This window comes from Sapajus apella, unplaced genomic scaffold (assembly GCF_009761245.1).
Source record: "Sapajus apella isolate SASKATOON/1434 unplaced genomic scaffold, GSC_monkey_1.0 scaffold151, whole genome shotgun sequence".
Lineage (NCBI taxonomy): Eukaryota > Metazoa > Chordata > Mammalia > Primates > Cebidae > Sapajus > Sapajus apella.
In genome coordinates, this window is record NW_022437091.1 from 125,310 (window position 1) to 192,535 (window position 67,226).

The window sequence follows — 67,226 nt, forward strand, 5'->3', positions numbered from 1 at the left end:
TTTTTTTTTTTTTTTTTTTTGAGACGGAGTTTCACTCATGTTACCCATGCTGGAGTGCAATGGCACGATCTCGGCTCACCGCAACCTCCACCCCCTGGGTTCAGGCAATTCTCCTGCCTCAGCCTCCTGAGTAGCTGGGATTACAGGCACGCACCACCATGCCCAGCTAATTTTTTGTATTTTTAGTAGAGACGGGGTTTCACCATGTTGACCAGGATGGTCTCGATCTCTTGACCTCGTGATCCACCCGCCTCGGCCTCCCAAAGTGCTGGGATTACAGGCTTGAGCCACCGCGCCCGGCCCCCAGTTTTTTTTTTTAATGAAGAATTCTAATATACACAGTATACAATACACAATGCTGATATCTAGTGGGAATTCTGGTGCTTTTAGTTCAATTGCCCCTTTGTAGGTAAGATTTCTGCTGATTGCCTTAAAAAATGGGTAATTGTTTTGATGCACAGATCAACTTCCCTTCAAATTTTGGGATTTTTCATAATTCTTACTTGTAGTGTTACTTAAAAAAATCTTTAAAATTTTTATTTATTATTTATTTTTAGACAGGGACTTGATCTGTTGCCCAGGCTGGCGTGCAGTGGCATGATCATAGCTCACTGCAGCCTCAAATTCCTAGGCTTAAACGATTCTCCTGCCTCAGCCTCTAGAGTAGCTAGGACTATAGACATGTGCCACTACACTCAGCTAATTTAAAAATTTTTGTAGAGATGCAGTGTCACTATGTTGTCGAGGCTGGTCATAAAACTCCTGGCCTCAAGCAATCTTCCTGTCTCAGCCTCCCAGCCCTTTGGGAGGCTGAGGCAGGAGGATTGCTTTGTCCTACTTTTAAAATCTTAAAAAAATTAATTAAACAAGTATGCCAGTTACTTTGCTCCATGGATAGAAAAATGAATGAGATATTTCCCTTCCTTCAGGGAGTGCATAGTTGGATCTTATTGTCACTTAAAGCCCACTTAATGCTTTTTTCTTTTAGTTCAATCTATTGAACCAAAGCAGAATGGCACATGGTTAAGAATGTGGGCTCTGAAAAATTCAAATTCATTTCAGCCAGTTGCTGAGTGCCCGTGGGTGAATTATTTAATCTTGCAAACATTTTGGGAAGCAATTTGATAACAATATCTTTTGATAACAGTAACAATCTTTAAGCTAGTAAACTCATTTCTAGTAATCTATTCCTAACAGAATAATATGTTAGAGAATTCATAATCATTTAAAAATATTTATTGAGCAACTACTATGTTCTATATACTTTCCTAGGTAATTTGAATGACTCATTGAACAAAACAAAGATCCCTGTCCTTTTGGAATTTATATTCTGGTAGCAGGAAATGGAAAATAATCAACACTAGACTAACTAAATAGGTGAATTATATAGTATGTTAGAAGGTGATCAGTGCTTTCAAGAAATAAAGAAGGTAGATCACGATAAAGGCAATCAGGAGTGCTGGAATTCTGGGTGAGTTTCAGTTTTATATATGCTCACCAGCATAAGCCTTGTTGAGAAGGTGATGTTTGAGCAAAGACATCAAAGGAGTGAGGGAGTTAATTATGCCAGTGGTCCCCAACCTTTTTGGCACCAGGAACCAGTTTAATGGAAGACAAATTCTTCCACTGACTTGGGGTGGGGGGGATTGGTTTCAGGATAAAACTGTTTCACCTACATCATCAGACATTGGTTAGATTCTCACAAGGAGCGCACAACCTAGATCCCTCGCATGTGCAGTTCACAATAGGGTCTGCGCTTCCATGAGAATTTCATGCCAAGGTTGATCTGACAGGAGCAGAGCTCAGGCGGTAATGCTGAGGCACTCACATTCTGCTGTGCAGCCTGGTACCCGTCTGTGGCCCATGGGTTGGGGACCCCAGAATTATGGAATACCTGGGGAAGACCTTCTAAACAGAGGAAGCAGCCAGTGCAGTGACCCTAGAGTGGAACTATGTATTTGAGGAATTTGAGTATTTGAGGAATACCAAGGAGGATGATGATTGGAGCTGAAAGGAAAATTGGTAGGAGACAAGGTCAGAGAGGAAATGGGAAGCTGTGTCATTGAGGGCTTTGCAGGCTAATGTAAAGACTTCACTTATAATGTGTGAACAGGGAGCCATTGAAAAAGTCTTTGATTAGTGGAATAATTTGATCTGATCTACTTTTATGTTTTTTAGAGACAGAATCTCGCTGTGCTGCCTAGGCTGGCCTTGAACTCCTGGATTTAAGTGATAGATCCTCCCTACACCTCAGCCTCCTAAGTATTTGGGACAGTTTTTAAACAAAGTAACTCATGCTTATTATACAAACTTAAACAATTCTGAATTGCCATGTAAAAAATTAATAAAATCCTATTTTTTCCTTCAATTCCATACTTCTAGAGGTAACTAATGTTAAAATTGATGTGTGCTCTTCAACATCTATCTTGTGTCCTTCTAGGAATGAATATATAAAAACACAATTCACGAATATGTATATATTTGAATATGTATAAATATTAATATGTTGAAGCATATGCATGCACATATATGCATAAATATATATGCATACACACACAAATCTTTTTCAATTCCTTTCTTCCTTAGTTCATTTTTTCCTTTGTCCCTTCCTTCCTTACTGTTTTCCTTCCTTACTGTTTTCCTTCCTTCTTTCCTTCATGGTTCATAATATATTCATAATGGGTTCTTTTGCTTAACAATACGTTATCGACATTCCATGAAATTAGTAGTTTGTAATCTTGGCTGCACATTGGAATCTTCAAGGAGCATTAATAGTGCTGATAGGTCTAATTCTCAGAGATTCTGGATTGTTTGCCATGAGGGTTGGTTATCAAAATTTATAAAACTTCCTTAAGTGGTTCTAATGTGCAGCTACATTGAGTACCACTGCCTGAGGTTATACATATAGATCCAACTCATCCTTATTACTATTAATAACTCAGAGTATCCCATATTGTTGCTGTACCAAAAGTTATTTATCTAGTCCTCTACTGATAAACATTTGGTTTGTTTCCAGTATGCTACTCTACTAAAAAGTCTTTAAACATGTATCTTTAGTTCTTTACTTACTGTTTCCTTTATTTCTATAGAATACAGTCTGATAAGTGAAGTTCCTGGGTTTAGAGGTATGAGCATTTAAAATTTTAATTGGCACTGCTAGATTATTTTCCCAAAAGATCTCAATAATAATACATACTTCTAGTAGCAGTGTTAAGAGTACTTCATTCCTTATATCTTTGTTAATCTGATGAATGACTAAAAGCATTTGATTTTCTTTTTAATCTGTTACTAATTGAGCATATTTTTATTCATGCTTATTTGTTATTTGCACTTCTTTCTCTGTGATTTAAGTATATTCTTTGCTCATTTTTAATTGAGTCGTTTGTCTTTTCTTATCAAGTTTTAAGAGATCTTTGAATAACAGGAGTATTCTCTTTGGTCATCTATGTTACAATATTTTCTTCAAGTTTACTATTTTTTTGATAATTTATATAGCACTATATAGTTTAAATTATTGAGAATGTTTAACATACTATCTCATTCTTATTCATTATGTTTTAGTATTTTTTTCATATTGGTAATCCTTTGTCACTATTGTTTCTAATGTAAGCCCCATGACATTGTTTCTAGTGTGACCCCTGTGAACTATTGTTTCTAATGTAAACCCCTGATGTAAGCCTCATGTTATTTTAAATAATACTGTAGTTAACATTGCCTTGGATTTAGCTTTTCTCATAGTTTGAATGTGTACACGTGCAATATTTGGATCAAGAATATAAATTATTTTTGTGGCTTGTTATAATTATCTCCCAACTGTCATAGTTTTTGGCCAGCCATCAGTATAAAAAGTTAGGGTAATATAACTTTGCTATTTATACAATAATATCATATTACAGAATTTAAAGAATTAAGTTTTTTTTGATTTTTAAATTTTATTTATTTTTATTTATTTATTTTTTATTTTATTGCAGTTTAGGTTTTGGGGTACATGTGAAGAACATGCAATATTGTTGCATAGGTACACACATGGCAGTGTGATGATTTACTGCCTTCCTCCCCTTCACCTATATCTGGCATTTCTCCCCATGCTCTCTCTCCCCAACTCCCCACCCCCCGCTGTCCCTCCCCATTTCCCCCCAGCAGACCCCAGTGTGTGATGCTCCCCTCCCTGTGTCTATGTGTTCTCATTGTTCAACACCTGCCTATGAGTGAGAACATGCAGTGTTTTATTTTCTGTTCTTGTGTCAGTTTGCTGAGAATGATGGTTTCCAGGTTCATCCATGTCCCTACAGAGGACACGAACTCATCGTTTTTGATGGCTGCATAATATTCCATGGCGTATATGTGACACATTTTCCCTGTCCGGTCTATCATCGATGGGCATTTGGGTTGGTTCCAGGTCTTTGCTATTGTAAACTGTGCTGCAATGAACATTTGTGTGCATGTGTTCTTAAAGTAGAACGATTTATAATCTTTTGGATATATACCCAGTAATGGGATTGCTGGGTCAAATGGAATTTCTATTTCTAAGTCCTTGAGGAATTGCCACACTGTCTTCCACAATGGTTGAACTAATTTACACTCCCAACAACAGTGTAAAAGTGTTCCTATTTCTCCACATCCTCTCCAGCATCTGTTGTCTCCAGATTTTTGAATGATCGCCATTCTAACTGGCATGAGATGGTATCTCAATGCAGTTTTGATTTGCATTTCTTTAATGACCAGTGATGATGAGCATTTTTCATATGTTTGTTGGCCTCATGTATGTCTTCTTTTGTAAAGTGTCTGTTCATACTCTTTGCCCACTTTTGAATGGGCTTGATTGTTTTTTTCTTGTAAATCTGTTTTAGTTCTTTGTAGATTCTGGATATCAGCCCTTTGTCAGATGGGTAGACTGCAAAAATTTTTTCCCATTCTGTTGGTTGCAGATTCACTCTAATGACTGTTTCTTTCACTGTGCAGAAGCTGTGGAGTTTGATTAGGTCCCATTTGTCTATTTTGACTTTTGTTTCCAATGCTTTTGATGTTTTGTTCATGAAGTCCTTGCCTATGCCTACTCCTATGTCCTGGATGGTTTTGCCTAGATTTTCTTCTAGGGTTTTTATGGTGTTAGGTCTTATGTTTAAGTCTTTAATCCATCTGGAGTTAATTTTAATGTAAGGTGTCAGGAAGAGGTCCAGTTTCTGCTTTCTGCATATGGCTAGCCAGTTTTCCCAACACCATTTATTAAACAGGGAATCCTTTCCCCCTTGCTTGTTTTTGTCAGGTTTGTCAAAGATCGGATGGTTGTAGATGCGTTGTATTGCCTGCGAGGCCTCTGTTCTGTTCCATTGGTCTATATCTCTGTTTTGGTACCAGCACCATGCTGTTTTGATTACTGTAGCCTTGTAGTATAGTTTGAAGTCTGGTAGTATGATGCCTCCAGCTTTATTCTTTTTGCTTAGAATTGACTTGGCTATGCAGGCTCTCTTTTGGTTCCATATGAAGTTTAAGGTGTTTTTTTCCAGTTCTGTGAAGAAGGTCATTGGTAGCTTGATGGGGATAGTGTTGAATTTGTAAATTACTTTGGGCAGTATGGCCATTTTCATGATATTGATTCTTCCTAGCCATGAACATGGAATGTTTCTCCATCTGTTTGTGTCCTCTCTTATTTCGTTGAGCAGTGGTTTGTAGTTCTCCTTGAAGAGATCCTTTACCTTCCTTGTTAGTTGTATTCCTAGGTATTTTATTGTTTTTGCAGCAATTGTGAATGGCAGTTCGTTCTTGATTTAGCTCCCTTTAAGTCTGTTATTGGTGTATAGGAATGCTTGTGATTTTTACACATTGATTTTTTATCCTGAGACTTTGCTGAAGTTGCTTATCAGGTTCAGGATATTTTGGGCTGAGACGATGGGGTCTTCTAGATATACAGTCATGTCGTCTGCAAATAGAGACAATTTGACTTCCTCCTTTCCTGTTTGAATACCCTTTATTTCTTTTTCTTGCCTGATTACTCTGGCTAGAACTTCCAATACTATATTGAATAGGAGTGGTGAGAGAGGGCATCCTTGTCTAGTGCCAGATTTCAGAGGGAATGCTTCCAGTTTTTGCCCATTCAGTATGATATTGGCTGTTGGTTTGTCATAAATAGCTTTTATTATTTTGAGATACATTCCGTAAATACTTAGTTTACTGAGGATTTTTAGCATAAAGCCTGTTGAATTTTGTCAAAGGCCTTCTCTGCATCAATTGAGGTAATCATGTGGTTTTTGTCTTTGGTTCTGTTTATGTGGTGAATTATGTTTATAGACTTGCATATTTTGAACCAGTATTGCATCCCTGGGATGAATCCTACTTGATCATGGTGGATAAATTTTTGATGTGCTGTTGCAATTGGTTTGCTAGTATTTTATTGAAGATTTTTGCATCTATGTTCATCATGAATATTGGCCTGACGTTTTCTTTTCTTGCTGATTCTCTGCCAGGTTTTGGTATCAGGATGATGGTGGTCTTGTAAAATGATTTGGGAAGGATTTCCTTTTTTTGGATTGTTTGGAATAGTTTCAGAAGGAATGGTACCAGCTCCTCTTTGTATGTCTGGTAGAATTCGGCTGTGAACCCATCTGGACCTGGGCTTTTTTTGGTTGGTAGGCTCTTAATTGCTGCCTCAACTTCAGACCTTGCTATTTGTCTTCAGGGTTTAGACTTCTTCCTGCTTTAGGCTTGGGAGGATGCAAGTGTCCAGGAATTTATCCATTTCTTCCAGGTTTACTGGTTTATGTGCATAGAGTTGTTTATAATAATCTCTGATGATGGTTTGTATTTCTGTGGAATCTGTGGTGATATCCCCTTTATTGTTTTTTATTGCATCTATTTGATTATTCACTCTTTTCTTTTTTATTAATCTAGCTAGTGGTCTGTCTATTTTGCTGATCTTTTGAAAAACCTGCTCCTGGATTTATTGATTTTTTGAAGGGTTTTTTCTGTCTCTATCTCCTTCAGTTCTGCTCTGATTTTAGTTATTTCTTGTCTTCTGCTAGGTTTTGAGTTTTTTTGATCTTGCTCCTCTAGCTCTTTCAGTTTTGGTGATAGGGTGTCAATTTTAGATCTCTCCTTCTCATATGGGCATTTATTGCTATATATTTTCCTCTAGACACTGCTTTAAATGTGTCCAAGAGATTCGGTATTTTGTGTCTTCGTTCTCGTTGGTTTTGAAGAACATCTTTATTTCTGCCTTCATTTCATTGTTTATCCAGTCAACATTCAAGAGCCAGTTGTTCAGTTTCCATGAAGCTGTGTGCCTCTGAGTTAGTTTCTGAATTCTGAATTCTAACCTGATTTCACTTGGTCTGAGAGACTGTTTGTTATGATTTCCATTCTTTTGCATTTGCTGAGGAGTGATTTACTTCCAATTATGTGGCCAATTTTAGAGTAGGGTGCAATGTAGTGCTGAGAAGAATGTATATTCTGTGGATTTGGGGTGGAGAGTTCTGTAAATGTCTATTAGATTTGCTTGGTCCAGGTCTGAGTTCAAGTCCTGGATATCCTTGTTAATTTTCTGTCTCATTGATCTGTCTAATATTGACGATGGGGTGTTAAAGTCTCCTAATATTATTGTGTGGGAGTCTAAGTCTCTTCGTAAGTCGTTAAGAACTTGCCTTATGTACCTGGGTGCTCCTGTATTGGGTGTGTATCTATTTAGGATTGTTAGTGCTTCTTGTTGCATTGATCCTTTTACCATTATGTAATGTCCTTGTCTCTTTTGATCTTTGTTGGTTTAAAGTCTATTTTATCAGAGATGAGAATTACAACTCTTGCTTTTTTTTGCTCTCCATTTGCTTGGTAAATCTTCCTCCATCCCTTTATTTTGAGCCTTTTTGTATCCTTGAATGTGAGATGGGTTTCCTGGATACAGCACACCCATGGGTTTTGGCTTGTTATCCAATTTGCCAGTCTATGTCTTTTGATTGGGGCATTTAGCCCATTTACATTTAAGGTTAATATTTTTATGTGTGAATTTGATCCTGTCATTTTGATGCTAGCTGGCTGTTTTGCCCATTAGTTGGTGCAGTTTCTTCATTGTCTTGATGCTCTTTACCATTTGGTATATTTTTGGAGTGGCTGCTACTTGTATTCCTTTCTATGTTTAGTGCCTCTTTCAGGAGCTCTTGTAAAGCAGGCCTGGTGGTGACGAAATCTCTGAGTACTTGCTTGTTCGCAAAGGATTTTATTTTTCCTTCACTTATGAAGCTTAGTTTGGCTGGATATGAAATTCTGGGTTGAAAGTTCTTTTCTTTAAGGATGTTGAATATTGGCCCCCACTCTCTTCTGGCTTGTGGGGTTTCTGCTGAGAGATCTGCTGTGAGTCTGATGGGCTTCCCTTTGTGGGTAACCCGACCTTTCTCTCTGGCTGCCTTTAGCATTTTCTCCTTCATTTCAATCCTGGTGAATCTGATGATTATGTGCCTTGGGGTTGCTCTTCTTGACGAATATCTTTGTGCTGTTCTCTGTATTTCCTGGACTTGAATAGGCCTGCCTTGCTAGGTTGGGGAAGTTTTCCTGGATGATATCCTGAAAAGTATTTTCCAGCTTGGATTCATTCTCTCCATCACATTCAGGTAAACCTATCAAAGGTAGATTAGGTCTTTTCACATAGTCCCATATTTCTTGGAGACTTTGTTCATTCCTTTTTATCCTTTTTTCTCTAATCTTGCCTTCTCGTTTTATTTCATTGAGTTGATCTTCGACCTCTGATATCCTTTCTTCTGCTTGGTCAATTCGGCTTTTGAAACTTCTGTATGCTTTGCAAAGTTCTTGTGTTTTTCAGCTCCATCAATTCACTTATATTCCTCTCTAAGTTGTTTATTCTCATTAGCATTTTGTCAAATCTTTTTTCAAGGTTCTTAGTTTCTTTGCATTAGGTTAGAACATGTTCTTTTAGCTCACAGAAGTTTCTTATTACCCACCTTCTGAAGACCGATTCTGTCAATTCATCACACTCATTCTCCATCCAGCCTTGTTCCCTTGCTGGTGAGGAGTTGTGATCCCTTGTAGGAGGAGAGGCATTCTGGTTTGGGGTGTTTTCATCCTTTTTGCACTGGTTTCTTCCTATCTTTGTGGATTTATCCACCTGTCATCTTTGTAGTTGTTGACTTTCAGATTGGGTCTCTGAGTGGACAGTAGGACTGCTGAGGTCCATTCCAGGCCCTGCTTGCCTGGGGATTACCTGCAGCGGCTGAAGAACAGTAAGGGTTGCTGCCAGTTTATTCTTCTGCTATCTTTGTCCCAGAAGGATACCCACCAGATGTCAGTCTAAGCTCTCCTTTATGAGGTGACTCTTTGGATATATGGATGTCAGGGAGCTGCTTGAGGAGACAGTCTGTCCTTTATAGGAGCTCAAGTGCTGAGCTGTGAGCTTCATTGTTCATCCTAAGCTGCTGGGCAGGTACCTTTTATCTGCTGCAGCAGAATTCATAACCCCCCCCCCCCCCCCTTTTTTTTTTTCCCAGGTGCTCTGTCCCAGGGAGTTAGGGATTTATTTATGAGTTTCTGTTGTGCTGCTGGCTTTTGTCAGGTCTGCCCTGCCCAGCAAGGAGGCAGCCTAGTCACTGTCTGCCTGCAGAGGCTTTGCTGAGCTGCTGTGGGCTCTGCCCAGCTGCTGTGTGACATTCCCTGCAGTCCTGCTTATACGGGTGTAGTTAGAACTGCCTTGGCAATGGCGGCCCACCTCTATAATAGTGGACTCTTTCTGTAATGGTGGGCTGCCTCGGGAATGGTGGGCTGCCTCAGCAATGGCAAACTACCTCTGTAGTGGTGGAGGGCCTCGGTAATGGTGGACGCCCCTCCCTCACAGAGCTGGACTGTCCCAGGTTCAGCTGTGCTTGCTGTGAAACTCTCAATTCAGAGCATTTCTGATTGCTGTTCTTTTGTGGTGGTGGGACCAGCTGAGCCTGATCACCTGGCTCCCTGCCTCAGAGCCTTTTTTTTTTTTTCCTTTCAGTTGAATGGTTTACTCTCTCCCAGGTGTTCCAGTCACCTGTTGAAAAGGTGCTGGGATCTGTGTGATTTTCCATGCAGCGACCCACTGCGCCTGCACCGGCTGAAACAGCCACGCTGAGATTCATGGTGCTTTATTGCTCAGGAATCTCCTGGCCTGGCTCCCTGTTTCAGTCCCCTTTTTAATCAGATGAATGGGTGACTCTGCCTTCCTGGAGCTCTAATCGCCAGCTAAAATGGCGCCTGGACCCATGTATTTTGTAAGGAGAACCGCTGTGCCTGGGCGCCGGCAAAACAGCCGTGCCGGTGAAAATAGCCTTGCCGGTCAAACCAGCCATGCTGGCGACCCATGGGGCTCCTCTGCCTGGGAATCTCCTGTTCTGTGGGCAATAAAAATCCATCTGGAAATGTGGTGTCCACTCACCCTCCACGCTTTCACTGGGAGCTGCAATCCTGAGCTGCTCCTAATCAGCCATCTTGGATCTCCTCAGAAGTAAGTTTTTAAAGTATTTTCTTGGCTCCACTGGGATGGAAAACTTGATTTCTTTTTCAGGCTGCCTAAGAAGTTTGGTTCAGTTTAAGTAAAATTATTTTTGTATACCCATTATGTTCAAGGCACCTACTAAGTGCTGTGAAGGATAAGTCCTGTGTGGTTATTACTCTTAAAATTTTTTTAATTTAATGGAGAGCAAAAATTAACATCTTATTTTACTTTATTTTACAGTCGAGGACCACAAAAAAAGCCTGAAAGGGAATAGGTAGGCTTTGATTGGATCAGGAAAGTTTTCTTAAAGGTAGCACTCTTTGAAATAGTCAAAGATGAAGTGAAGAATAAATAATATATATTTTTCTTCAACTTTTAAGTTAGTGGTTACATGTGCAGGATGTGCAGTTTTGTTTCAGAGGTAAATGTGTGGCATGGTGGTTTAATGCACAGATCCTCAGGTATTAAGCCCAGACCTCCACAGGTGTAGAGTGTGTCCATGTGTTCTCATTATTCATTTCCTTTTTAAGTGAGAACAAGTGGTGTTTGCTTTTCTGTTCCTGCATCAGTTTGCTGAGGATAATGGCTTCTAAGTCCATCCATGTCCCTGCAAAGGACAAGATCTTGTTCCTTTTTATGACTGCATAATATTCCATGGTGTTATGTACCACATTTTCTTTAATTGATGGGCATTTAGGTTGATTCCATAACTTTGCTATTGTAAACAGTGCTGCAATGAACATACATGTGCACGTATCATTATAATTGAATGGTTTATATTCCTTTGATTATATTCCTGGTGGTGGGATCGATGGGTCAAATGGTATTTTTGGTTCTAGATCTTTGAGAAATTGCCACACTATCTTCCACAATGGTTGAATTAATTTATAGTCCCATCAACAGTGTAAAAGTGTCCCTTTTTATCCACAGCCTTGCCAGCACATGTTCTTCTGTTGTGTTTTGACTTTTTCATAATAGCCAATGGTATCTCGCTGTGGTTTTCATTTGTATTTCTCTAATGATCAGTGATGTTGAGCTTTTCTTTCCTGTTTCTTGGCTGCATAAATGTCTTCTTTTGAGAAGTGTCTGTTCGTGTCCTTTGCCCACTTTTTAATGGGATTGTTTGTATTTTAATAGTCAGCAATGAGGTGAGGAGAGTACACTTGAAGTGTATGTTTTCCGAGCAGAGGGAAAAGAGTAAGTAAAGACAAAGATTTTGGAAAGTAAGTAAGCAGAGGTAGGATGCCTGGAGGACAGTGACTTGCTTGGCTGGAGAGAAGAATTAATAGGGATAATAAGAGGAAACTTACATTGAAAAAAATGAAAATGTGCAGCAGACTGTTGCAGGCTTTAAATGTATATTTAATTTGACAGGAAGGGTCAAATTATTTAATTGGGATTTGTATTGGAATATTAGCTTAATGTTATCAGTGCATCAGTTTGAAGTGAAAAGAGCCAAATAACTAATGGATAAAGGTTTTGGGCAATTTATTTATTCTTGTAAAGACTCACTGATCTCATCTGCAAGGCGGAAACAATTGATTCCTGTGCCATGGTGTGGTTGTGTTTAAATAGAAGTGCCTGGCATGGCTTCTGGTAAGTAGTGGGTATACTGTAACAACTATTGTTAAATTGATTTTGTAAGCTATATGCTCTGATGATAGATAAGCAGTTCAGATAGGAACACAAGTCATTTCAATTAGTTCTATTCCTATAACAATAAAACTAAATTAGCTTTCATTTTTCTCCCCCAAGCTCATTGAATGGACACTCTAAACCAAACAAGAGTGACTGAATTTGTCTTCTTGGGACTCACTGATAACTGGGTGCTGGAGATACTGCTTTTCATGGCATTCTCAGCCATTTATGTGCTAACGCTTGCGGGGAACATTCTCATCATCATTGCCACAGTCTTTACTCCACGTCTCCATACCCCCATGTATTTCTTCCTGAGCAATCTGTCCTTTATTGACATCTGTCACTCATCGGTCACTGTGCCTAAGATGCTGGAAGGTATGCTTTTGGAGAGAAAAACCATTTCCTTTGAGAACTGCATCACACAGCTCTTCTTCCTCCATCTCTTTGCCTGTGCTGAGATCTTTCTGCTGATCATTATGGCGTATGATCGTTATGTAGCTATCTGTACTCCACTCCACTACTCCAATGTGATGAACATGAGAGTCTGTGTACAGCTTGTCTTTGCTCTCTGGTTGGGGGGTACTGTTCACTCACTAGGGCAGACCTTCTTGACTATTCGTCTACCTTACTGTGGCCCCAACATTATTGATAGCTACTTTTGTGATGTGCCTCTTGTTATCAAACTGGCCTGCACAGATACATACCTCACAGGAATACTGATTGTGTTCAATAGTGGAACCATCTCCCTCACCTGTTTCTTGGCCGTGGTCACCTCCTATACAGTCATTCTGGCTTCTCTTCGAAAACACTCAGCTGAAGGGCGCCAGAAAGCCCTGTCTACCTGCTCGGCCCACTTCATGGTGGTTGCCCTCTTCTTTGGGCCATGTATCTTCATCTATACTCGGCCAGACACCAGCTTCTCCATTGACAAGGTGGTGTCTGTCTTCTACACAGTGGTCACGCCTTTGCTGAATCCTTTCATTTACACCTTGAGGAACGAGGAGGTAAAAAGTGCCATGAAGCAGCTCAGGCAGAGACAAGTTTTTTTCATGAAATCATATACATGATGGGCATTGGGATTGCAGACATAATTGCAGCCATATCCTTAACAAAAGAGCAAAAGTAAAGAGTCAAAATCCACTTCTATAACTTGGTAAATCAGGTAAAATGGCATGGAGCAGCTCAGGTTTCTGCACTGAATATAAGAACTTATTAACTGTTGTTTCAATAAAACAAAAAATCATAGTGGATGATGTAAGGAAAAATAACCCAGGGAAGTTTAAAGACACCAGTAAGAGAATACAATTTGGGGAACTCAGTTCAGTCTCAGTTTCAGGAGCAGGTAGAGTGAGAAGCAACTCTCTTGATTTATACTGTTTTGTGGGCTATTGCCTCTGGGAAGCTATACATCACTCCTGAGATTTATACATGATAGTGGTTTCAATCTTGCTTTCCAATATATTTTCAAGTGTATAAATAAACCTTTACTTATTTATATCAAATTAAACTTTTATTGCTTTTGAATGTAATTCTCTCATGTCTAGATCTATTTTGTACTTTTTTTGAGACAGAAATTTTTTGCACTATTCCAGCAACTTCCTGTAAGTCTGAAATCATTGCCAAAATAAAAAGTTAAAACAAAACAAAACTATACACCCACCAGAATGGTAAAAATTAAAAAGTTAGAAAATGCCAATTTTTGTTTGTTTTTTTTGAGACAAGTATCACTCTGTTGCCCAGGCTGGAGTGCAGTGGCGCAATCTCAACTTACTGCAACCTCCATCTCCTTTAAGCAATTCTCCTGCCTCGGCCTCCCAAAGAGCTGGGACTATAGGCGCATGCCACCATGCCTGGCTAATTTTCGTATTTTGAGCAGAGAAGGGGTTTCACCACTTTGGCCAGACTTGTCTCAAACTCCTGACCTTAAGCTGCCTGCCCCTCTCGGCCTCCCAAAAGTGCTGGGGTTACAGGTGTGAGCCACTGTGCCTGGCCTATTTTGTACTTCTTGTAGTACTTTATTTTGATGAAATCAAGACAAAGATATATAAATTCATATAAAAATACACTTTCTTAAGATAAAGTTACCTTACATAGAGTGTACTCATTTTAATTGTACAGTTTGATAAGCATTGACAAAGGTATACATATACTCATGAAACCACTTCTCCAATCAAGATAAAAACATTTTCACCACCCCAAAAAGTTTTCCTTGGTTCTCTCCCAGCTAATCCTTGTTTTTCCACCCAAGCATCCAAAGATCTGATTTTTGTCACTATAGGTAAGATTTATTGTTCCTAGAGTTTCATATAAACTGAATTACGTAGTATGCACTTTTCTGTGTCTGGCCACTTTTTGCTCTATGTGCTCTTTTTGAGATTAAACCATGTTTTTGTGAGTATCCGTAGTTTGCTCCTTTTTATTGTTGAGCAATATTTCATTGCATTGGCACAACAGAATTTGTTTATTCTTTCATGTATTGATGAATATTTGGGTGCTTCCAGTTCTTGATGGTCATCAATAAATTAGGTTATTTTGGGCACACTTTCACTTTTCTTGAGTAAATACCTATGTAGAATTGGATCACATGGTAAATGTATGTTTGACTTTGCAAAAAACTGCAAGACCGTTTTTCAAATTGGTTGTATGATTTTATACTCTCATCAGAAGTATGAGAGTTTCACATCCAACAACTGGTATTGTCAGTCTTTAATTTGAGGCATTTTAGTGAGTATATGGTTTTAATTTTCATTTCCCTAATGACTGATAATGTTGAACATCTTTTTTGCTTATTATCTCTTCATATATAATGTCATGTGATGTGTCTGTTCAACTATTTTGTTAATTAATTAATTAATTAGTTTTATTGTTACTGCATTATATATTTTGCATACAAAACCTTTGCTGGATATATCTTACTAATATTTTCTCTTCATATCTTGCAATTTCATTTTCTTAAAGATATATTTTGAAGAGCAAAAATTTTAAATTTTGATTAAACTAAATTTTTAATTTTTAAATTTATATGGTTGATGCTTTTTGTGTCCTAAGAGATTTTTGTCTATCCCAGAGTCTCAAAGATTGTCTCATGTTTTCTCTAGAAATTTTATAGTTTTAAATTTAAATTCTAGATCTATAATCCATTTTGAGTTTACTTTTTACATATGGTGTGAGATAAAGGTTAAGGTTTATTTATCTATTTTTTAATCTATCTAGTTGATCCAGGGCCATTGATATGATTCTTTCCCCATTAAATTTTTTTTTTTTTTTTTTGAGACAGAGTCTTGCTCTGTCGTCAGGTGCCAGGCTGGAATGCAGTGGCGTAATCTCGGCTCACTACAATCTCCACCTCCTGGGTTCAAGCAATTCTCCTGCCTCAGCTTCCCGAGTAGCTGGGATTACAGCACCGACAACTATGCCTGCCTAATTTTTGTATTTTCAGTAGAGACAAGGTTTCACCATGTTCGCCAGGCTGGTCTCGAACTCCTGACCTTAGGTGATCCACCTGTGTTGGCCTCCAAAGTGCTGGGATTATAGGTGTGAGCCACTGCACTTGGCCATATATCTTAGTTTATTTGTAGCTATTGTAAATAAATGGGATTACTTTATTGATTTCTTTTTCAGATTATTCACTGTTGGCACATAGAAATGCTAGTGATTTTTGTAGGTTCATTTTTTTATCTTGCCATTTTACTGAATTTGTTTACTAGTTCTAATAGTTTTTTTGCAGAACCTTTAGGTTTTTCCAAATATAAGATTATATCATCTGCAAAAAAGGATAATTTAACTTCCATTCCAATTTGGATGTCCTTTATTTCTTTCTCTTGTCTGATGGCTCTGGCTAAGACTTCTAGTACTATGTTGAATAACAGTAATGCATTTTTAAAACGCAAGTTTCCATTGAGTAGGTCTGGATTGAGGCCTGAGATTCTGCATTTCTAACAGGATTCCAGAAGATGATGTTCATGCTGCTGGTCCAAAGATCACAGTTGGAGTACAAGTTTCTGGGGAATAACCACCCAGCTTCTCGCTATCATCCCATACCTGAAGCTTGTACATAATGCTTTTGAGGTTTCTAGGTGGTTTTTACTATTAGTAAGGTGAATGAAATAACTGGGAGTGAAAGTATACTATTCCCCGACATTTTATAAAAACATGATTTGTGTCAATTTATAGTGTCAAAACTTAAGAAATAGTGGTGTTAAATAAAATAGAAATCAGAATTTATGGGAATTGGATTGGTGGTTATCAGAGGCCAGGAAGGGTAGAGGGAGGAGGGATGAAGAGAGGTTGATAAATGGATGTAAATATACAGTTTGATAGAAGAAATAAAACCTTGTGTTTGATAGATCAGTAGATTATAGTTTACAGTAATCTACTGTACATTTCAAAATCACTGGAAAAGGATAATTCAAATGTTTCTAGCATAAAGACCAATATTCCAGGTGATTAATGTCTCAATTACACTGATTTGATTTTTACAAATTATATGATTGTATTAAATTACCACATGCACCCCCAAAATATGTACAGCTACTTATGTATCAATAACAACAAAAATTTAAAATATATGAGAGTGACTACGATTTTCTAAAATAAAAGTTATTGAACACCAAAAAAAAAAAAAAAAGAATTGGAGCAATACATGTATCAATAAATAGTGATGAGCTAGTTTTTGCAATTAAAAACTAAACTTAGATGCAGATGATGTGGCAGAGTAATGGTCCTGGGAAGATGTCTATATCCTAATCTCCAGTACTTGTCAATATGTTAGGTTGCACAGCAAAGAGGAATTAAGGTTGCTGATGGAATTAAGTTTGCTAATCACCTGACTTTGAGATAGAGCTAGTAGCCTGGATTATCCAGGTGGATCCAATGTGATCACAAGGACTCTTAAAGACAAGAGAGGAAATCAGAAAAAGAGAATCAGAGGAAGATGTGGTTACAGAAGAAGCCAGAGAGATTCAACATTACAGGCTTTGAAGATGAAGGAAGTGGGCCACTAACCCAGAATGTGGGTGGCCACTAGAAGCTGGAAAAAGAAAGGAAATGGATCCTCCCCTACAACCTTCAGAAAGAAATGCAGCCCTGCTGACACCTTGATTTTAGCCCGGAACTTCTAACATTCAGAAATGTAAGAGTAGATTTATGTTGTTTTAAGTGGCTATAATTGTGGGTAATTTTTTACAGTAGCAATACAGACTTAACACAGATTTGTTTATATGCAATTTTTTTTTTTTGAAATAAAGCCCAATTCAAAAAATTGCCTCTGAAAAAAACTACAAAGCTACACTGAGAAAACTCGAGGAGATGGAGAGGTATACATTTTCCTGCATAGGAATAAAATTAGCCTTCTTAATTGATTTGTATATTTAGTGTGCTTATCATAACAATCCCACAAGATTATTTTCTACACACACACACACACACACATATATATATATTTTTTTTTTTGAGATGGAGTCTCATACTGTCATCCAGGCTGGAGTGCAGTGGCATGATCTCCGCTCACTGCAACCATGCCTGCCAGGCTCAGGTGATTCTCCTTGCCTCAGCCTCCCAAGTAGCTGGGATTATAGGTACCTGCCACCACACCTGGCTAATTTTTTTTTGTTTTTAGTAGACACGGGGTTTCACTATCTTGGGTAGGCTGGTCTTGAACTCCTGATCTCATGATCCACCTGCCTCTGCCTCCCAAAGTGCTGGGATTACAGGCACGAGTCACCATGCCTGGCCAAATTACCGATAGTATTCCAAAATTTAATTTGAGAAAATAAGCAGATGAAAATAGTTCAGAGGAATACCTAAACTTATATAATTTCATAGCTGTTGATTTCCTGAGTTAACTAATATCACTCATTGGGCTGAAGTGTATCAGTTTATTGTGGAATGTCCATATGAAGAGGGATCCATGACAAATTTCTTAGGTAATGATGATGATATTCTGTGGCTGAAATGAGTAGGATTACCTGTAAATGAAAATCTTATAGATGGTCAGAGAGCTACCATACAATATCAATTTTAATGGAGCTAATGGAATGAAATGAAATACGGTTAGTAATAAAAATGTTAAGTATAAATAGCTTTCTTTGCTTATTCTGAAAAGAATTTAGAATTGATTGGGGCCCTTGTCACTATTTTCTGGATGATCTGTCAGCTTATAGAAATAATGCTTGAGTATTCTGGAGGACTGGAGAGCAGACAGCATGGCCAGCCACACACAACAGACATACACAGAACAGAGTGAGTGACCCACTAACTCTAACTAAAGGGTAATACATGATTACCTTTTAGCAATCAAAAGGACAAAGCATCAGAAGCAGTCCATTAATTAAACTGGGAGATATTCATGAAAATATCTAAATATCATTACTTCAAGTTGACAGACAAGGGTAGAATATTGTCAGCTCCCTGCAATTCTGATATAAAACTTGAGTCATAATAGGAATTTTATATATCTATGATGAAATGAAGTCCAGATTTCACTACTATGTACATATTAAAAACTTAGAAAAATGATCTAATTATGCCTATAGTTTCTGGACCTTTATGTGCATGGGTATTCATATTCAGTATCTTTTTTTTTTTTGAAATGAAGTTTTGCTCGTGTTGCCCAGGCTGGAGTGCAGTGGTACAGTCTTGGCTCACCACAACCTCTGCCTCCCAAGTATCTGGGATTACAGGCATGTGCCACCACACTTGGCTAATTTTCTGTATTTTTAGTAGAGATGGGGTTTCTTCACGTTGGTCAGGCTGGTCTTAAACTCCTGACCTCAGGTGTTCTACCTGCCTTGGCCTCCCAAAGTGCAGGGATTACAGGCGTGAGCATCTTTTATGCAGAGATAAATCCCCACTGTCTTATTTGTTGATTTGTATTATGGCACTATTCATCACTTTACTGTATAGAACATGGTTGTAACCTGAAGAATTCAGCTGTTGAACACAAAGTTGCTGAACAAATTCCTATGTTAATAAATAATGATTCTTCTCTCCTTGCTAAAGTAATCCATAGAGCCAAGTCAAGATCTTTTATTTTTATTCTTTAAGACTATTTAGTGAGTAATTAAATACATTTTTATCTTGTCTCTGACTCTGAAAACTTTTTTTTCTGTAAAGTGGAGACGAAATGTTTTATTTTTACCTCCTCGGAGAGTTGTAAAGATTAGTGTGATTGAAAATGGATAGTGTCAGAAATTTTGCTTGCTACTATGAAAAAAGTAAGCAAATATTACATCATTGTGCTGTTATAGTTTTACCACCTACAGTCTTAATGACTACCTTGAAGCATTGTCTTGTTGACAGACAATATGACAATTTTGCACATTTTCCTTTGTATGACTGATTCCTGCATAAGCAGTTCTGTTTGGGCTCGTTGGAAAGATATTTATATATTTCTCTTTGTTGTCTGCCATTGTCTATAATAAAAGGGCATTTATTTTATGTAGACTTTGTAATTCTTAAATTCAGCTCAATTATTTCACCAAGTTCAAATAAATATCATTTTATACCTTCCAGGGAGTTATCTTTGAGAAAGAAACTACTCTATTAATTATTAGATCTGTCTGTTGGAAGTTAACTTATGATACCCAGAAAGCCCTACATAATGCCTTTATTTTTTTTTATTTTTTATTTTATTTTTTATTTTTTGAGACGGAGTTTCACTCTTGTTACCCAGGCTGGAGTGCAATGGCGCGGTCTCGGCTCACCGCAACCTCCGCCTCCTGGGTTCAGGCAATTCTCCTGCCTCAGCCTCCTGAGTAGCTGGGATTACAGGCACGCGCCACCATGCCCAGCTAATTTTTTGTATTTTTAGTAGAGACGGGGTTTCACCGTGTTGACCAGGATGGTCTCGATCTCTTGATCTCGGGATCCACCCGCCTCGGCCTCCCAAAGTGCTGGGATTACAGGCGTGAGCCACTGCACCCGGCCCCATAATGCCTTTATAATAATGCCTCTCTATAACTGAAATGGCTTGTATCACTTGAATATCCTTCCTAACACATTTCCTGGCGAATAAAAATTTTCCTCCTAAAAATCATGATAAAGATATTTTGGCTCACAAGTTTATTGATCATATATTTACTGAGTGCCTAGGAAATCCAAGCTGCATTTAAGTATGCCTTTCTCAGTGATGGAATCAGAATGAGCCGATGATTCCCAGTGTGCCATGCTCTTTTGTATGCATGAATATGAGCTATCATTATCTGGGATATCCTCTTCAGATCCCAGTTCACTCACCACATTCCATTCTGCTACACTATGTGCCACCACAATGAGATTTAAGATATTGGTTTATAGAACATGGTTTATCCAACTTGGTGTTTTCTACCAAGTTGTTTTCTAAGTATTTATTACTAAATACTTAATAGTCATCCTTTACTGCTCTAAGAACAATATCCAATGCTATTGCTTAGTTGAGTGAATTCTCTACATAATAACTAAAATAATTTTATTGAAACATAAATTATTTAATGCCACACTTGTGCTTAAATCATTCTGGTGGCTTCTCATTGTATTGGAAAAGATTCCAAACTTATTGAGAGAACATGGAAAGATTCTTTTTAGCTCTCTGATATCACTCTCTTACCACGCTCTGCCTTATAGTCTAAGCTGTAATCACACTGATCATTTACTTCCTTGAACGAGCCAAGGTCTTTCCCAGCATAGATCTTTGCACTGGCTATTTTCCCTGCCTAGAATGTTCATCACCTTTCTTTTCTCATGGTTGGCTCCTTTTAATCTTTCTCATCTTAGCTGAAATATAACTTCCTCAGAGAGGCCATCTTTGACCACTAAAACAAGTCTCTTCCATTCTCTCCAATAGCACCCTGCTGTTTTATAGCATTTATCAAAATCTATAGTTAAAATTTATTTGTTCATATTTTTGTTTTCTATTTTCACTAGACCTTAAATTCCATGAAAGCAGGACTGTGTGTATGTCTTATTTATGGGTATAAACCTAGTATCTGGTACATAATAGATGCTTAGTAAATATTTGTCAAATGAATGAATAGTAAGATATCCCCATTTCATTGCTCTGATGGCAGATTTTGCCTGGATACTTGAGAGTGTCAGTAACTTCACCTGTTCAAAGTCTTCCTTCTCTGTCACCAAAGTTATGTGGAAACTCACTTCATCTGCTTCACTTGTGTTTGCTTAGCTGTTTTGATAAGCACCTGCGTGAATGATGCAGGCAAGGGATGCCCAGAAATCTGAAGGTTTGTTTAGACCTTGGTTATCACTCCAACAGAAAAGCAGAAAGGCACAGCATGATGTAGTGAAAACAGCTTGAGTTTGTGTTGACACACTTGGGTTTACACGCTGCCGTGATTGTTGTCTAGCTGAGTGACTTTGGGCATGTTATTTGTTCTCTTCAAGCTTTAATTTCTTCATATGCAAATAAGCATAATAATACTAATCTTTCAAAGTTGTGAGAAGTGACTAGAACAATTTCCAGCACAGAGAAGATATTAATAACCATAGTGATTACTATGACTGTTAGATATTAGACCAAGGATAATTTTATAAGTCACATAGTCTGATAAATAAGGTATATAACTTATTCTTTGCAAGGTATTTCTTTGATTTGGAGCACCAATCATTCTAAGGATGTAGACATTTTCATTTTTCTTCTTTCCTCTCCTTTCTACCCACTAACTTGTTCAAGGCATTCTTCATTTCTTCATTCCTAAGGGTGTAGATAATGGGGTTCAGCAGGGGGGTGACTGCAGTGAAAAACACAGATACCATCTTGTCCTCTGGGAGGCTGGTGGATGGGCGGGAATAGATGAAGATGCAGTGTCCCAGGAACAGTGTAACTACGGTGAGGTGGGCTGCACAGGTGGACAGGGCCTTCCGCCTGCCCTTGGAGATCCGCTGCCTCAGACTCACCAGGATGACTGCATAGGACACCACCAGGACCACAAAACAGACCATGGAGATCAGTCCACTGTTGGAGACAATGAGGATCTCAATGATGTGGGTGTCAATGCAGGCCAGCTTGATCACCTGAGGTACATCACAGAAGAAGTTGTCAATCTCATCAGGACCACAGTAGGGCAGCTTGATGGTGAGGGAGGTGAGGGCTATGGAGTGGATGGTTCCTCCAGTCCAGAGGGCCACAGCCAGCATCATGCATACCTTCCAGTTCATCACTATCATGTACTGCAGGGGCTTACAAATGGCCACATACCGATCATAGGCCATGACAGTGAGGAGGAAGATCTCTGTGCAGGCAAAGAGGTGCAGGAAGAATATCTGGGTCACACAGGCATCAAAAGAGATGAGCTTTTCCTCTGACCAGGTGTCTGTCAGCATCTTGGGGACAGTGACAGTGGAGTGGCAGACATCAATAAAAGACAGTTTGCTGAGGAAGAAATACATGGGGGTATGGAGCCGGTGGTCATAAATAATAGTTATGACAATGAGAATGTTCCCCATCAGGGTCAAGACATAGAAAATGAGAAACATGGAAAACACAGCTATCTGTGCCTTCTGATTTACAGATAAACCTCTAAGCTGAAAATATGTCACTAAAGAAGTTTGATTCAGTAAGACAACCTCTTCCATTCTGTTTGTTAGACGACCTGTAAAGAATTAGAAAAAAAAATCAATATTACATTTAATATCTGCATCAATAATTTGGTCATTTAATTTCTTGTGTGTTTATGCCTTTTCTCTCTAGAATTTATGGTAAAATATCCTGCATTTCTTTTTTTTTTGAGACCGAGTTCCGCTCTTGTTGCCCAGGCTGAAGTGCAATGGCATGATCTTGGCTCACTGCAACCTCTGCCTCCTGGGTTCAAGGGATTCTCCTGTCTCAGCCTCCCGAGTAGCTGGGATTACAGGCATATGCCACTGTACCTGGATAATTTTGTATTTTTAGTAGCGAACAGGTTTCTCCATGTTGGTCAGGCTGGTCTCAAACTCCCAACCTCAGGTGATCTGGCCACCTTGGCCTCCCAAAGTCCTGGGATTACAGGTGTCAGCCACTGTGCCCAGCCATCTTACATTTCTTTTGAAAATCCCCGTTAACATCTTATATCATGATACACTCATAGTAGGCGCTTAAGATACACTTTTGGAATAATAGAGAATTTTCATTCATTAAGAGATATAAAACAATCTTGCAGAGAGAGAGGGAGAGATAAAACAAGTTATTTCTCCCTTAATGTAGTAAGATATCAATGCTTAGATTTAGGTTATGGATTTTTTCAGGAGAAGAAGCTAAGATTCTCTTTAACCTAAATACATAATTTGTTTGAGGCTACACAAATCTGGCCCCTGAACATAGTTTTTTGTTTTTTTTTAAATCGTCCTATAGACTGCACTTTTCATTAACCCAAACTACTTGCTCTGTTGTTGGCTTTACCATGGACTCTGAGACTGTAATTTCCACAGTATAACTTTTGGAGGGCAGAAGCTTTGCATCAAGCTCCTGGACAATTGGCAATGTGGCTGTGATGTTTTTGAACAATTATTTAGAGAAGGCAGGATAAGAACCCTGGAAACCTTGGAAAATGTGGAAGTTCACCTCTCCTCCACCTCTCAGCTGATGGCAGACTTATTCTTAAACTGGAGGTCAAGATCCAAGCCTATACCATCTTGATTAGATTACTCTGGCTCTTTTCAAAGTCCCATTCTGTTGTCTGACTTATGACAACAGAAATGAAATGAAAATAGTTGTTTTATTTTCTTTTAAATTAGCCTATGAGTTAAGCACCATTGTTTTTTAAAATAACAAGTATATGCATTATAGTCACAGGATTTTAGCTCTTAGAGGGACTTGAGAGTTGATGTATTTTTTTTCATTTTATAAATAGAGAAAATGAGGCACAGTGAGGCAAATCAACTGGTTCAAGCTTACATGGAGCTGGAGTCACAGCTGGGTCTAGAGCTCAGGTCTCCCGACTCTTGGTCCAGGCTTTCTCTGCTCTACCACCAATTTGAATTTTTGTGGTGGCTGGTAGAATCAGGGAGTGAAGCAGAATATGTTTTAGCGGACTGCCTCTTCCTCTCTTTGATGTCCTGAGCCAGACTGCGGGCGGGGTTGGGAGGACTATGAGGTGCCTCTCTTTTCTAGCTTTCCTCTTTCATGCTGCTGCCCTGACGCACATAGTCTTCCAAAGGTTGCCCACTGAAGGAAGCTGTCTCTCTTGGTTGCTCGGTCCCCATGATCCTTGCTACTTCCTTCCTATCACCGGTGACTACTGGTGATTTATATCATCCCTCAAGATCAGGCTCCCTGGCAGACTAATTAGTCAACACCACACTGCTTGTGAAAATAGGCTGGAGAAGCCTTTTCATCTGCTCCCAGCTGTCTCTTTCTCCTCAGATATCTCCTATACCTTATCATGCTGGCCTTCTGAGATAACAGCCTTTTCTGTTGTCCATGTCACAGGAATGACTAATAGTAGTGTCAAATCAAGGAACTGGAAAAACAGTTCTGTGGTAAAGCAGATATTTTTGGGGCAGAGAATTCTTTCAGTTAACACTTAAAAATTAAACTCACCGTGTCCAGTGTTTGGATTAATATTTACAGCAGCATCTAAATGTAGCTATAGATTAATTTACTGTTTAGAAAACTTTTCTTAGCAGCTTTTTTTTTTTTCATTTGAAGCTTTTGCTCCAAGAAGTGATTTTAAGTGTTACTGATTTACACCTGTTTTCATGGTTGCAAAATTCAAAGTTGAATAACTGGCCAAGAATGGGGCTAGGATTTTATTCAGTATGGGTAATTTCACCTGCACAGGCTGAACAGGGTGTGCAGATCAAGAACTAGGTTTGAAATGAAGACGTCTATTCTCTCCCCATAGAATATGAATATACATTTTAAACTAAACTTTTCCATCATTATCATTTTTTTTTCTATTTCTGTGGAGCCACAGGAAAAAATGCTTTGAAAAATGGGGCTGTGTTCAACTGTAGTAGAAAGAATATGGTGCCCAAGAAGAAAACCTAGTGTTTGCTGCATGCATTTAAGGGAAATGGGGAAAGATAATTAAGAACAAAAATAAAATCCAAATCTAACTAAAATGCCTATAAAAGTCATCTGGGTTGTTTCTGATGCTTTTAGTACCTCCAAACGTATCAGAAGTGTCAGTCCTGTACTTTCAATATCAAGAGTTTTATCTTCCAGTAGAAATAACAACTTATTTGAAGTTGGACAAGACAGATAACCCCATTTACCTTGATTTTTCCATAAGGTGACAGCCCCTGAAGTTCCTTCCTTAGGCCTTGTTCACAATTTTCATGATAAGTCACAGTAGATGTATTTGGTGATATTTTCTGGTAAAAGGTACTATTACTGGCTGTCTATAAAAGTTGCACCATTGTACCTATATTATTATCATATTTTTCAGTATTTCAAAGTATGAAACTCTGCAGCAAGATTTTCTAGGATTGGTTTCTAGTTAACAGAAGGTGTAGTATATAAATAATTTTTTTTTCACTTTTCCGGGTTGTAGTGGTGAGTAGAGAGGATTGAAAGCCACAGTCAAGCCTGGGCAACATGGCAAAACCCCATGTCTGCAAAAAATACAAAAAATTAGCTGGGCATGTTGGCTTACACTTGTGGTTCCAGATGCTCAGGAGGCTGAGGCAGGAAGATTTCTTGAACCCAGGAGGTCAAGGCTGCAGTAAGCCACGATTTTGCCACTGTACTCCATCCTCAGTAACAGAATGACCTTGTTCCAAAAAAAAAAAAAATAAGCCACAATCACACAATCAGCCACTTTTGCAGCCCTGCAGGTTTATTAAGACACTCCTAACACAAAGCTTGACCTAATTATTCAGAAAACCAGTGTGGCCGAAGCATCCTATTTCCCTTGCAGCACACTGTTTAGGTGCAAGTTTTGTATTGTTAGTTTCAGGTGGATTATTCCACCTTCAAGTACTGAAGAGGAATCTGTAGAGAAAGACGCAGCCGGCACTGGCAGCTGTAGTGTTGCTGTTGTTCTACCTGTGTTATATAGGCTTTATGTTCTTGGGGACTTCTAAGCAATGACATCAGCTTGCCCTACTCACTAATTAGGAAAAGCTAATTCTGTGGGAAATGAAGTTACAGACTTTGCAATCATCACCGAGATAATTTAATGAGAAAGCAGCACTTAAATGTCTAAATCTTTAGGATGTATTTATATATGATTAAATTAACTACTATTTAGTGATTGCCTACTATGTGCTAAGTTTTAGGTGATGGGCTTTCATGTTTTCTTATTTAATTCATAGAAAAATACAGAGATGAGAGAAGGGTAATGAAGTTGAGAGTTTAGTCAGCTCTATGGCAGAGAGATTAAGTGCTTTGACTCCAGAAGAGATTAGGTGCAAATTCCAATGTCCTAGATATATTAACTGGAGAAAGTTACTTAGCTTTTCTGGTCCTCTGTTTTTCCATCCATAAAGCATGAATAATAATAGTAGAACTTTTTAGGACTCTTGAAATCTTTGTAAAGCATGTAGCTCTTAGCATGCTACCTATATTAATATAATTATGTTAAATGCAAATCAAGGGAAAAAAAAACCAGCCTACCACCAACTACCAGCCAACATCTTTGGCTTCAGTTTTTCATTATTTTGGATAACAGTGAAAATTTAGATCCTCTTGTTCCAATTCTCCTTTTGCTTTCTCTCTTTAGAAAGATGAGCTTGGTGGTTTAAATTGGTGAAAGAAGACTCCAAGGGAGAGGTAGAAAGATTATACTTTCAGTTTGAATTTCAAGATTGAATAGTTTTGTGGAATGGTTAGAATATGTTAAATAAAGGATATGGAGCATAAAATAAGGCTTATAGCCAACTCTCCAAGGGACAGTGTGTAGAAAAGAAGATGGTAATAAGAGTGAACATATCAGAAGTTACAGAAAATGCTTACTCCTAAGGCCTTGTGGCTTGGGCGTCTTTTCCCTAGTTTTCTTGTTTGATTCATTATCATTGATTAGAGGCCAGGCTTGGCTTCAATGAAGAACATGAAACTTTGAGAACTTTACAAAATATTGCCACTCGGTCACTGCTGGACTTGTGTTATCACTATAATAGCCTTGGAAAGCAGGGGGCACATTAAGAAGAGGGATGGCCGGGCACGGTGGCTCAAGCCTGTAATCCCAGCACTTGGGGAGGCTGAGGTGGGCAGATCACGAGGTCAAGAGATAGAGGCCATCCTGGCCAACATGGTGAAACCCTGTCTCTACTAAAAATACAAAAAAAAAAATTAGCTGGATGTGGTGGCGTGTGCCTGTAGTCCCAGCTACCCGGGAGACTGAGGCAGGAGAATTGCTTGAACCCAGGAGGCAGAGGTTGCAGTGAGCCGAGATCGCGCCACTGCACTCCAGCCTGGTGCCTGGTGACAAAGCGAGACTCTGTCTCAAAAAAAAAAAAAAAGAAGAGGGATATGCTGGCCATACTAATTCTCTGTTAAAACAGACTAAATATGGCTTGAGAAGAGCTCTGTACTTCTATATTTGAGTCCTTGTGGATGACCTGTAACCTAGCCTAACAGGCAGACAAGATTGAAAACCTAATTTAGGAGTATGCACCTGTAACAATAGCTGAGATTTGGCCAACCCCAGTGGCTATACTTCAACCACTCATAGACTACTAAGTGTTCAAACTGTGTTCAAATAAGGCAAATGTCAACCTGGTACACCAATCCAGCTGTTTATATACCTCACTTCTGATTTCTGTACTTTATTTCCCTTTTTTTTTGTCTGTAAATCTTCTTCCACCATGTGACTGTGCTAGAGTCTTTCTGAATCTGCTGTGATTCTGGGAGCTACCTGATTTGTGAATCATTCATTGCTCAATTCAACTTCTTTAAATTTAATTTGGCTGAAGCTTTTCTTTTACAAATTGTGTCAGAAGTGGGATCCAAAATAGACCTTCTGATGACCTGCAGGATCAATGAGTGAACAAGCAAGGTACCTGATTAATACACTTGTGTCCTTTGATGTCTCAGAGTGACTGAGGATTGTGCTAAGTTTTCTCTCAGGTTTTGGAGCTCCATAGATTTATGCTTTGAGCTTTCCAAGTTTCTATGAGCAAATTTCTGATCCAAACTGGGTTTGAAAGTCATGACAGAAACTGGACTGGGTTCAGAATCAAATTAGATCTGATAATTAACTAGCTTGGATTCAGTTAGAGGCTTCGGACATCTAACTGGGTCAGAAAAAAACTGGTAGTAAGTGGTAATATTGCAGGGGTTATAAAATTTTGCTTTAAAAAGGTCATGGAAATTTTTGTGTTCCACCCCTTTGCTTCATTTTTCTTGCACACTTAGGTAGGAAAGATTATTGGCTAAGTTAATCAATGAAACCTAGAGCAAAGCCAATATTTTAGATAAAAATGGGATCCTCAGTTTCTGAAAAACTGAGTTCCTTCTAGCTTATACATGAGGCCAGGGAAGCAGCAAAGTCTTACAGAAATGGTGAAATCTTACTAAAGATAACTTACAGTGAAACATTCTGAATAAACAATAACACATTGAAGTACATTTAAAAATGAGAGCTCCCCAAAATTAAATATGCTAACCTTTTAATTTAGTTACTATCCTGATCCAAAGGAAACAGACTATAGCACCAATAGGCTGACTTTGGTTAAATAATGGGGTACATTTTACCTTAGTAAAGGATGGGATTGGATTGGTGGCCCCCCCTCAGTAAAGTCCCTCTTGGTTAAACGAGATAACAGGGCTCAACCAGGGGCAAGTTTGAGATTTGCCAGTTCAATATTGCATGCTACGTAGAGTGGCTAATGTCTATGTTTTGTCACATGTATTTTGCTCTGGCCAGAATGCAAAATGTTAATTTGGTTACCCCATGCAGCCCCTTGGGCGGCATCCTGCAATATTGAGAAGAATTTTGCTTGTGGTTCTATAACTCTTCCTGTGTGTTGCAACTTGGCCCTCTGGGACTATAGTTTGGCTCAGGGAAGGGGAATCCAGGAACATAGCATGCTGGCAAAAGGGTAAGAATTTCTTACTAGTCAGACTTCTGGCCTCTCTTTCCCTATGCAAACTGGTTGAATGAATGGTAAAAATCACTGTTCATCTCCTGTAAAGGAGATAATGGATAAAAGGATTTATGAGGCTAGTCTTAAGCTGTAGCCAATCTGGTATGCTTTATGTGTCTTCCTGTATCATTCTGTCATAAAGAGGAAGGGGTACCTTAAGATAGAACATGGATTTAAAACCCCATAAGCCAACTGCTCAAGATGGCCCAGCAAGCTGGTCAGTAATAAACTTTGCTGCAGGATCCTGAAACAAACTAAAAAACTGGATAAGGGTCTCAATCTTGTTTTATGTCCTTGGGAGCTTGACCTTGTGACCATGTGGTGGTACTTTCTCTTGGTCTCTGCCTTCCAGGGCACAGGAATTTTATGGCTCATGTCATAGCTAGCTCTAAAAATTATCTTGAGTAGTTAAAAGCCTTTGCAAGCTCAAAATTAACTACTCTAGATTCCTTCTGAGAAGGGCAATGGAGACTTCCCAGTGCTGTAGCTCAGTAGCTAAGGTTTTGTTCTTAGTGGTGCTTGGATTCAATCCTGGCTTAGGAAATGAGTACTTTCTGGTTGATATCTCTGTGACCTTTACCATTTGTTAATTCTCTTCCTCTCCATGAACAACTTCTGGCTTCTCTTCTTCAATTTTCCTTTCTTCAAGCTACCTTTGAAGGCTCTAGATTTTGTAAAAACTGCATGTTTTTCCAGCCCTGTTTCTTGAAGGGCTCCAAACTGAGGACAGAATTAAGAAACTGGCAAATAAAAAATCTAACAACTACTGGATCTTCTTCCATCTGTCTGTGTAATTATGTATGTGTTATATGCGTGTTATGTTTATATAAAAGAGCTCTAATTAATTGGCTTAAAAAATAAGCTATTAAATTTCTTGAAAGAAAAATAAAAACCTTAATGTATTTTAGTTCCTGTAACTTTAGTAATCTTTGGAAAATAAAAACAGCTTTAAAGATTATTGGTTAAATAAAGACATTTGGTCTAAATTAAGCAAGTCAGATATTAGGTTTACTAAATGCTTTAAGGTCATGAACTGTTTTGACTTTTGAAAATTGTTCAATTTACCTACCTCGAATGAGTATTGAAGCAAAGATAGCCCCAATATTAGTTTCTATTTCTCACAGGTTGGGTTTTGTTGTTAGGATTATTATGACCTCAGAGGCAGCATTCTGTTGATATGGTGTCAAAATCCAGTTTTTTAAGACTGAAATTTTGGATTAATTATATGAGAAAATAAGTACCAGAGCAGATATGTATAAGGAAATCTACTTTCTGGAATATTTAAAGTAGCAACAATTACATTTTCATCAGCAGGATTAGGTAGGGCATTACAAATCTGGCAGTCAGTTGAAACAGAATAGTAGCTACGGTTTAAGAAAGACACACCTGAATTTTGTTTTTCTAAGTGGTAGAACACCAAAGTATCAAAATCAGCAGGATGCAGATAGGAGAGATTATCTTGATGCATCTTTTACTTAGGTAATAAAGGAGGTTAGATTGGTGGCAGATCAAAAGGAAAAAAAAAAAGGGCTGCGAAGTCAGAAAACGAATCTTGTTTTGTGGTCTTGGGTGAAAGCTATCCACTTCTGCAGTCATCAACTTCTGGAGAATTTTTAAGAATCCTTAATTCAGGTTCTTCCAATTGAATGGATTTCCAGGCTTTGTAAGAAATGGATGTAGCTTTTTAGTTAGAAAGCATAACTTGCATTACTGGGTATATTCATACCCAAAGAAAAAGGAATCGTTCTACCAAAGGACACCTGCACTTGCATATTTATCACAGCATATTCAAAATAGCAAAGACATGGACTCAACCTAGGTATCCAACAATGGTGGGCTGGATAGAGAAAATGTGGTACATATATACCATGGAATACTACATAACCATAAACAATAATAAAACCATGTCCTTTGCAGCAACAAAGAATGCAGATGGACATGTCACCGAAATCATTATTTTAAACAAATTAACACAGAAACAAAAAAACCAAATACTGCACGTTCTCACTTATAAGTGGGAGCTTAACCTTGAGTACACACAGATACAAGGATGAGAACAGCAAACACTGGGGAATCCAAAAGTCAGGAGGGAGGAAAGGGGGAAAGGGCTGAAAAAAACTTCCTATTGGATACTATGTTTACTAGCTGAATGATGATTTCAGTAGAAGACCAAACCCCAGGATCATGCAATATACCCTAATAATAAACCTGCAGATGTACCCCTGAATCTAAAATGAAAATAAAAAATAGAAAAAGAAAGCATGATTCCAAGGATCAACACCTTGAAGTTTTACTGTTGTATTAGTTGTTAATAATACCTGCCAAGTTTCTTTTCACTGGGGCTCAAGGGCAGTTTTTCTCTGACGTCTTTTCTAGAAGACTGGATCTCCCAATTTCAGATCAGACAGTGGATATTTTTGAAAATGTAAAGGAATAAAGCAGGGTAAAGAAAAGAGGGACTAACATAGGGTGATAAGTATTCAGCCTGCAGGAAATTTAGAAAATGTTGCCAGCTTTTAGAAGAAAAACTATAAGCACTTTTCTATCTAATTCATGAGGGGAGAAAAAGACTAAGTATGCAAAGCATTTGTTATGGAATTATTTATTAAACTAAATTTTGATGTCCAACAGTAAGAAAATTATGATTTTCATCATAATACGTTTTATTCCATGGAATAGTTTACAACCAATAGCAGGGTTAATTATGAAGGGATGTAGCAACTGAGGAAATAGTTATAGCAATGTTAAATAAATAAAACTAGCAGAACCAGAAAAAAAAGAAGAAAATGTAGCTTGAACGTGTTTATGTTAAAACTGGAAGCATCATATATGTCTCATGTGATATTTAGTCACATTAACCTGTAGTAGGTCAAAATCCAGGTTTAGAAGTAAAATTTTCAAATGAACTGGGTAACCTATTATTAGCTCATAAGGAGATCACCTGTGGGTCCCAGAGAAGGTAGATCTCATTGTCATCAAGGCTAATAGAGGTCTAGTATTTTTGAGAGCTATGCTAATTTTAGTTTTAGAATTTCATTAGTTCTTTTTACTTTCCTTGATGTTTGTAGATGGTAAAGACAGCAAAGTCTTAAGTAAAAGATACAGATTTACAGAGTTATTTGGTAATAGTGTAAGTGAAATATATGCCCCTATTTCTAGAAAGATAAGTTGAAATTTCCCATATTACAGAAATAGAAATTAAACATTTTGGTCACAACTGGGCCATAGCTCTTTGTCAAGGACAAGCATCAACTCATCTCGAGAGTAAATAATAATGAGAACATAGTTATAGCCTATTGGTGGAGCATTTATATAAAATCCATTCGGAGGTGGTCGAAGTGGCCTTGAGCCATTGGTTCCTGTCAATATCCCACTTTTGCAATCCTCCCAGGATGATCTCATAGAAGGTAGGACATGCATGAGAAATGTCTTTGGCAATATTCCTAAAATTATTCCACCATGCTGATTAAATATTTTTGTCAATGAATCTTTATTATTTTGGATAATATTGTGAAGCATTTTTGTTAAATGCACTTTTATTATGGCTATATCCCTAGGTAATAGCACACTGTCTAAAAGTTCCTTAATTCTCTGTTCATTTTATAGAGATTCCTAAAGAGATGAGGAAATTTGCTTGTTTTCAAAGCATTTTAAAGTAATAGACTAACTCAAAATTATATCTAATATCATTATAAATATTTGTTTCTTTACTGTTTTTCATCTGGCCAGTCCAGGCAAGGGCAATGAATTTAACCATCAAAGCTGATTTAATTTCTGAGAGAAGCTTATATTTCAAGAGTAAATTCAACCTCTTGAATTAAAGCTCTTGAGATAGCATGGCCTGCTTTGCAATTTTCAGCTTTTAAAAAATAATGAACTATTAAGTAATATTGAATCAAGAATGTACAAGGGAGTCTCTAGGTCTGTGAAAGGTATGAGTTGTTCTCCAATTTCAGTAAGCAGTCATGGGCTTCTCCTTTGGGTGGGGTACAGAGGTGACTGGGGTTAGAAAATTAAACTAATAGACAGTGATGTGTAAGTGTTAAAGTAATGGACAGTGACATGTAAAAGCAAAGAAACAACAATTCCTAATAAGTTTGGCTAATAGCTGAGAAGCTTGAGGGATTTTTGCCATTTGAAGGGCCTGTAAAGTGTGAGGAATCTTTAAGTTCAGTGTAAATCCTAGAACTAAATTAACTGAAGCTTTTCTTTGCTGATACAGGTTTTAGGCAAGATGATGTGTCTTGACTATTATACCATAAAAAAGACGGAAATTAGCAATAAACTTCTGAGGATTCCCCAGTATTTGAGTCAGTATTCTTAGGCTTATCCAGATCGTTCATGAACAAAGGGAAAAAAGGGTTTGCGAATTTTGATAACCGGAAGCAAGTTTTTTTGCAGATAGTTGTCATACCACTGTTTGGGCTTAAATAAAAATATTCTGCCTTTAGCTAGAAAAGAAGAGTTTTAGTTGGAGAAGAACCAATTAGCTGCCTCCTATGAGAAGGCTCTGATGTGAAACAGGAATAAGACTGTGATAATCTCTAATAAGAAAAGAGAATGGGACTAGAAGCTAAAGTTGCAACATAATATATATATATATTTTTACTAGTTAGAAATATTCAAGGATGGAACCATTTCTTCATTAGAAATAAGTAACCATTAGAAATAGTAAACATTTAAATCAAAGCCTAGACAATCATTTGTTTAAAATACTTCAGTAAGAATTTAAATATTATTTGGACAGCTAGAATAAATTATTCAGGCTATTTAAACCCAAACATTATATAGAGTGCACAAAAGACTCCACTTGTAAGGTACAGGTGAATATTCTGAAAAGAAGGACAGTTTCTGTGCTTCAAAAGACAATCATGTATATTTATGGTTTTGTTATAAACTCAAGAAAAGGAGATGAACAAAAGTGGTTGGTAGCTTTCTATTAGGGTTAAGAGAAAAAGGGAACTAATATTTATTGCATGTTTACTGGGTGCCAGTAAAATAAAAGGGAGATGCTAGAATTTTTTTTTTATTCCAAATTTCTATACAGCAGCATACAGTTTACCAAAAGAAAAGAAAGACAATTTGAAAAAGTAATGGTTATTATTAAGTCTGCTTTATTTTCTACCAAGTCCTGGCAGGATGAGATTCAGGATTAGAACAGAAAGTTTACCTTATTCATAAGATACATCTAAATGAAGGTGTGGGAGGAGAGAGCTAGAACTGCATGTTAAGAAGTATGTAAGTGTATAAACCTTATACAACTCTAAACCTAAGAGTTGAAGTGTATGGAAGTGAATTTGGATAAGATTTCTTTAGAGCAAAATAAATATTTTTCTTAATAAATACTACAGATTGTTTAATCAGAATGACAAAACTCGTGAAGAGGCAAGGAGGTCATGATGCCGTGGTATTAATTTCATAAAGCTATTTGTTGCTTTGGAGGCATGGGCTCCAGTCTTAGAATACCTGTGCTTGAGTTCTAGTATTTTCATTTTATCTATTTCATTATTCACAACATGAGAATTAATCATACTTATTTTAGTTATTCAAAGTAATAAAATGTACGTGAAAAGCCTTTGTAAGGCATAAGACACTATGAAGTGTTTGTTTTGGCAACAGTGAAATTATCCAGTAAGAGTCTTATTCTGCTGGGCATGGATATGCATGGGCAACACTGGCTGCCTCCCCAGCTTCCAGTCACTCCCCTCTCTGTGTTGCATCATGAAGCTTGAGAGGAATGGATTGATTGATTGGTCCCATTCCCCAGCTTCAGTAATAGACTTGATTAACCCTAGCCCATATCTCAATAGAGTCATTGAGATATATTGCATATATTGGGCCTAAATAAAAATATTCTGGGCCTAAATAAGCCTTGCCTGAAGCCCTACTTTCTGTCTGTGTAGTCTAGTTTCATGAGCCAATAAATCTCCTTCAGCTTTAGTTAAAACGTTTGTTTCTTGCAATTGAAACAATCTTGATTGATAAAACATTTAATAAATTTTGACTCACTGACAATTTTGTTGAAAAGAATGTCATGGAGACAATGAAGAATACTGTTACTCTGGATTTAATCCTAATTGATGGAAAAGATCTTGTTAATGACATGTCTGGTAGGTTAAATGAGGCTCCCCTGAAGATGTTCATATCCTAATATGGGAAACCTTTGAACAGCTGCCTTACATGGCAAAAGGGACTTTGCAGATATGATTAGGGTATGATCTTGAGGTGGTCATATTCCAGATTTTCCTGGAATATCAGGGAAGGCCCAATGTAATCACAAGTATCCTTAAAAGTGAAAGAGGATGGCAAGAGAAGTAGAGTGAAGAAGTAGGGGAAATGAGGTTATTCACTGGGGGCCACAAGCCAAGAGACATGGGTAGCATCTAGAAGCTGGGAAATTGAAGAAAATAGATTCTCCCCTAGTGCCTTCAAGGAAATGCAGCCCTGTCAACACTTTGATTTTAGCCTTGTGAGACCCATTTTGGATTTCTGACCTACAGAGATATAAGATAATATATATGTGCTGTTTTAACCACCTAAATTCGTGGTAATTTGTATAGAAGCAATAGGAAAATAACGTATTTTGGAAGTCTCAGAAGCTTGGAGAGAACATGTGTCAATATAATTTTGGAGTTTGCAAAAATGGGGGAGGAACTGCTGGGCATAGCTAGATGTTTCCTGGGTATTAGGAAAGTTAATCTAAAAAACTAAAAAAAAAGATATAGTTTCATGACCTGAAACACTAAAAAATAAATATAGATTATCATAGATTTTATTTTTTTGTAGCAGGGTCTCTGTCACCTAGGTTGGACTACAGTAGCATTGTCATATCTCGCTGAAGCCTCAAACTCTTGGGCTTAAGCAACTGCCCTGCGTCAGCCTCCTGAGTAGATGGGACTGTACAAGCACACCACCATGTCTAGCTAATGTTTAAAATTTTAGTTTTGCAAAGAGGTGGTCTCACTATGTTGCCCAGGTTGGTCTTGAACTCCTGGCCTCAATCAACCCTGCTGCCTTGCTTCCAAAGTGATGGAATTACAGGTGTGAGCCTCCATGCCCAGTCCCCTAGGACTTTTTAAGTGAAATTATGACAATTTGACAATCTTGTAAAGGAACAAAAGTCAAAGGTACCTAAAGATATCATATGATTGTATAATTGATTCTCAGTTAAGAGCAAATCTTAAAAGGCAAAAGTGTGTGTATGTGTATGTGTACTTGAAGGTTGTCACTGGTAATCAATAATGTATATATAGGGTTATTTCTTGAAGCTGTGGGAATAAAGAAGTTTAAAGCACAGAATGAACCAAAGTAAAACTCGTTACAAATAAGAGGAGATGGACTTTGGCATATTTTCTTAATTTTGGCTAAGCTTCCACTTCTAAATCAAAGCTTGGTTCCTGATGTACCCTGCAACACTAGTGTGTCTTGCTGTATTATAAGGATTCAGAGATACTGGTCCCTTCATCAGGCCTAGGGTGGCTGAAGTCCTTACACCAGTTGTCCCTGGTTGTATTCTGGTTGTTTCACAACAGTGGGCTGTTAAAATGTTATTATTTTCTACATGTGTCATGATACATAAAGTTTGAAAAACATTGCTCCAAATCAGGTATAATCATTCTAAAACTTAAAATAGCAAAATAAACATGATTAACAGAGTTATAAATTAAAAGAAAAGTCTAGTAATGTCTATCCATTTAAAATGGCTCTGTCATCAGGACCAGATGAAATGGACCCCAGAGCAGTAGACTTGTTCCCAGAGAAACAGTTTTTTGGTTAACCTTGAAAAGTCCTATAGAACAAGAGAGATGTGAGAAGAGTAGAGTTGGAAGAATATCTCAAAATTCAAAAATGTTAGAAGTTATAACCAGTGAGTCACAAATAATTAGGTTGACATCAGTTGTTCCTGTATTTCTGGAATGGATACATTGGATAAAGGTTTGTGAATAGTTAGCCAAGAAAGCAGTGACTGCTGGCAATGAAATAAGAAAACATATTGGAAAGGAGGATGTATCTTTGGAGTCAGGCAGGGTTCATGCTAGAGCTGGGTTTAAATCTTGTGGATTGTTAGTCGCAGCTTTTTGAAAACAGCAATAGTCTAAGACAGTGGTTCTCAGACTTTAGCATGCATTGGAATCATGTGGAGGACCTGTTAAAACACAAAGTTCTGATTCAGTAGGTTTAATATGAGCCTCAGAATTTGTATTTATAACAAGTTCCGAGCTCATGCTGTTTTAGGGACCACACTTTAAGAACCAATGGATTAGAACAATGTTAGAATGTAGAATTAGAATATCAATTTTCTCATTGCTTTTGGAAATCTTTTCTTGGAGGGTGTTCTGATGTCATTTGCCCTAATTCTAGTAAAAAATATATATGGTCCTAGCCAATTTGTATAGTCATAAGGTAAAGTCTCACAGTCCAAAGAGAGACATAAATTCTGCTGCTGTATCCCCATCAGTTCACTTCTCCCACATTCACAAATTCTGAAATTCTAGAGAGGGAAACCATGATGGTGAAAGGTCTGAAAATGAGGCAATGTGAAAATGATTACAGTAAGACAGATACTTCCTATAAAAATAAAATAATTAGTGGCACAAAAACATTTTGAAGTTTCTCCTGTAAAAGAGGGATTAGATAAAGGGTCACAAACTCAGATATGTCGGGGGTCAGGCAGGTAATATAAATGAATCAAGAGAACTGGGTAGGGACTATTGCTACTCAGGGAGTAAATGCATCTTCTCAAATGAAAGACTACTACTTAGGGCACATTAAGTACTATTGTGTGGAAACTGTCTAGCCCAGTGCTGCTAAATCTTCTGCTTTTTTGAAAGGTGGTGGAAATCCTGAGTTGCTTAAAAAATCGCCCAGGTTTTAAATATTGTTGATTGAAAACACTTAAAATTCATTGTGTGGGGCAGGCAATATATATCTGCAGTCTCAATTCGGTCCTTGACGCTAAAGCTTGCTATCTTGGGGTTAGACATCCCCAATGTTAACTCCAGAAGGCAGACCTGGGAGGGAGACTATAACCTAATGTTAAATTAAAAAAAATAGCATAGTAATTGAAAGTAGCTTTGGAATCAAATGTATTTGGGTCTAAGCCCTGATTCCAGCATTTGTTATCAGTGTTCCTTTAAGAAAATCACTTAATGCCTTTCAGCTTTAGTCTCTTCATCTATAAATTAGATGTAATAATAATGCCTATATCATTGGAGTGGCAATTAGGATTAATAGATAATTAATAGATAATGCACATAAAATATGCCATGGGACATATTAAGCATTCAACAAGGATTAGGTTTGAAAAACTAGAAATGAAAGATTCAGAATAAAGACTCAAGTACCCATTGCCCTCTCTGTAAAATAAACTTAAGACAATAAGGCAAATGAATTAGAAAGGGAGAAACATCATCTTTTTAAATTAAAAAGCAACACTTTAAGTGTGAAAATACACAAAGGAGAGCTAATGAGTGCATTTGAAATTATATCAGGGTACAGGAAGATGCCAGGAGAGGATGACTAGGTTATAGAGTTTGGACAGACTCAGCACAGCATAGATTTCTCCATAAGGGCCAATGGTTAGCTGTACTTTGGAACATAATCATGGAAGGCTGTAAGTCTCTGTAACCTGCTTGGTATTACAGTGTAACAGAAGAGGCAAGGTTGAATGAGGGAACTTTAAACACACTATCTTTAAGTTATCTTTAGTTAGAGCAACAGCACTAACTGTGAAGGTGAATCTGTGCATGAAAAGAAACTCTACAGCTATTTACCTTTGTTAACCAATGAGGAGAGAAGGTCAAATCACTTTGCAATCTGACAGACACAAAAGATGTACTATCTAGGGCTTTGCTGTGAGCCAGGGAGTATCCTTACTGGCCTAGAATATTCTTCTGAAGCCTAACCCACACTATCTTCCTGAAAATAACCATGAAAAAAAATCACTTAATTTAAAAAGAAATATTATTTAAAAAGCAACAGAGGATTTATATAAACACTACAATCTGAAAATGAAATAAGAAAATTTCATTTACATTGCATATAAAGTACTTAGAAGTATATTTAATTATTTAATTAAGGAGATACAAGACTTGTACACTACAAACTGTAAAACATTGCTGAAAGAAATTAAAGAAGACCTTAGTAACTGTAAAGACATTCTGTGTTCATGGATTGGAAGACTTAATGTTATTAAAATAGTAATACTACCCCAAATGGTTGACAGACTCAGAGCAATTTCTATCAAAATCCTAATGATCTTCTTTTTCCCCACAGAAATAGAAAAGTTGATCTTAAAATTTATATGGAATTGCAAGGGACCCAGAATGGCCAAAATAACCTTGAAAAAGAAAAATAAGGTAGGAAGACTCATACTTTTGTATTTCAAAACTTACTACAAAGCTATAGTAACAAAGGCATTATGCTAATGGCATAATGATAGACATACAGATCAATAAAATAGATTGAGAGTCCAGAAATAAGCCCAATAATAATAAGCCCAAGAAATAAACTCAATAGAATAGATTGAGTGTCAAGATATAAGCCATACACCTATGGTTAATTGATTTTCAAAAAAGGTACCAAGACATTTCAGTGGAGGAAAGAATGATCTACTTGACAAATTGTCCTGGGACAAGTGGATATTCATATGCAAAAGAATGAAGTTAGACCTCTATCTCATACCATATGAAAAAAATTAACTCAAAGTAGATCAAATATCTAAATTAAAAGCGAAACTACAAAATTCTTAGAAGAAAACATAGGAGTAAATCTTTATGACCTTGGATTTGGTACTAGATTCTTAGAAAGGACACCAAGACCACAAGCAATACAAGGTAAAGTAAATACATTGGGCTTCTTCAAGATTGATAACATTCGTGTGTAAAAGGACATATCAAGAAAGTAAGTAGAAACTCTAAAGGATAGGATAAAATATTTATGAATAATTTATCCGATAAGGGTCTAGTATCCAGAATAAAGTACTCTTACAACTCAATCACAAATAGACAACCTGATTAAAAATAGGCAAAAGACTTAAATAGACATTTTTACAAAGAAGATGTACAAATGGCTGACAAGTATATAAAAATACACTCAACATTTTTAGTCATCAGGGGATTGCAAATTATTCGACTTCACACTCAACTAGGATGGCTATAATTTAGAAAAAAGGAAAATAAGTGTTGGTGAGAATGTGGAGAAACTGGAAAGCTCATACACTGCTGGTGGGAATGTAGAACAGTGTAGCCATTGTGGAAAACAGTTTGGCTGTTTTGCAAAATTTAAATACAGAATTATGATCTAATAATTCCAATCCCAGATATATACCCCAAAAAATTGAGAAAAGGTATTTTAATAAATTCTTACCTATGAATGTTCATAGCAGCATTATTCACAACAGCCAAAAGATGGAAACAACCCCAATGTCCGTTGGTGAATGAATAAACAAAATGTGATAGAGCTACAAAAAGAATATTATTCATCCATAAAACAAATCAAGTACTGATTGACCTTCAAAAGATTTATGCTAAGTTAAAGAAACCAGACATAAAATACTACCTGTTGTATGATTGTATTTATATTGAACATCCAGAATAGGTAAATTTGTAGAGTTAGAAAGTAGACTACTGTTTACCAGGGGATGAGGAGGAGAAGTGGAGAAAGACAGTTTAATAGGTATTGGGTTTTCTCATAGTTAGTGTTGTTGCAAGGATAGTACGTTTAACCTTACCTAGAGCTGAGACAAATTTACAGAGTCAACCAAAATACAGGGGTAGAAGAAGCAGGGGGAAGAGCCTTGTGGGTAATCTTAGTCCCTAGGGAAGCCATTTTTAACTTTGTTCCACAGAGGTCCTTGGGAGGGCTTCCAGAGGAACTGGGAAAAGACCACAGGCAGGAGGAAACATCCAGCTGAACTTTGTAATAATTTTGACTGAACTCAAAGCTTCCTGGACAGAACTCAGAGGAGGGGGAAACTGAAAGTGCAGACACAGCACAGAAGCAGAAGCCGGTGGGGAGGTGCAAAACCTGAAAACCCTGTTTGCTTTCTCAACCAGGAGGCTGGTAGCTTGGGGACGTTCTCAGCTCTGCTCACCCACTGCCTGGTAATAAATCTGGTGCTGTTATGGGGGTACCAAAAGCACTTGGTGCTGTTTTTGGGGGCAGGCACCAAAGGACTAGGAGTGAGACCAGCCTTTTGGGCTTTGTGACAGCTGGGTGAGGCCAGTAATTGCTGGCTTTTCTCCACATCTCTGGTGACCTGTATGACTTAGCAGAGGCAGTCATAATCCCCCTGGGAACATAACTTCATTGGCTTCAGAACGACGCTCCCATCTCAGTAGTGTCAGCAAGCCCCACCCAAGGACAGTCTGAGTTCAGACATGCTTAACCCTGCCCCCACCTGATGTTCTTTCTCTACATGCCCTGGTAACTGAAGACAAAGAACATATTCTCTTAGGAGCTCTAGGACCCTGCCCACTGCCTGGTCCTCCCTTTACTACCACAGCTGACGCTCTCTTGAAGACACCACCTCCTGGCTGGAGGTGCAATGAGCAAAACTATATATAAGACTAGTGCAATGAGCAAAACTATAACTAAGGACCCTCACAGAGTCCATTTCACCCCCTGCTACCTCCACTGGAGCAGGTGCTGCTATCCATGGCTGAGACTCCTGAAGATGGTTCACATCATCAGACTCTGCAGACACCCCCCAGTACCAGCCCAGAGCACAGTAGCTCCATTGGGTGGCTAGGTCCAGAAGAGAAATAACGATCACTACAGTTTGGTTCTCAGGAAGCCACAACCCCAGGGGAATGGAGAGGGTACCACATCAAGGAAGCACACCATGGGACCAGTAAATCAGAACATCAGCCCTTGAGCCCCAGATCTTCCCTCTGACATAGTCTACCCAAATAAGAAGGAAGAAGAGAAACAATTCTGGTAATACGACAAAATGAGGTTCTTTAACACCGCCAGAAGATCACACTGGATCACTAGCAGTCGATCCAAACCTAGAAGAAATCACTGAGTTGCCAGAAAAATAATTCAGAAGGTTGATTATTAAGCTAATCAAGGAGGCACCAGAGAAAGGTGAAGCCCAACTTAATGAAATTAAAAAAAAGTTAAAAGATATGAAAGAAAAAATATTCAGTGAAATAGATAGCATAATTAAAGAACAATCACAGCTTCTGGAAATGAAAAGGCACACTTAGAGAAATGCAAAATGCACTGAAAAGTCTCAGCAATAGAGTTGAACAGGCAGAGGAAGAAGCTTTGGAGCTCCAAGACAATGCTTTCAAATTAACACAATCCAACAAAGACAAAGAAAAAAGAATAAAAAAATTAACAAAGCCTCTAAGAAGTCTGGGATTATGTTAAATGACCAAACCTAAGAATAATTGGTGTTCATGAGGAAGAAGAAAAATCAAAAGTTTGGAAAACATATTTGAATGAATAATTGAGAAAAACTTCTTCAGCCTTGCTAGAGATCTAGACATCCAAATACAAGAAGCTCAAAGAACACCTGGGAAATTAATTGCAAAAAGATTATCACCCAGATACATAGTCATCAGATTATGTAAAGTCAAGATGAAGAATCTTAAGAGTTGTGAGGCAAAAGCACCAGGTAACGTATAAAGGAAAACCTACCAGGTTAATAACAGATTTCTCAGCAGAAACCCTACAAGCTAGAAGAGATTGGGGCCCTATCTTCAGGGTTCTTAAACAAAACAAGTATTGGTGAAGGATTTTGTATCCAGTGAAACTAAGCTTCACAAATAAAGATACAGCCTTTTTCAGACTAATAAATGCTGAGAGAATTCACCACTACCAAACCAGCACTGCAAGAACTGCTAAAAGGGCCTCTAAATCTTGAAACAAATCCTCAAAATACACCAAAATAGAACCTCTTTAAAGCATAAATTTCACAGGACCTATAAAACAAAAACACAATTGAAAAACAAGGTATTCATGCAACAAATAGCATGATGAATAGAATAGCACCTTATTCTCAATACTGACGTTGAATGTAAATAACCTGAGTGCTCCACTTAAAATATACAGAATGGTAGAATGGATAAAAATTCACCAACCAAGTATCTTCTGTCTTCCAGAGACTCATCTGACACAAAAGGACTTACATAAACTTAAGGTAAAGGGGTGGAAAAAGACATTCTATGCAAATGGATGCCAAAAGCAAGCAGGAGTAGCTGTTCTTATATCAGACAAAATAAACTTTAAAGTAACCACAGTTAAAAAAGACAAAGAGGGACAATATATAATGATGAAAGTATTGTCCAACAGGAAAATATCACAAACCTACATATATATGCACCTAATGCTAGAGCTCCCATTTATAAAACAATTACCACAAGACCTAAGAGATGAGACAGAGAACAATACAATAATAGCAGGGGACTTTAATCTTTCACTGACAGCACTATACAGGTCATCAAGACAGAAAGTCAACAAAGAAACAATGAATTTAAACTATATCTTAGAACAAATGAGCTTGACAGGTATTTACAGAATATTCTACCCAACAACTGAAGAATATGCATTCTATTCATCAGCACATGGAATATTCTCCAAGATAGACCATATGGTAGGCCATGAAACAAGTCTTAATAAATTTAAGAAAATTGAAATTATACAAAATACTTTTATGTAATAATTACACAATTTTATGTCTTGCAATTGGATTTTCACACTTATTGTCTTATGGAACCTGTTCCCTTGAAGGTCACCAGTGACCTTATAATGGTTATTTCAGAAAACCTTTTTCTCCTCCCATAATAGCCTTTTTAGGGTATAGCTGTCATGCAATAAATTGAATATATTTTAAGTACACAGTTTGATAAATACTTACATATGTATATACACATGATACCCTTGTTTAGGTCTCCAAGTCCAGGCCTTAGCCTTGGTGACCCGCATGTACACCTCCAGAAAGTCCCCAGGAGCCATAAAGTCTAAAGTAACCACTAATGACCAGGTGGCCACAGAAAGAAGTAAAACAACTTATTCCTGCCTTGACTAATTGCTCTGCAAACTTGTACCCATTGTTTCTGTTCAGCCTTGCAAAAGTTTCCTGTGGACATGGGGTTTCTCAAGACCCCCACCCCTGTAATTATGGAATATATCGCACCCTACCTTCTGACTGCAACTGATATTCCCCACCCTCATGATCATGCCTGTTTTCCTCTACCCTTGTGATCATGCATCCTGTGATGCCCTCCCCTTCCCCAAGATAGAGAATCATCTTTAGCTGACTATTTGCTCCAACCTATATAACCAATCCCCTCTCCTACCCCCTTTGTCTAACTCCTTTCTCAGACTTGGCCCGCTTGCACCCAAGTGTGAAATAAACAGCCTTTTTGCTACATAAAGCGTATCTGCTGGTCTCTTTATGTGAGCAATGTGCATGACAACCATCACCACAATCAAATTCATTAACAAAGCCATCAATCATAAAAGTTTTCCTGTGCCCTCTTGTGATCCCACTTTTCCCTTTTTGCCCCCATCTTCCTTTCCCAACAACCACGAATACACTTTGACTAACTATAAATTAGTTTAAAATTTCCAGATTTCCAGAATTTTGTGTAAATGGACAATATATACTCTTTTTTTGGTCTTTTTTTTCCCTCAGTATAATCATTTTGAGATTCTTTTTTTTTTATTGCATTTTAGGTTTTGGGGTACATTTGAAGAACATGCAAGATAGTTGCATAGGTACACACATGGCAGTGTGGTTTGCTGCCTTCCTCCCCTTCACCTATATCTGGCATTTCTCCCCATGCTATCTCTCCCCAACTCCCCACCCCCCGCTGTCCCTCCTTTATTTCCCCTCAACAGACCCCAGTGTGTAGTGCTCCCCTCCCTGTGTCCATGTGTTCTCACTGTTCAACACCCACCTATGAGTGAGAACATGCGGTGTTTGATTTTCTGCTCTTGTGTCAGTTTGCTGAGAATGATGGTTTCCAGGTTCATCCATGTCCCTACAAAGGACACGAACTCATCGTTTTTGATGGCTGCGTAATATTCCATGGTGTATATGTACCACATTTTCCCTGTCCAGTCTATCATGGATGGGCATTTGGGTTGGTTCCAGGTCTTTGCTATTGTAAACAGTGCTGCAATGAACATTTGTGTGCATGTGTCCTTACAGTAGAACTATTTATAATCCTTTGGTTATATACCCAGTAATGAGATTGCTGGGTCAAATGGAATTTCTATTTCTAGGTTCTTGAGGAATCGCCACACTGTCTTCCACAGTGGTTGAACTAATTTACACTCCCACCAACAGTGTAAAAGTGTTCCTATTTCTCCACATCCTCTCCAGCATCTGTTGTCTCCAGATTTTTTAATGATTGCCATTCTAACTGGTGTGAGATGGTATCTCAATGTAGTTTTGATTTGCATTTCTTTAATGACCAGTGATGATGAGCATTTTTTCATATGTTTGTTGGCCTCATGTATGTCTTCTTTTGTAAAGGGTCTGTTCATATCCTTCGCCCACTTTTGAATGGGCTTGTTTGTTTTTTTCTTGTAAATCTGTTTTAGTTCTTTGTAGATTCTGGATATCAGCCATTTGTCAGATGGGTAGACTGCAAAAATTTTTTCCCATTCTGTTGGTTGCTGATTCACTCTAATGACTGTTTCTTTCACTGTGCAGAAGCTGTGGAGTTTGATTAGGTCCCATTTGTCTATTTTGGCTTTTGTTGCCAATGCTTTTGGTGTTTTGGTCATGAAGTCCTTGCCAACGCCTATGTCCTGGATGGTTTTGCCTAGATTTTCTTCTAGGGTTTTTATGGTGTTAGGTCTTATGTTTAAGTCTTTAATCCATCTGGAGTTAATTTTAGTGTAAGGTGTCAGGAAGGAATCCAGTTTCTGCTTTCTGCACATGGCTAGCCAGTTTTCCCAACACCATTTATTAAACAGGGACTCCTTTCCCCATTGTTTGTTTTTGTCAGGTTTGTCAAAGATCGGATGGTTGTAGATATGTTGTATTGCCTGCAAGGCCTCTGTTCTGTTCCATTGGTCTATATCTCTGTTTTGGTACCAGTACAATGCTGTTTTGATTACTGTAGCCTTGTAGTATAGCTTGAAGTCCAGTAGTGTGATGCCTCCCACTTTGTTCTTTTTGCTTAGAATTGACTTGGCTATGTGGGCTCTCTTTTGGTTCCATATGAAGTTTAAGGTGTTTTTTCTAGTTCTTTGAAGAAGGTCATTGGTAGCTTGATGGGGATAGCGTTGAATCTGTAAATTACTTTGGGCAGTATGGCCAATTTCACGATATTGATTCTTCCTAACCATGAACATGGAATGTTTCTCCATCTGTTTGTGTCCTCCCTTATTTCGTTGAGCAGTGGCTTGTAGTTCTCCTTCAAGAGGTCATTTACATTCCTTGTTAGTTGTATTCCTAGGTATTTTATTCTCTTTGTAGCAATTGTGAATGGCAGTTCATTCTTGATTTGGCTCTCTTTAAGCCTGTTATTGGTGTATAGGAATGCTTGTGATTTTTGCACATTGATTTTTTATCCTGAGACTTTGCTGAAGTTGCTTATCAGTTTCAGGAGATTTTGGGCAGAGACAATGAGGTCTTCTAGATATACAATCATGTCGCCTGCAAATAGGGACAATTTGACTTCCTCCTTTCCTATCTGAATACCCTTTATTTCTTTTTCTTGCCTGATTACTCTGGCTAGAACTTCCAGTACTATATTGAATAGGAGTGGTGAGAGATGGCATCCTTGTCTATTGCCAGATTTCAAAGGGAATGCTTCCAGTTTTTGCCCATTCAATATGATATTGGCTGTTGGTTTGTCGTAAATAGCTTTTATTATTTTGAGATGCTTTCCATCAATACCTAGTTTATTGAGGGTTTTTAGAATAATGGGCTGTTGAATTTTGTCAAAGGCCTTCTCTGCATCAGTTGAGGTAATCATGTGGTTTTTGTCTTTGGTTCTTTTTATGTGGTGATTACGTTTATAGACTTGTGTGTGTTGAACCAGCCTTGCATCCCTGGGATGAAGCCTAATTGATTATGGTGGATAAGCTTTTTGATGTGCTGTTTCAATCGGTTTGCCAACATTTTATTGAAGATTTTTGCATCTATGTTCATCATGGATATTGGCCTTAAGTTTTCTTTTGTTGTTGAGAGATTCTTTTATGTAATTTCTTTTATCAATGGTTCACTCATCTTCATTCCTGAGTAGTATTCTCTTGCATGGCTATATCAGTTTTTTTTTTTTCCAATTTACAAATACATGGTTGTCAAAACAAAGTAAAGCATTGGCAACTAACTAAAAGATGCATGTAACAACAATGACAACAGCACAGAAATAAATGCCACTATGCCTAATAATCTAATATGTGATAAAAAGGAGAGTATAAATCAAAAAAGTAGGAAATTTAAACCAAGTATTTCGGAGTTATTAAATGGATAAATAGGGCAAAAAATCATTAAGATTATATAGTTTACATTTATTAAATTGATTGTGACATGATCTCCTTTTAGAAGGATTATTTAGCTGTGGTATGAAGGATGAACTAGAAATAGTAATCACTGAATTATGGATGCTAAAGCAAGGAGGGTATGGTAGCATTAGGAGCATGAGTTAATACACACAGGGCAATGAGAATGGGCAGGAAAGGAAACTATCAGACAGATTTCAAAATTTCAGAGGAAAAAGTAATTGGGCACCATATTTTTCTAACTGCAATTTAATTGAAGCAATCCCTTAACTTTTTTCCAGGCTTGTCTTCAGGTGACAGAGACTTGTAATTTCTCTTGGAAGAACATTTTACTAGGAGACTAGGATTAAACAAGCTGTAAATCTTGTTTAATCACAAACTTTATGATCTTAGATAAGTTGTGTAACCTTCTGGACTGTTTGCTTCCTCTCCGGTAAAGGGCAACTCTACAACTTCTTTCGACTTCAGATTTCTTGAATAATAATTTATTATCTTGAACTGCATCTCCAGTAGGCCCTAAGACAACAGACAAGTTCGGTTGGAAAGGAAAATAATAAGTGAATTGTATGGACTAACTCCCACGCTCAGGTACCTGGTGAAGAAGGTGACTATAATCTAGGTTAAAAGTCTTCTTTGCACACTGTGTTTTCTCTTAATGATGAAGGAAGCTGTGCAGAGAGGAATAAGATTACAGGGTACTAATTTGCTTCTGCTCTGCTGGGTCAAATGGCACTCAAGAGGTTGAGTGTAATCAAACACACACAAGTTCTGGGACGCAAGAAGACTAGTGTTTGGTTACTTTTGAGAAGTTACAGGTCAATAGAGACTGACTCTTAAGAAGACCTAGAGGAAAATTCAACTTTTTAATTAATCTCCTGTGTTTCTCTGGCTCATGCCATTATAATAGATAAGACCAAGGGATGCCTCTGGTGATTCATTAGAACTCTTATGCTCACTGATTACTCTTTGGTCTCTAAATGCTTCTCTGTGGTAAGAAGAGTAGTTAACAAAGGGAGCTGGGATCCCCAGAGGACCTTATTAAAACTGTTGTGGTTTTGAAGTGATTAACATGTAAATGAATTAATGTGGTCAATGATCCAAGCTATGCACACAGAGAATATCAGGAGCCAGAGGCTCATATAGTCTAGTCATACTCAGGAGGAAATGGTTTAACATTTAGAGGTGAATTCTGGAAGAAAGATGAAAAAATAATTCAGAATTACTGCTTTGATTTCAGAAACACTCAACATGAAATGACAGACGATTAGAAGATCTTGGTAGAGTTTGTACATGTTGCTTTAGAACAGATTCCTGGAGCAAACGTAGAAATGCTTTACTATTAGAGCAAGCAGATTAGCTCAAGAGGCTATACTAAGCTACCTTTGCACACCTGGTGGCACTACATCATATTGGCAGTGAGCAAACATCACTAACTCCCTTGTATGTGACACTTGTTATATCTCAGAGACTGATTAATCTTACTCCACTGTATAGATTAGAGGGTAGAGTGCGCTAGCTGATTTCAACTCTAAGTGAATATTGGAAACAAAATACTCAAATTGGAAGTCACAGAGGCAGGTTATGTAATTTTATGTCTTGCAATTGGGTTTCCACACTTACTAACGTGTGGAAACTGAATGTTAGAAACAAATACTGAAAGTGAAAGTCAGAAGGAAAGTCAGGTTTTTGTGAAAAGAAGTTAAATTTTGACTTAATAGTAAGATCTCTTGAGTAAAGAAAACTAAATTTATCTTAGGAGTTAATCAGTTTCCTTCGCAGTCCTAACTCACTAGGGATGTCAGAGTTAGGGTCATTTAAGCATTTTATGTGAATTACAGTTAGTTGTAGCACGTTTGCATTTACTGATTTTTATAAGATAAAGTTGCTTTACTGCCATTTGCCTACAAATTGTAACAGAAATTAAAATCTATGAGTTTGTAATGTGAATGGTTCTCCTAGGGTTGGACAGTGCACACCTGCATGACTACAGGCAAAACCATGTCAGATTAGATATTTATTTAAAAATAAATGGCTCGCCTACTTTTCTAAAGTTTGTCTTTAAAATGACTACCAAAGATTCAGGTAGGACTGATTGAGAAAGGGCAGAAAGTAAAGGTCTGAAAATGGAACCCTAGGAAATTCTTATAAAAAGAGAGAAGAGTCAAGAAAGAATAAAAAGATGTAGTCTTGGAAGTATTAGGCAAATTAGGCTTAAGCAATATCATGAAAATTTTAAGCATTGTCTCCTCATAATTGCAAAATGGGAAGTATTGTCTCTGCTTTCATTTTTGGGAAGAGTTTGTGAAGGATTGGTGCCAATTCTTTAAACATTTGATACAATTCACTAGTGAAGACTCCTGGATCTGGACTTGACTTTGTGGAATATTTTTTGTTTACGTATTTGATCTCTCGTTATAGATGTGTTTAGATTTCTATTTCTTCTTGAGTCAGTTTTGATACTTTGCATCTTTCTAGACATTTGTCTTTCTCATCTAGGTTATCTAATTTGTTGGCATATGTTGTTGTTCATAGCATTCCCTTATAATTATTTTTATTTCTGTAAATTTGGTAGTAATGTTTGTATTCCTGATTTTAGTCATTTCAGTGTTTTCCCTTTTTTTCCTTGGTCAGTTTAGCATAGCAAAAAGTTTGTCAATTTTCTTGATCTTTTCAAAGAAGTTTTTGGTTTAATTTGTTTATCTCTATTGCTTTTATATTCTCTATTTCATTTATTTCCACTCTAGTCTTTATTGTTTCCCTCCTTCTTCTTGCTTTAGTTTTAGTTTGTTTATTCATTTATTTCTAGTTTAAGATAAACAGTTCCTTTATTTCTAGTTTAAGATAAACAGATTATTAATTTAATATCTTTTTCTTTTTATAATTTGGTGTTTATAAATTTCCCTTTAAGCACTGCTTTAGCTGCATCCCATAAGTTTTGTTATGGATTTTTTGAGTCTGTTTTTGTTTCCTTTAATCTCAAATTATTTTCATGTTTCCCTCACGATTTCTTCTTTGATTCATTATTTAGGAATGTGTTGTTTAATTTTCACATAATTGTAAATTCCCCAAATTTCCTTTTTAATTTTTAATTTAATTTCATTATGGTAGGAGAAAATTGTATTGTTTTAATCCTTTTAAATTTATTGATTCTTTTCTTTGGTTCTTTTATTATAATTTTTATCTCTTCATTGATATTCTATGGTTAATGGGACATAGTTCTTATACTTCTCTTTGTTTCTTATTTGTGATTTCTTTTAGTTCTTTGAACATGTTTAAAATAGCTGATTTAAAGTCTTTGTCTCATAATTTCAATATCTAACTCCCTCAAACTTTCCTTTTTTTGTTTGACTTTTCAATAGAACACATCTTGTTTCTTTTCTTTGTTGAAAACTGGATATGGATATTTTATTTTACTTTTGCATTGAAACATTTTATTTATCTTTAAAATGTTATCTTTTTTTTGGGAAATAGTAATATTTTAAGTCATATAATGTGGGAAGTCTGGAAATTTCACTCACCCCCTTGGGGTTTGTTGCTGCTGCTTGTTATTGTGTTTACTATCAGTTTGTTTACTGACTTCCCTGAACACACTTGTAAAGTCCATGTTCTTTGTCATGTGTGGCCATTAAAGTCTCTGCTTGTTTAGCTTAATGGTCAGCTCATGATTGAACAGAGATTTCCTTAAATGTCTGGAACCAGTAAGTCTCTTATCCTTCACTGATGGGCTTTGTGTGTGTGTTTCATCAGTCCTTCAATATTTAGCTGGGCAGTTTGCAACTCTGCCTTAGCCTTCACTTCTTGCTCTCACAGAGCTTCAAGGTCAGTCTTAGGTGAGATATTAGGTGTTTCTTAGATCTTTCCTAGGTCTTCAAATGGCTTTGGCCTGTACACAGACTTCTGTGTGCTCGTACATGGCTTTCTATAGTTTCAGGAATATGTTGGAGTTTTTCAGAGCTCCTCTATGGACACTTCATTATTCAGCTTTTCTTTTAAGTGTTTTGGTCAGTTTCTTGTTCGTTCCACTATTATCATCTCCTCGAGCAGTGGCAATGTTAAATAATTGGTGCTTATTGTTTTCCACCCTCTCCCCTCCAGAAATGTTGTTTACAATGAGCAAGTTCTGAATAAGATCAAAGAGAGGCAAGTCTTGCCAATGGAGGTTGCAGGAATGTGCCAGATAGGTCAAATAATGACAATGCTCTGAGAATAATGTTTTTGGGGAGCTCCAAACCAGCTTTGCCCATTCTACTGGCTTCAGGGCTGCTGTTTCTCACCATTATGGCAGTGTTGTTGGTTTTCAAGACTGTTGGAGAGCTGGGGAGAGGAAGAGAACAGGGCAAGTTAAAACACCACAAAGTTGCTGCTCACTCTTTTTATCTAGATATAGCCAGTTTTCTTGAGTAAATGCTTCTTGAATTATTTAAGTCTTTTGTTAATTTCCAGAGTTCAGAAAAAGTTATTTATTTGTTTATTTATTTATTTGAGATAGAGTCTTACTCTGTCACCCAGGCTGGAATGCAGTGGCACAATCTCGGCTCACTGCAACCTCTGACTCCAGGTTCAAGTGATTCTCACGCCTCAGCCTCCTGAGTAGCTGGAATTACAGGCACACACCACCACACCTAGCTAATTTTTGTATTTTTAGTAGAGACAGAGTTTCACCATATTGGCCAGGCTGGTCTCAAACTCCTGACTTCAAGTGATCTGCCTTCCTCAGCCTCCCAAAGTACATGCAGGGATTATAGGCATGAGCCACTGCGGTGGGCAAGAAGTTATTTTGACAGTTTTTTTGGCCAGTGTTGTCCTTGCCTTTATGAAGAGGTGGTTTTTGATTGTTATGCTGCTATTCCCACTGACCTCATTCATGCTATTCTGTCATGCCTCAGTCAACCTGCATCCTAGAGCACAGCCTCTTCATCATTTCCCACAAAATCCAATTATAGCAAGTAATTAATTTTTAATAGACTTTATCTGAGTCTATTTGAAGAATTGACAGATAAAGTTCCATTTTTTTTTATATGTTACTTTTTGCCATCTTGGGGGTTTTACCATTTTTTCCCTTTACTCATCTCCCACCCCATCTCCAGATGCCTCTCCCTGTGCTAATAAGCCTATTCTTTTTTCTTTGAATCCTACTTGGTATTATTTTCTTCTCTAATCACTGTCCTAAACCAATGAAATTCTCTTAGAACTTTGGAGGAATTCAAATGAATTAGAATTATGTCTTGTTATATATATTATATTTAAGTCCTAGGTAAGTTGGCTATAGATCATTTCAAAATGTCTTTTTAAGCTATACAGTGACATTTTGGCTGGCTGCTGCTTGTGAAATCACCAACATCTTCATCCTTTTTATTTCTTTGTCTCTCCACACTTGAATTAGAATTAGTTTTTCTCCTTTCATAAATGAGACCTATTTTTTTGTAACTTGTAGAGAGGAGAGAAAATTTGAGTGAGTAAAGAGGCTAAGGTGAAGATAAGAAAATAGTGGAGGAGGAAGGCATACCATCTGTTTTCCTTATACTGATTTTGAGCCCCCTGTAGAGGCAGAAGTTTAGAGATAGAAGTGGATTGAAATATGTTCAAAAGGAACTTGTGGGGTGTACAGAAAATACACACTCTATTCCAGCACTAATGGGGTATTCTAAAAAATTGGGCTTGTATTAGGCTATAAAGGAAGCCTCAATAATGGAAACATTGTAGCTGCATTTCCTTTTGGTCAGAAGCAAGACAGGGATAGCCATTATCAGTGCTACTCTTCATTTTCCTCCAGTGGTACCTTTGCAGATGTATCCTTTAGTGTATACATTAGATGATACTGTTTGGATATTCGTCCTCACTCAAATGTTGAAATTTAATCTCCAGTGCTGGAGTTGGGGCCTGGTGGGATGTGTTTGGATCTTGGGTAGGGGGGTGATCCCTCATGGCTTAGTGTTTTCTTTGTGATAATAAGTTCTTGTAAGGTCTGGTCATTTAAAAGTGTGTGGCCCCCCATCCCCAATTTGCTCCTGCTTTTGCCATGTGATGCGCCTGCTGCTCCTTTGCCTTCTACCATGACTGTAAGTTTCCTGAGGCTTCCCTAGAAGCTGAGCAGATGACATCATACTTCCTGTAAAGCCTGAAAAACAGTGAGCCAATCAAACCTCTTTTCTTTGTAAGTTACCCAGTTTCAGGTACTTCTTTATAGCAATGAAAGAAAAGGCTAATATAGCAGGGATCATGCCTAGCACTTTTTGGACAGCAATAGAAGGACTTTGTATATGCAGTACTGAGTGTTCTTGTTGCTGGCTGAGTGAATTTGTAGTGTTAGGCTGAGTAGTGTGAGATTTGATTGATTAGATAATTCCTGTACTGTGCATAAACATTGTTTTTGGCTGTATAGCATTGAATTCTCATTGCCTATCTTTGCTGGAGAGTCTGTGATCTACTTAATATATCTTAATATCTTCCTTTTTTGCTTAAATTAGTTGAGTGGATTTTATTAAATTACATCTGAATATTTGACTGACAGAAAGGGGATCTTGCTAAAGCCAAGATGGTAAAAATAGTATAGTAGTATGGCTGAATGAAACAATAAGATAAATATAAAACTCAGGAAGTTCAGTAGGTAACTTTGTGAATCAAATTCATAGGTAACCCTAACATCTATATAGTGATGATGCCACAAATCTGTGGGGAATTGTGGATTATTTAGTATATTGTGCTGTTACAGCTGTCCTTCTCTATGGAGAAAAATAAAGTAGCTGAGTCTTCTACAGATGTAAATTTTAGATGAATTAAAACCTAAATGTAAAAGACACATCTACAGAGATGATAAATACACTGTAAGAAAATGTATTTGTGGCTTTGGGGTGAAGAATGATTTCTAAATCAAGATCCCTAAAGCTCAATAAGGTAAAAAGAAATGATAATGTTGATTTCTTCAAAATTAAGGATTTCCATTAAAAAAAGACACCACAGACAAAGCTAATAAACTTTTCTAATATGGAAGGAACTTGTGATTTTGGATACATCAAAAAATTAATATATGAGAAACTTATGATTTACTGAGAAAAACTAGAGGTCTAATTTCAAAGTGGGAAATCATTTGTATAGACAACATGGGAAAGGGAAATGCAAATGGCCCAATTTGACTAATAATTAGAGTAATACAAGTTGAGATTCCGTACTCAGTAGATTGATAAAAGTAGATAGTTTTATAATACTAAGTGCTGTTGAGGTTATGGAAAGACTGGAATGCTCATGCACTGCTGGTAGAAGTGTAAGTGGCTATGGCTACTTTCAGTCATTACCTTAGTGAAATCGAGTATGTGTATGTGCTATGACTGAACAATACTTGCTGTGTACATATACCAAATAAATTCTCACATAGTAAATAGGTGAAATGTAAAAATTATGTTAATTGCTGTGTTTGAAGGAGTTAGAGGTAGCCTATAATTCCATCACTAGGGGATTGGCACACTTACTTAGTAAGTGTGGTGCATGCTGAAATACTGTGCAGCAGTTACTTTGAATCAAAAGTACATAACCAGTGTCTAAAAAGAGTTTTAAGTTATCTATAGCTCCATACTACTTGGCTTCAGTAAGAAGCTACTTTGAAGGCTTAGTCAGCATACTTGTAAAATTGTATCACTTTTGTGTTCCCCTCTGTGTTTTGGTTGTCAGAAATTTCAGAGCTCAAATTAATCATAGTAGCTGTTTTAGTCCTTCCACTAAATATCTCTGTGACCACTTCCCTTGGATTGTTCTATCCTCATTTTAGAGCCATACTGGAATTCTGTATTTTAATTGGAAGATTTTGAGGTCATAAATAGAAATAAAAGGTTTCTGTTGGACCTAAACAATCATCTTACTATTTTATTTTATTTTATTTTTGACAGAGTCTTGTTGTGTTGCCCAGGCTGGAGTGAAGTGGCTTGATCTTGGCTCACTGCAACCTCCACCCCCCTGGGTTCAAGCAGTTCTCCTGCCTCAGCCTCCTGAGTAGCTGGAATTACAGGCACCTGCCACCAGGCCCGGCTAATTTTTATGTTTTTAGTAGAGACAGGGTTTCGCCATGTTGGCCAGGCTGGTCTCAAACTCCTGACCTCAGGCGATCCACCCATCTTGGCCTCCCAAAGTGTTGGGATTACAGGCATGAGCTATCACTCCCAGCCCATTTCATCATTATTAAGGACTCTCTCATTAAGAAAAGAGAAAAGATTAGAAAAGAAATAGATTTCCTCTGACCTAGGAGACTATTAAAGAAAGGTAAGGGGATGCATAAAGCAACCATCTGAAGACGGGAAGAGATATATGTTGCTCCATGGAAGTACGTGATGAATAGCCACTCACCTGAATGAAAAACATCTTTTAGTAATCAGAAAGCTTTCCCAAAAGGCAGTTATTTTCTCTGGATAGCCTTCATATTCCTAAGGACATTGGATAAGGATGAGGAACTTTAACAAAAGCAAAGGACATGAAATCTCTTAAAGATATGAGAAGCTGTGAACACTTGTCTTAGAGGGTGCATGGGGAAAATTATTTTTCATCAGTTCCCATGTAGTCCACTAGGTGGTGGAGGTTACATAAAAACTCTACTGTGTAAACACTGAATTGCTACAAACTGCGTTTCCTCTTTCTTTTCAAGTAAAAGCCCAAGGAAACCTATACAATATAATAAAAGCTGAAGGGAGAGCTTTGTAGTAAGCCCTATATTAATAACAATAACAGCGTCAGGCTGCAAAATGAGGACAGGTACCATACCAAAAGAGATTGTCTCCAAATGTGTTTTTGTTTCTTTTGTTTACAGAAAAAGTACAACTGACATTTTTTTCCCCATATTTGTTCCAAAGATCACCTTGAATGCAAGGAGTCAAATTTTGATCAGTATTTTTACACAGTAACTTTTGTACCTTACAAAATTCATTTCTTATCTACTGCGGTTACTAATGTTTCATGCTCATTGTTTAAACACATTAGCAGGTCATCATGTCATATGTGATGGGATTTAGCCTACTTTTTGTGTGAATATATCACTTTAATTTGAACGATAAAGCAGTACCCGATTAATTATGTGATTCCTAATATCCTTAGAGAAGAAAGGAAACTCCTTGAATACTAAATTTTTACAACCACAGTGACCTTATAAAGGGTGCATTCCTTTTAAGATTAATTTCTCAGAACAAAGCACAGTGAAGTCATTACTAAGCAGCCTCACAACTGTAGCAATCCTTCTAAAGGTTGTAGATTCTGGCTGATGATGTCACTGACACAGAGTGAAAAATGCAAAACAGGTAGTCTTAAATAAGCTTTCTGGTGAGACCAGCTGCATTTGGCTTGGCCATGGCTTTACAAAGCACTCTGTGGGCAGTGTGGCTGGGGCTTCTCCTCAATTCTCTGTGGAAGGGTGAGTAGGCTTCATCACAATTTGGTTTTGTAAAAGTGCATGAAATTGTTTTAAAATTTGGACTAATTTTTAATTGAGAAACAGAAAGGTCAGGTCTAATAGTCATTGTACCTAACGGTCAATCAACAAGTCAAATAGCAGCATTCAAGTGACAGTCCTCTTTGTTTAATGCAGTTGCAGAAAGCAAGGACCAAGTGTCTCAGCCTTCCACAGTGGCATCTTCAGAGGGAGCTGTGGCGGAAATCTTCTGTAATCACTCTGTGTCCAATGCTTACGATTTCTTCTGGTACCTTCACTTCCCGGGACGTGCACCAAGACTCCTTGTTAAGGGCTCAAGGCCTTCTCAGCAGGGACGATACAACATGACCTATGAACGGTTCTCTTCATCACTGCTCATCCTCCAAGTGCAGGGGGCAGATGCTGCTGTTTACTACTGTGCTGTGGAGGGCACAGAGGCAGGGAACCCATGAAGAGCTGAACAGAAACAGAGATCATGGCCTTTGCACAAGGCAAAACAGAGATGAGCAATAACTTTTCCCTTCTTAATTCAGTGTTACCCAAGCTTTTTCATTTGGCATTGCTATTAGAAAAAAAATTGAGTCCAGACACACTGTATATTAGTGGATGTCTATAAAAATATGCTTTCAAATTTTTTATTAATTTTATTAATTTTCTCTTGAGACAGGGTCTTGCTCTGTTACCCAAACTGGAGTGCGGTGGCATGATCATAGCTCATTTTAACTTAGAACTCCTGGGTTCAAGCGTAGCTGGAACTCAGCCTCCTGAGTAGCTGGGACTGTAGGCACGTGCCACCATGCCCAGTGAATTTCCCCCTTTTTGTAGACATGAGTTCTCTCTCTGTTGTCCAGACTGGTCTCGAGCTCTTGGCTTCAAGTGATCCTCCTGCCTCAGCCTCCAAAAGTGTTGGGATTACAGGTGTGAACCAACATACCTGGCCCCGAAAATATGGTTTAAAAGAGTGATTATTTCAAATAGTCATCTTGATATTTGAAACACTTTTGACTCACTTTTATGAGATCTGATTACATTATTTTTGTTTTTCCCTCATAAAATGGCTGACGATGAACTTCTGATAGTAGTAAGAGGCATGTCAACTCTTCCATCTTCTTTTCTTTTTTAAAAATTCAGACAGGCTTGAGTGCAGTGGCATGATCATAGCTCACTGCAGCCTTTAACTCCTGGCCTCCAGTGATCCTCTGCCTTGACCTTCCAAAGCACTGCCATTAAAGGTGTGAGCCACTAGGCCCATTCAACTCTTTCATTTTCTTATTGCTCTCTGTGCTTACCTTTTAAATATTATCTGCTAGCTTCAGTCTCTTTGCAGCAGTATTTTCAAAACATGTATCCATTTTGTAAAGGGTGGTTTAGTTAACACTCGGTAATGTAATAAGAAGTGAGAAGGGAATGAATGAGCGAGTAGCTGCTCCCAGCAGCCCTGCATTTGGAACCTCAATCCTTAGCTCAGGATACTTTGCTTATAATCTAGCATACAGTCTCATTGAGGGTGCCAGTCAGTGAGAATATGAAACATTAGTAAAATGGAATCTCCTTCATAATATTTAAACTAAAAACAAATGCAAGTGGAGGTATGAATCTCTAGGTGAAAAGCTGTTGTAGGGATCCTGAGACTGTAGATGGAGAGCAGAGCTGGAGCGCTCACCAAACAGGCCCACGTGATGCTGGGGAGCTGTCTGAGGTCTCTGAATTGGTCTGTTCTGTCAGCTGCTGGTTTTGTCTGCACTGATGGTGAAGTTTTCTTGGGGGCAGTATCTAGGCTCACCTGAACTCTTCAACTGTCTGAGGACCTCCTCCGAAGGGTATCTGTGTCTGCCACTGGCTCCATGAGATTTGAAAGGCTTGCCATGACTTGCTACTGTGTCCTATGTCCTCTGACTTCACTGCTACTTTTTTTCTTTGATGGGGCCATGAAAACCACCTATGGTAACCTCCTGTACCTTCTGAAAATCAGGGTGCCACAGAGAATGGGTGGCATTTGTAAGACTGTGTTACTTTCATTTTCTTCCAAGGATTAGTGTTATCAATTCAATTACATTCCATGCCCTTTACCTGCCCCCCCAAAGGATGTTTTTTTGGGTAGGGGACATGGGTAAGTCCTAGCCCTCAGTACCTCAGAATGCAAACTTATTCGGAAATAGAATCTTTATAGTGGTGATACAATTAAAATGAAGTCATTAGGATGGGCCCTAAGCCAATAATGACTGGCATCCTTACAAACAGTGGAGATTTGAACACAAAGACAGGCATGTATAGACGGAAGACAATGTGAAGAGGCACAGGGAGAAAATATAAAAAATGTAGTATTTAAAAAAAAATTTAACTTAGTGATTTTATTTTTAAAAAATCCATTACATAAAAACAATTGTGATATGGAACAATGTCATATTCCACCAAAAATAATATGCACATGTACCCCAGAACTTAAAATATAACAAATATAGTATTTTTTAGAGGCTTGAGAGAGCATGGATATAGTTAGGACAAGAACAAGGCAATAAACTGTGTAGGCAGATTGAAATTCAGATGTGAATTAAAATATTTGGCAGATGCTTGTGTAGACACATAATGATCTCAAGGTTCAGTTTACATTTATTTTCCCAGTGATACCTTGGAACTACATAAATTGTGCAGAAATTGGATGTAATCTCAGGAAAATGTAGGAAAACGGATTTGACTGAGATTTGTTTTCTGATACCTGGTAGAATATAGCTTTAAATAGAAGTTAATCATAGTTATGAAAAATAAAGGTTTTTTATGTTTTTTGCCCTTCTTGAGCATCTGTTTTTGTGTACTGAAATTATATCCCTTACATAAAAACTTTGCTTTCTTGGACATGTATGTAATGATGAAGACTTTGGTAAAAGGGATAATACTGTCTTAAACCACATAAGGGGGGCCGGGCGCGGTGGCTCAAGCCTGTAATCCCAGCACTTTGGGAGGCCGAGGCGGGTGGATCACGAGGTCAAGAAATCGAGACCATCCTGGTCAACATGGTGAAACCCCGTCTCTACTAAAAATACAAAAAATTAGCTGGGCATGGTGGCGCGTGTCTGTAATCCCAGCTACTCAGGAGGCTGAGGCAGGAGAATTGCCTGAACCCGGGAGGTGGAGGTTGCGGTGAGCCGAGATCGCGCCATTGCACTCCAGCCTGGGTAACAAGAGCGAAACTCCGTCTCAAAACAAAACAAAACAAAACAAAACAAAACAAAAAACAAAGAAAAACCACATAAGGGGAAGACACTCTCAGTAGAACTCTCATGGATGAATAGTCTTCCCTTTGGACTCATTTTTGAACATCTGAACAATAAAACAGAAGATTTCAAAAATACACATAAACATTCACAAATTCATCTGTTAACATCTTTTGCATAATCATTGTTCTAGTATTTAACTGAATTTTTCCATAATCTTCTATAGCCATTTTCTCTCCTGCTGTTCTACATTCTTTTACCAGATTACCTTGAAATGTATCTCTGATTTTACTATTTCATAAATAAAATGCTTCATGCTTTTTAATTTTATATATAAGAAAAAGAAAAAACAGCAAATCTAAATAGAGGTACCCGCTGCTGAGTAAAGCTGCCATATTATGAACCCAATGAAACTTTTCTGCTTTACTCTCTGCTACCACATCCTCTTTTTCTTTGGGTCACCAAATAAGTTTATTCTCTATCCTTTAAGACCTGTTGGCATTGTCTCCTGTATGAGTTGTATCAGATTATTTTCTCTGCTTGAAATGCCCTCTTTCTACCTTTATTCAGATTCTAGCCCAACGCCTATAACTGCCTCAGCTGAGGACCCTCTCCCTTGTCTGCGCTACTATAGTACAATGATCCCCAAAGTGTTTGACTGTGTACTATTATCAGTAAAATATGTTATATGTTACTCCTCCAATATATGCGTATTTATATGCTCATAGATTATGATAATGTGCGTAACAAACAAAAGCAGAAATTTGGAAAGTTTGAGATAAATATAATACTAAATGTTATGATTTTTTTCTTGCAGGCAGGGGAATCACCTTGTGTAGCACATCCCTGTCCCTTCTACAGGATGAACTAACTAGACTAACTTGGTCTTTAACTAGTGGGCTAAATGTCTTAAACTTTGTGAAACTCTTTCTTTTCTGATTTGCAAGAAATATCTGTAATGATTTTTCCATTGATAAAATTCTTGCACATTTTACTTCAGATTTTTAATAGTCTTTCCCCTGGGTAAGTGTTCATTTACCAAAATGGATGGCAAGTTTCTTGAGGGCAAGGATTATGTCTTGTTCCTCTGTTTATTTCTCAATGCAAATGGTATCTTATATTTGACAGGTACTGAAAAGTGATTTGTGAGGATCAGGTGACTCACAGGGCTTTCTCCTGGAATTGTCAGGATGTCAAGGTTGTTCTTAAGTAAATCCCTGGATGGGAAACTCTCTCTGCAAAGGACAACCATTGGTGATGAATGAAGGGAAACAGAGCTCTTACTCCTTTGCTTGGGGTTCAGCATATAAGATGACCTCTCATTACATGAATTTCTGCTAGTTCTGTGTACTTATTTAAAGTTTCAATCATCTGACAATTATTTATTGGGTGCCTATAATTTGCCAATCGTATGGTTTTTTCTTTATTCCTGTCTCATAAAACAAAACAAAACACATCCTCAGAGCTTCTCTCCAACAGAAAGACACAAAACTAAAAAGAAAACAGCATGACTCTCAGAAGTTCTAAAAAACAGTCTAGACCATCTTCCCATGGGATGCTTGATTTTCTCAGCAGCATCACGTCAAGGGAATTGCCAGTATTTTCACAACAGCTTCTTGCAGCAGGGTTCTTGTTGCTCCCATACTGTCCATTCAAACTCCTAGCAGCTGTGAATTGAAAAGCAATTATTCTTTATGTTGAGGAAACATCTGTGTGGCTTTTACACCTTTGGGAATCTGAAACAGTTCACATTTCTCCTTTACGTATTTTGAACCAGATACATTTCCACTGAGTAGTTTTTTTCCATATTAAATATTTGCAAGTTATCCCAACCATGATATATATATATATATATATGCTAAATAAATAAATAAAGATATATATATATATATATTCTACAATTTTGATTTCTTTCTTTGTTGTACATTTGGAACAGTTTCCAGTTGGCTTGTATTTCTCTTAATATAGAATTCTTAGAACTTAACAAAACACTTCAGATGTGGCTTGATCTATTTTAAACTACAAGAAAAGAATGAGGAAACTGGGTCAAGGTGAGGCAAGGTAAATATATTAAACCCAGAGACACTAAACAAATCTTTTCAGTCCACTGAGACATGGATGGCCACTGATTCTTGATCTCTTTTATTTGGAGGTAGGAGGGCAGAAGTTCAAACTGCAGATTTGCCTACATCTTTCTTTTGAGAGTTCCTTATGTGAAGTATGATTGGCTTAGTTGAACTGTATTTTTTGTCAGTTTCATGGAAAAAGCACTGACTTCTATCTGTTCTAACAACTTTATTTTGTGTTGATTTTTCTTTGATACTTCTAAAATAAATACAATCTACATTTCAGAGTCTAATATTTGCAAAGGGCTTTGTCATTAGTTTACATCAGTCATTTCTTGTCTTGGGTAATCAGTGAGATTTACAGAATTCTGATTTTTTTTTTTTTAAAGAAACAGTGCTTTTTATGTTGCTAAGGCTTACCTTGAACTCCTGGTCTCAAGGGATCCCACTCCCACCCCCATCCCATCTCACCCTCCCAAGTAGCTGTGACTATAGGCATGTGCCATGATGCCATGCTAGAGTTCTGATGCTTGCAAGTAGTTTCTTGGGAAAGGCATTGGCAGCCTTGGTGAAGCACCTGGAGTCTCAGATTGATACTCTTTGACAGTGCTCTATGCTACTTTCATTGTCCTTGCGTTGTGATGTGCATGTCTCAGTGGTAGTTCAGTTAAGGAGTAAAGGAAGTTATCCTGAGGGGAGCACAGACATCTACCTGCAGCATTTTGGGCACATTCCCCATTGGCTCACCCATCTCGCATTTGACCGACCTCTAAATGGACAGCACTACACCCAGTTTACTACGGTTTGGAGAAACAGTTCATGTCAACTTTCCGTGAATGTCATGGTTCTTTCAACAGAAATCGAAGAGCTGGACAGAATGGCTAAAATGTGATACAGATGGGGCACATATGGCAAATTGATAAGATAGAGTCAAATTTTGATCAAACTTTCTGTACATAAACCTGTACCGGCACAGCAGTGAGCAAGAGGTGTAGGAGAAGGTGGATAGTCTTTGAGTGTTGGTGATTTAGAATTAACTATCCAGCAGTTGTTTTGGTTCAGTGGCATACACATGCGGGATCAGCATTTGGTATAATGCATTCAAATGACAATATGACCTTTAAAGCTCTGTTTAACCTATTCAAGATGGATTGTGTAATTTTTTTATGATAAGGAAGCTACTTTCCAATATTATATTGTCTTTAATAGAGAGTAAATGACCAAAATTGATATTCTCACTGTGTGACTTAGTGGAAAATGCCTTTGAAGTCAGTAAAATATGGGTTAAAAATCTTTGTTCTTTTTCCTTTAGGGTGATAAGCAAATTATTCAATTTTCCTGAACTGTGGTGTCCTTGTCTCTAAAATGGGGCGTCTTAAGAAGAATAAATGTGACGAGGAATGTAAAGTGTTTAATATTATGTTCACAGGGGCATTTGATGAATAATTTCTTCATTAATCTCATAAATCAAAGGAGATAAGCTGAATAGCTACTGAGGCTATGTTGTTCAATTTTGAAATTTCAGTCTATGCCCTAGGAATTCTTTGGGTGCTGCTGGTAACTGTGTGCAGGTCATTCTGTGGATGTCCCTGAATCCTTCCCTACCTGCTCAGCAGTTAAGAGTCAATTCTTTAAATGGAAGCAAACATGAAGAATAACTTTCCTAGTTTTGAGTAATAATAATAATAATATTAAGGGTTCTGCAACATTTCTGTCATTGAAAATGGCTGCCCATAAGCTGTAACCATGATATAAATTCAGAGGAAAACTTTCCTCTTATATTGCTGAACATGCTTAATTAATAAACATGGTTAGTTCCTTCTATAAGTACACTTTGCGGGAACCACTAAACAATCAACAATTTCTAGAAAAAAATTAAAAAGATGAGTCTCTTAAAGATTTAGTTCACTTGTGCCTCTTGACATTAATCGTTAAATGAATGAAGTCAAACAAAATCTGAGCCACTTGCATGATCTAGGCATAATCTTGTGTGCTGTATCTATAGAGGACAGAGAGAGTAGGGATTAGAAAGTAATCAAGGCATTAAAGCCTATACCAGACTATTGCTTTAGTTAAACTTACTTTGCCTTTTTATGTAGGTCAAATGCAGTATAGCTATGCTCACACATGCATTCGTAGGGCAGCAATAAACTCCAGTGTCAGGTGGCTGGACATTCTCTGTTTTCCTCTTCAGGTCTTTTCTGTCCTGCTTTGTACCCCAGGAGGCTGACTTCTATATGTTGTGCTGACTGGTCTCCCAGTCCCTTTGCTTCTGGTTGGGTTTACTCCAGTGGGAGGTATTAGCAGGAGAGAGTGGTCAAGATATTTGTATTCTAGGATCCTTTCTTTACTGAAGTCCACAGCTCCTGTTGGGTGTATTCTCCCTCAGTTACAGGTGTCCTGAGATTAGGGTAATTTCATCTTCTCCTGTCCCTTTGGGCATAGGAGTGGTGAAATCTTCCGGCTGTTATTTAGCCCCAGGTGTTTCACCTTCTCTTGTAGTCTTCCCTAAATTTTGCGCATACATTTAAAAATATTCTCTTGGTTAAGCTTTTTTAAAAAAATGATTTTCTTGTGTTGATTGCCAGGACCCTCAAAAAGGCAGCACTAACACTCATTTTAGGTTTGAGGCAGAGAGAGAAGAAAGAGGAGAAATTCACTATCTGTTTCCATTTATGACAACTCTCTCTGGAACTTGAAGATCATTGTTTAAAGACACCTTACCAATTTCAAAGAAAGACATTATATGGCTAAGGTTTCAATTAGTAAAGTAGGAGATCTTTAGCAAAACATTCAGAAAGAATTATGTTTCACTTTTTTTCTGATCAAAGCAAAGAGATTTTTCATCTTTTCCTCAGAATATATAGTGAACATTATTTGAACAGTATTCAAAAGAAACAGAAGGCAAATCAGAGGAACAACTTCTTTATATTGATACATACTTTTTACATCAAAATTAAAATCTATCAAATAATCACTCTGCTGCTATTGTGGCCTTTTTTAGTACAAAACTTTAGCCTGTCCTTCCCTTCCAATGCACCCTTTTTCACCATCATAATACCTCAAGTTTAGTTAAGCATACATTTTTTACTGACTATGCACATCATTCGAAGTCTGTTTTAAGTAATGTGGAAAGTACCTATTTTGCAACTCTTCTCATTGCTTCGTTTTTTGTTTTATATCTACTGTTTAATATGACAAATGTTTCAAAAATATTTACAACACCTTTTTCTTCTCTCTTTCTAAAAATGTTTAAAGAGAAAGTTCAAGTTTCTTTTGACACTAAAGATCATTATGGGATGGGCTCCTAACAGACCCAACCTAGAGAAAAATCAGTCTGAGTTATCGTTTGGTCAGAGGTTTACACAGAAGCCAGCTCTAAATTACTTCTAACGAGAAGAGCAAGTCTCCTCTTTTCTCCTGTCACTTATCTCCTCTTGCCTTGCTCTTTTCTTCTATTTGCTTTTTCTTATTTCTCTTTTTTTATTTTCACCCCTCTTGATGCAAAGCTGTATTTTCCTTTCTTTTTCTGTGCATTTTCCCATCCTATTTCCCTTGTTTCTGTCTCTGCATTATCTTAAGAGAGCACAAATCATTTACAAGCTGATCCACTCGACCTTAATCTTACCCACTTTGATTCACAAACTTCTGTTTCTCCTTTGAATCCCTAGTTTGCTCCGTATGTCCCTCATGGAGCCTGTAACCATCCGAAGGTCGGCCCAGGGTTGAGACCAGGAAGCACCAGCTACCAGACAGGTAAGTCGCTGTTCCTATGTGTGGGCTCTAGGGGGCGATGCAGCGTAAGAGCCGTCTTGGGTACAGGAGGAGCAGCAAGCTGTCTTGCTCCCCACAGAGCTTTGAGGAGCTGGACCAAAAGCGTGCTCAACAGAAAGAAGATACTGGTGCCGGGAAGCACCAGGGCCCCGAGGCAGGGCCATTTCTAAAACCCCTGTGCCGACAGGGGTGCTGGTCCCTCTTCAAGAGCCCACTCTCTGGGGTGGGGCCGTATCTGCAACAGAGGTGTACTGAGCAGAGCCATGGGCTCTGCACGCATCTCGACGCTTGGGATGCTCTTCATATTGAGTGAGTAATGTCCCCTTCCCGTTTTCCACTCGCGCGATCCACTTACATGCTTTCCAGCAGCTTCACTGATGCAGCATGGATTAATTTACAGGTGGACTGAGAGCTCAGTCGGTGGCTCAGCCGGAGGATCGGGTCACGGTCGCCGAAGGGAATCCTCTGACTGTGAAATGTACCTATTCAGTCTCTGGAACCCCTTATCTTTTTTGGTATGTTCAATATCCCAACCAAGGCCTCCAGTTCCTTCTGAAATACGTCACAGGGGACAACCTGGTTAAAGGCAGCTGCGGCTTCGAGGCTGAATTTAATAAGAGCCAAACCTCTTTCCACCTGAAGAAACCATTTGCCCTCGTGAGCGACTCCGCCTTGTACTTCTGTGCTGTGAGAGACACAGTGATGGGGGCTGCAGGGGGAGCAGAACACAAACTCTTGAGTCTAGTACAACCCATTTCTTGAAGTCTTTGTTCCTTTACATGAGAGTGGTGTGGTTCCAGGATGTGTCACTTATTATAAGTAAACTACAATTTAAAACCATAGCATTTCTCCTTCAACAAGTGTTTAGTGAGTCCTGATGTGCCAGGTAATGGGCTAAGCACCAGTCATAAAAAGGAGAAAGAAGTGTAAAACAAATAGAAATAAACATAGGGAAAAATTACCATGACACTGGTCTAGGCTAGGACTGACTTACTTTCTCTTTCTTTTCTTTCTTTCTTTCTTTCTTTTTCTTTCTTCCCTCCCTCCCTTCCTCCCTCTTTCTTTCTTTCTTCCTTTCTTTCTTTCTTTCTTTCTTTCTTTCTTTCTTTCTTTCTTTCTTTCTTTCTTTCTTTCTTTCTTTCTTTCTTTCTTTCTTTCTTTCTTTTTCTTTCTTTCTTTCTTTTCTTTCTTTCTCTCTC

General features: G+C 37.8%; 2 protein-coding genes and 2 gene segments (V, D, J or C); 3 read left to right on the forward strand and 1 right to left on the reverse strand.

The window, feature by feature from the left end:
• Positions 1-11,534: 11,534 nt before the first annotated feature.
• Positions 11,535-13,755, forward strand: LOC116541446 (olfactory receptor 4E2). The gene has a single exon (XM_032265689.1). The coding sequence runs from the start codon at positions 12,223-12,225 to the stop codon at positions 13,162-13,164; it is 942 nt and encodes a 313-aa protein (XP_032121580.1). The 5' UTR covers positions 11,535-12,222; the 3' UTR covers positions 13,165-13,755.
• A 7,890-nt stretch (positions 13,756-21,645) lies between these two features.
• On the reverse strand, positions 21,646-22,741 carry LOC116541447 (olfactory receptor 4E1). Its single transcript, XM_032265692.1, has one exon. It carries the CDS (start codon positions 22,661-22,663, stop codon positions 21,716-21,718), a length of 948 nt encoding a protein of 315 aa, XP_032121583.1. The 5' UTR covers positions 22,664-22,741; the 3' UTR covers positions 21,646-21,715.
• Positions 22,742-56,787: 34,046 nt separating this feature from the next.
• Positions 56,788-58,154, forward strand: LOC116541449. The segment is given in 2 exon segments: positions 56,788-56,957; positions 57,132-58,154. Coding segments are annotated over 2 exon segments (360 nt in total).
• Positions 58,155-66,076: 7,922 nt separating this feature from the next.
• Positions 66,077-67,024, forward strand: LOC116541448. The segment is given in 2 exon segments: positions 66,077-66,336; positions 66,428-67,024. Coding segments are annotated over 2 exon segments (408 nt in total).
• The last annotated feature ends 202 nt before the right edge of the window (positions 67,025-67,226 follow it).

Coding starts and splice junctions, on each gene's coding strand:
- LOC116541447 (XM_032265692.1), bottom strand. CDS start 22,663: ATGGAAGAGGTTGTCTTACTGAATCAAACTTCTTTAGTGACATATTTT.
- LOC116541446 (XM_032265689.1), top strand. CDS start 12,223: ATGGACACTCTAAACCAAACAAGAGTGACTGAATTTGTCTTCTTGGGA.